This window comes from Malus domestica, chromosome 15 (assembly GCF_042453785.1).
Source record: "Malus domestica chromosome 15, GDT2T_hap1".
In the NCBI taxonomy this organism is placed as follows: Eukaryota; Viridiplantae; Streptophyta; class Magnoliopsida; order Rosales; family Rosaceae; genus Malus; species Malus domestica.
The window spans coordinates 51123641-51194540 of NC_091675.1; the positions used below are offsets into that span (position 1 = coordinate 51123641).

The 70900-nt window shown below is 36.9% G+C and overlaps 6 protein-coding genes, 1 long non-coding RNA gene and 1 pseudogene across 12 annotated transcripts; 3 read left to right on the forward strand and 5 right to left on the reverse strand.

The window, feature by feature from the left end:
* Positions 1-2253: 2253 nt before the first annotated feature.
* Positions 2254-7526, forward strand: LOC103416306 (adenylate kinase, chloroplastic). The gene is made up of 7 exons (XM_008354562.4): positions 2254-2807; positions 2891-2986; positions 3363-3491; positions 3576-3710; positions 3995-4141; positions 4317-4391; positions 7109-7526. Exons 1-7 carry the CDS (start codon positions 2580-2582, stop codon positions 7211-7213), a joined length of 915 nt encoding a protein of 304 aa, XP_008352784.1. The 5' UTR covers positions 2254-2579; the 3' UTR covers positions 7214-7526.
* A 901-nt stretch (positions 7527-8427) lies between these two features.
* On the reverse strand, positions 8428-11237 carry LOC103416305 (serine/threonine-protein kinase-like protein CCR4). The gene has a single exon (XM_029094517.2). The coding sequence runs from the start codon at positions 11043-11045 to the stop codon at positions 8643-8645; it is 2403 nt and encodes an 800-aa protein (XP_028950350.1). The 5' UTR covers positions 11046-11237; the 3' UTR covers positions 8428-8642.
* A 7658-nt stretch (positions 11238-18895) lies between these two features.
* LOC103402202 (receptor protein-tyrosine kinase CEPR2-like) lies at positions 18896-24807 on the reverse strand. Its single transcript, XM_008340942.4, has 3 exons — positions 24027-24807; positions 19698-22421; positions 18896-19439 (listed from the first exon to the last, which is right to left on the reverse strand). The coding sequence occupies exons 2-3, from the start codon at positions 22258-22260 to the stop codon at positions 19042-19044; spliced, it is 2961 nt and encodes a 986-aa protein (XP_008339164.2). The 5' UTR covers positions 22261-22421; positions 24027-24807; the 3' UTR covers positions 18896-19041.
* A 2264-nt stretch (positions 24808-27071) lies between these two features.
* Positions 27072-31457, reverse strand: LOC103402201 (uncharacterized). 4 transcript variants are annotated; one of them, XM_029094520.2, is made up of 6 exons: positions 31382-31457; positions 30968-31103; positions 28745-28944; positions 27933-28034; positions 27692-27743; positions 27072-27596 (listed from the first exon to the last, which is right to left on the reverse strand). In XM_029094520.2, the coding sequence occupies exons 2-6, from the start codon at positions 31056-31058 to the stop codon at positions 27484-27486; spliced, it is 558 nt and encodes a 185-aa protein (XP_028950353.1). In that variant the 5' UTR covers positions 31059-31103; positions 31382-31457; the 3' UTR covers positions 27072-27483. The 4 variants fall into 4 exon arrangements, with proteins under 4 accessions (XP_028950353.1, XP_070670882.1, XP_008339162.1 ...); XM_070814781.1 differs by having other exon boundaries at positions 30968-31173; positions 31382-31415; XM_008340940.4 differs by lacking the exon at positions 31382-31457 and adding an exon at positions 31244-31318.
* Positions 31458-36163: 4706 nt separating this feature from the next.
* LOC139191997 (uncharacterized) lies at positions 36164-39016 on the forward strand. Its single transcript, XM_070813040.1, has 5 exons — positions 36164-36409; positions 36670-36738; positions 38027-38143; positions 38221-38295; positions 39011-39016. Exons 1-5 carry the CDS (start codon positions 36281-36283, stop codon positions 39014-39016), a joined length of 396 nt encoding a protein of 131 aa, XP_070669141.1. The 5' UTR covers positions 36164-36280.
* A 2156-nt stretch (positions 39017-41172) lies between these two features.
* LOC114821518 (uncharacterized) lies at positions 41173-44141 on the reverse strand. Of its 3 annotated transcripts, XR_011576377.1 has the most exons (5): positions 43856-44141; positions 43668-43747; positions 43416-43548; positions 42440-42544; positions 41173-41487 (listed from the first exon to the last, which is right to left on the reverse strand). It is a non-coding gene; the product is annotated as an uncharacterized lncRNA (long non-coding RNA). The 3 variants fall into 3 exon arrangements; XR_011576376.1 differs by having other exon boundaries at positions 41173-42544; positions 43902-44141; XR_003768930.2 differs by having other exon boundaries at positions 41173-42544.
* A 3839-nt stretch (positions 44142-47980) lies between these two features.
* Positions 47981-51597, forward strand: LOC108172996 (phosphoenolpyruvate carboxykinase (ATP) 1-like; annotated as a pseudogene).
* A 2327-nt stretch (positions 51598-53924) lies between these two features.
* LOC103402199 (uncharacterized) lies at positions 53925-60502 on the reverse strand. Its single transcript, XM_008340936.4, has 13 exons — positions 60268-60502; positions 59372-59457; positions 58092-58203; positions 57762-57819; positions 57443-57651; positions 56817-56931; positions 55974-56074; positions 55824-55891; positions 55612-55752; positions 55029-55070; positions 54606-54745; positions 54291-54392; positions 53925-54205 (listed from the first exon to the last, which is right to left on the reverse strand). The coding sequence occupies exons 4-13, from the start codon at positions 57780-57782 to the stop codon at positions 54077-54079; spliced, it is 1068 nt and encodes a 355-aa protein (XP_008339158.2). The 5' UTR covers positions 57783-57819; positions 58092-58203; positions 59372-59457; positions 60268-60502; the 3' UTR covers positions 53925-54076.
* Positions 60503-70900: the final 10398 nt, after the last annotated feature.

Here is a 70900-nt window from a genome sequence, read left to right on the forward strand (position 1 = left end):
TCAAGTTCGGTTTAAGGCAGTTCACAAAGCTTAAAATTGTAGCCAACCCAATTGTTACACTTCTTAATTTTTAAACAAACGATATAATCTACACTAAGAGGAGTTGGCTGATTTTGAGTTGTTTAACTTGTTATTTGAAGTCAAAATCAAACCAATTTACTCCCCTTACCACTAAAAGGGTGAGTTTATAAATGTATCGTTGCATAAAAAATTAAACTAAAATGATCATTTTTTATATAATAATATATTTATACTAAAGTCTTCCATAGTGGACAAGAAATTGAGTGTGATACTAATAATATAAAAATCAAACTCCTATAGCAGCTAAAAATCCGAGTGTTATGAGTTCTTATTTTTAGTTTAATATATTGAACTCATATATGAGATACCTATACAATATATACCAAAAGAGAGAAATGAAGTAACCAATCATAAAAAGGAAAACTAACGAAAAGTCCAAAAAAACTTCCCTTTTAATGAAAAGCCCTTTTTAAAGGTATAGTAAATAGTACAAGGGAAATGTATAAATGTGGTTTTTCATTAAAAGTGAACAGTACCATGAGTGTTTTATTAAAACTCCCATCATAAAATAGAGAGAAAACAAAAGTAAACGGGTCCCACATTTAATATATCAAACTCATCCTACAATGGCAATAATGTAATTCGACTCAAACTCACGGTGTATGAATTTCAAACTCCATTAATACCTATGAGATTAAAACTTAAGACATTTCGGGTAGGCCTTTCATAGTAAGCTGGAAGCAATGAGTGTGATATAAATATATTAAACTCATATAGGAATTACGCTCTTAGAGCAAGTCCAGCGGGGACAAAATGTCCCAGCCCTCAGTCCAAAAAACAAGCCAGGCCTCTGTCAATTTGCTCCAGCCCACCCTTTTGCCTGGGACGCAGCCCAAGCTGGTCTCCAGGCCAGCCCAAATTTGACTGAGCAAGGAACCAGGCAATTGGCCTGGCGCGTGCCCTTCACGCGGCCTTCATGGCGAGTAGCTGACAGAGTTTCAGAGATTGGGCCCGCCTCGCAGGCGCACTAACACCTAACCCCGGGTAGGCGACGTGGCGAAATGTATTCCGTTGGATTTCCAACGGCTAGTTTTTGTAGACCGTTGGATTTCCAACGGTAAAAAAAAATTAAATTTGACTTTTAAAATGGACCGTCCGATCACAGATCAACGGTCCACGTTAATTAACTAAATTAAAATTTATTAAAAAATACAGAAAAATTATTAAAAAAATACAGAATTTTTTTAAAAAAGTTATTATTTTTTCTATAAATATCTAACCCTCATCTTCCACCTTACACCACATTTCAATATTTTCTACACTTCCTACCAAAGCTTTCATATACTTTTTGTGTGAAAAAAAATACCAAAAAGCTTGTGGTTGAAGAATAAAGTGTATTTGATGAGTTTATGTAATTTCATTTTAGTGTGTTTTTTTTTATAGTTTATTTGATGAGTTTATGTAATTTTATTTTAGTGTGCTTTTTTTAAGTTTATTTGATGAGTATGAAATTTTATTTTAGTGTGTTTTTTTTTAAGTTTATTTGAAATTTTATCCGAAATTGGTTAAAAATCTTATCCGAAATAAACTTAAAAAAAAAAACACACCAAATAAATGCGCTCGGTGCCAGCGCATTTTTTTAGGGGTGGAGATGCCTTGGTCTATTACTGTTCACTCCAGTCTATTACTGTTCACTTGAGTGGATAAATGCGCTGGGTGCTGGCGCAAAGTCCTTAGGGGTGGACTTGCTCTTACAGCGGGTTGAAAAATTTGAGTGTGATACCAATATATTAGACTCACACTAATGTAGCAGTAGCAAACTCAAGTTGTCTGATTCTTATATATAAGTATCACACTCACTCAAAATTTTATGGAAGGCCTCACAAGTTAAGAGGAATATTCATAAAATAGAACTGTAGTAATAAGTGGTAGACGGCTATCGCAGTAGGCCTCGTTTGGTTTTTATTTTTTATTTTTTTTACCAAAAACTAATTCACTTTAAAGTTAAGCAATAAAAAGTGTTTGGAAAAAAAACAAAAACTTTCGCTTATTTTGAAAGTAATGTCCTCTAGATAGTAGCTTGTAAAAAGAGCTTGTAAGTTGCTTTTAATAGCTAATTTCATAAAAAAACAGAGTTGAGCTTTTAATGGATATTTTATACCCTTCTTTAATCATTCTACATTTATTTCTTTGTTGAAGAACAAAGTGACGTTACCTACCACTACAACCACTAATCACTAATCTTGCACAATCACCACCATTACCACCACCCATCATTGCACTAAATGATAGAAATTAATAAAGTTGTAGAGAAGATAAAAAAATGTACGCAGATAGCTTCACCCCTATTCCATGTCTTTGGAAAGATTACAATCCCATGTTTGGTGGTATGGATGCCCACCCCTAGATAATAGCCGAAGCCAAATCTTTACATATTAACGCTACAGTTGAACTTAACGGTGGATGTGAAGCTCTGCGCGGTGAAGTCCACCCGCCGAGAGAGAGAGAGAGAGAGAGAGAGAGAGAGAGAGAGAGCGCGCGCGCAAGGGAGAGGGAGAATGGCTTGCAATGTAAGTGTAGTCCACCAAGCAATGGCATCCGCCGTAGCGCAGCCTAACAAAGCTCCTCCTCAGCTCCCCTGCGCACATCTGTCTTCGTCTTCCAATTCAAAGCCCAAGCCTTTCAAGCTCCTTCGATCCTCCCAATCTTCTTTCGCTTCCACCTTCTCCCCCTCTCGCCCTCAAACCCTAATTCCCTCTCGTTCCAGCAAAGCTCCCAATTTCCTGGTACGCATTTACCCTCCCACCACAATTTCTTGTTTTTGTTTATTTTTTTTGTTAATTTTATTGATTATATTGTTGTTTAATAGGTTGTAGGTTGTGGCAAGGTGGAGCCGCTAAGAATAATGATATCGGGGGCGCCTGCTTCCGGTAAAGGAACGCAGTGCCAGCTGATTACTCAGAAAGTGAGTTCTTGCTATTACGAAATTTTATGCTTAATTGTTTTGATTTGCTGGTTCTATCTGCAACTTGGGACTTTTGCTACTCGAAAGCACAACGATACCAATGTTTTATTTGCCTCAGAGGAGTCCCATTTTGTAAAATTTTCATGCAGTTTTTGTTTGCCTAAGATATAATGGGTGTGCACGTAAAGCAATTGATTGATTTCGGATGATTGTATGTGTAATGTGTGTATCTTCATGACGCTGAAATTTGAGGCCGGAGAAGTTTTCAAATCGTTATGAATTTATAGCATTGTTTATATAAGTTACTACTTACCACTTTATGTCATGATTTTCTCATGACAAAAGCAGATTGAATCAAGTCATCCTCTATATGCAGTATGGTTTAGTGCACGTCGCTGCTGGAGATTTACTTAGAGCAGAAATTGCTTCTGGGAGTGAAAATGGAAGGTGTGCAAGGGAGTACATGGAACAAGGAAAATTGGTTCCGGATGAAATAGTTGTCATGGTAGGGAGTACATGGAACAAGGAGAATTTATTTATGTTGACATTTTGTCATGCTAGTGATGATTCCTTGGTTTTAATCCTGTAGATGGTGAAAGACCGTCTATTGCAGCCAGATTCTCAAGAAAAAGGTTGGCTTTTGGATGGATACCCTAGGAGCTCATCGCAAGCAATTGCTCTTAAGGAATTAGGCTTCAAGCCGGATCTTTTCATTCTACTAGAAGTAAGGATTAGTTTTTGTTGCTGTTGGCGTTTACTGTTTTATAATTGTTCAAACATTGTACATAAAATAGGAGATAGTCTTGAAGAAGCATCGTTGCCTATTTTAGTTCTTTTATTTGATTTTTTTTTAGTTTATAAGCCAGGAAAATTGTTTTACATCACGAATTTTAGCTTTTCTGATGCATAGAGAGGAAAAAAAGAACAATGGAAATTTTCGTTTGTTGGATGCAAAAAGTCAGTGTGAGCTTCACAACTGTTGTTAACCATCTGACTTTTGATTTGCAGGTCACAGAAGATATTCTTGTTGAGAGAGTTGTTGGAAGAAGGTTAGATCCTATTACTGGAAAGATATATCATTTGAAGTATTCTCCGCCAGAGACCCAAGAGATAGCGTCAAGGCTCACCCAACGTTTTGACGATACAGAAGAAAAGGTAAATTTTGAATCATTCTTCCAATTCATAATACTTTGACTTCAAGGTGATCAATTATCATTGTTCTCTTGTTTAATAGATTTTCTTAATTCTTTGATAGTCCGTGTAGGTTTTTATTCAAGTATAGCCACTTAGCGACTAAATTATATTTATTTTTATTTTACTTCGATGAAAGGTGAAATTGCGATTACACACTCATCATCAGAATGTGAAGGCGGTACTTTCAATGTATGAAGACATAACAGTTAAGGCATGTATATAATCTCTCTCTCTCTCTCTAATGTGTGTATGTGATGCCTCTTGTCTAAAAAAAAAATTGCATATATTTATTTACACAATGTACATATCCGTGTAGTACTCAATATGTGTATATACTTGTACACCCTATGTGCATGTTCTATTTATTCTTATATGTGCATGCTATTTACTTGTATACCTGTTGTCTATTGATTTCTAGTCTTCTGGTAATATGATGTGAAATCAACTTAGGATATCAATGTTTGTTGATAGCTAGTCTTCGGTGGTTTAAACATTCTTGTCTCATCAACCATTTTATCATTTGTTTAATTTCATAGCTGGATATTAGAACAAATGATCCACATATTTGGGGTGTCCAACTATATCCTTGCCTGAACATGTGCTATTGACGCTAGTACTTTAGGTTAAGGATGACAAATATTGGCCGATATTCTGATAGTTCAGCCAATATATTGATATTTTCCTATAGAGATACAAATAAGGGGTGAAGCAATTCCTTCCTCGGTATCTCTGCTATTGTTTGTTTCTGCAGGATTAGCTTCACACCCTTTCTTGGCCTGTCACCACAGGCGTCAAGTCCCTGGATAGATTCCAGTTATCCTTTATTATCGTTTAATTTCAACTTTTATGTATTTTTGCTTCCTCTAGTCTACCAAATTCCGCTGCCCAATCCCATCCTACCTCATCTTACATGTCCACCATGAACCCAAAGACCCACCTACCAGCATGAGCTAGCTGAACCTAAATACTGTGGAGGCTGGAGACCAGCCAACCCAATGGAGACCTCATATTTCCTGAAATTTTTGCAGTCCTATCAATATCATCTTTCTAAAGCATTATTCTAATCAATTGGGAGTGCTTTATATATCATCCATTTGCTAATCATGGTTGTCATTGAGACTGCCTCCACTATAAGAATAAAGTCACACGATGGGAAAGTGTCTTCAAATTCAACACCTTGATTATAATCTGCAGGAAAGGAATTCCAGGAAAGTATATCCTTGTGCTTATCATATAGATGATATCTAAGTAGCTTAAAACAACACGTGTGTCTGAAGCCAAGAGGAGGTGCTGTTCCCTTCTCATATTCCCATTTCAGATTGTCAATCTTCATATATCCAAGAGGCAGTGCTGATTACCCAAGGGTAGAGTTGTAAAATAAAAGTTATTAAAAGGTCAGTAGGGAAAGGGGTTATTTATTTGTTAGTGTTGTTTATTTTATATTTTGGAGAGGGTGGGGAGGAATAGAAAAAGGAAAAGGAAGAATCACTTCACCTCACTCATTTCTTATTCTTTTTTAACAATTTATTAAGTGTTTGTTTTCTTGATCTACCTCATAATGGTACAATTATGCAATTGCAAGTTTGCACCAGCATAGTCCACCATGACAAAAGAGTTTTCAGTGTGCCGGGAACATTGCCCGATACATCAAGTGTCATAATATAAATGGTTGAAATTATTTTTTAAAAGTATCCAATCACTTGTAATATGACACTTGGTGTACCGGGCCGTGTTCCCGGCCCACTGAAAAGTCTCTTCACCTTGACAGCTAAGTCTAGTTTTCTGATAACATAAACGGTGTAAAGTCAAGCCTAGTAGCAGGCTCCATGGGCATATTCTTTTCCTGGGAGAAAAAAAAATCCTACTAAACTGTCTTTCTCCAAGGTAACTAACTATATAAAAAATTGTGTCATATTGTATCATGATATCATCAAGTGAAGGATTCTAAATAAACAGACCTGTTCTCGTAGACCCCAGGGTCCAAGGAAATTGTGGTCACCCCCATTTCAATCTCAATCCAGATGGTCACTTAACTTTTTTATTGTACTTTCTCCTCCACTGTTAAATTAAGATCGAACGGTGGATCACCATGATTTCCTTGGGCCTTGGGGTCTAGGAGAATGGGAGTCCCTAAATAAACATATGCATAGGTTGATCATGGTATCATAAAATTTGTAGATGTATAACTTGCTGGGGTTAATTGAATAGTTTTTATTTTTTATTTATTTTTATCCTGTGAAAAGTACTGCAGAATTTATTTCTTGACTGTTGACACCCCTCCCTCTTCACATTGCTGATGCCTTTAACCAAGTCATTTTGTTGTGCTTATAAGCTTAAAGCAAATTATGATCGTTATGAGATGGCAGGAGTTTGACATGGGATCATTGTCAAATAGTTAGAATGGATTATGTTTTTTATTTTTGGGAAAATTACACCAATACCATCTGATCTATAGCCGTTGTTTCCGTTTTCCACTTGGAAAAGAATTGAGTGAGTTGGCCACCTCATTACAATTTTGCTGCACTGTGGCACCTATAGCCTACCTCCCGCCAAACTTTTTCGTCCAAAAAGTTGCACATGATTCGCAGGTCAGCCTGTTTGAAGGGTATTTTGAGTTCTAAGATGTCAATACACACTCTGTTGAAAGGGTCATGTGATACCCACTCTGTTGAAAGGGTCATGTGCAAAGTACATGCAACTTTTTGGACAGAAAAAAGAACAGAGTTAGTCATAGGTTGCCTATTGCAATTAGATCCGGGTAGCAAATTGCAACAAGGCCTAAAATACAGGTGCTATTTGCATAATTTTCCTTTTATATTTTAACTTATGCTGGCAACCTTTGGGATGAGTTGCACACTGTATGATGAAAATACTGTATCCATTTGATTGTGGATTATGTAACTTGGATTGTACTTCTGTTTGCTTCAGATTAATGGAAGTCATGCCAAGGAGGATGTGTTTGCCGAAATTGACAGCGCGCTGACTAGACTTGTTGAGAAAAGAAAGTCGACTTCAGAATCTCTGGCGGCATAGAAGGTGAAGTGCTGCTATTCTTACAAGTTTAGTTCAAGTCAATAATTTTGCACAATTTGGTTGTTAGGCTATGCTTGCAATCTCCTGCGAACGGAGACCCAACTTCTTCATGTCTTATGGAAAGGTCAGCCCAAAAAAAGAAAAGAAGGAAGTAAATAAGTTACACTCATATTGTGTTAGACCACAGTTATTTATTTTCAAGGCATATGAGTCAGCTTAAATTCCGAGTACATTTGTTTTATAATCACAACTCGGAAAATATTTTGAATCAAAATTGGAGCGATATGGAGAAATATTGTGCATTTTCTTTTTCTATCCCGGTATTTGGCTAAGCGACACAGTGGGTCAATTATATTTATGTGTTGAATTTGAACCTTTGAATTAGAGATTTGAAGTTTGGTACTACGGTGCATCAGCCCAAAACTAGCTCAAAGGGTTATTACAAACAAGGAGAGTCCTAACTACGCTCGTCGTATCATCAAATAAACGACAGTGATACCTGAGATCCATATTATAGCAATATAGCCACAATTAGCAAGGTCATCGGCAATTATGCACATGAATTAATTGCTGTCCCAAACCCATCTCATGTACAATCTAGTATTATCACTCAATGAATGAAGAATAAGGATTTCGGGTCCGTTTGGCGAGCTGGATGAGATTGGGCTTTAGGGATAGGATTTGATTGACGTAGATTGGTTAAGTTTTGTAAGACAGAACTTGTAACCCATTTATAAGGATATGTTATTTAAATCACTCTATTGTGGCTCATATTTTGCCACAACAAACAATAGACAGAACTCAAGTTTATTTTAATTGGTCACAACTTATCCTAACCAACCCACCAAATAAGGCGAGGGTTTACGGTTTAGGGTTTTGTTTTGTTTAAGTAATAAAGATGAAAGAGAATGATCGCTTTGCTTGTTTTTGTGGGCCAAATATTAGATATTATACTTTTTCTTCCTTTTCAGTTTTATTCTATTAGGTGTTTTTTAATCAATTTATATTAGATATACATTGAGTACTTAGAGGAACAAGTGGTACAAAATCGAGTGATGTTGCGTTTTGGAATTCATACAGCTGACTTCACTTAATGAGATAAAGTTTTATTGTTATTGTTGGTGCTTTATTTTTTGACTTTTCCTCCAATTTGACTTGTTCTCGAAGGAGAAAAGAATTCAAAGCTAAACCATTTGAATGAAACAAAGACCAAGTTGAAGAAAAGAAAAGGTCCTGGCTTGAAATCCAGTGGTTGCAATTTACACATATAATTATTATATACACTTTTTGCCTTGACCAATCAGCAAATGCCAAGAAGATTAAGAAAACAAAAAAAAGTCCAATATATGGATAAAAAATTGGAAAATGAGAAGGAAATGAATGGTTTTTGCTCTACAAAAATTGACACCTTCGTGGCACCATTACATCGTCACGTGGATTCAATCGAGGAACTGGAACGAGAGTGAGAAGGGTGTGCCAAAAAATAAGCCGACGCGTGTTCCAAGCAACTGACAATGTAAGTCATGTTTGGCCTGTCACTACCTTGTAATCTTACACAGTCCGCTGCCAAGTACCCAACATATGCCACTGCCTCTATTTCAAACGGCGTTGGGGGTGCCACTCTTGGATCCAAAATCCGGTGTATGTCGTCATTCGCAATGTACGGCACGACAAAATCAACAACATTTCTTGGCATCCCGTTCTCATTTTTGTGAATTGCGTTGTAACCGGACAACAATTCAAGCAACACCACTCCGAAGCTATAAACATCACTCTTGGAAGTCAGACGATGAAGCCTATAGTACTCCGGGTCCATGTACCCAAATGTGCCAGCCGCACCAAGCGAAAGGGGTGTTTCTTCATCCTCCGGCCCCATCAAAGATAGGCCAAAATCGGCTACCTTGCCCCGCAATGTGTCATCCAACAGTATGTTGGATGACTTAATGTCGCGGTGTATGACTGGTGGGACTGCATACACATGTAGGTACTCGATCCCTCGGGCTGCATCAAGAGCCACTTCGATGCGCTTGGCCCATGAGAGCAAAGGGGAGTGTGGGAGCTTGTGGAGATGGTCATGGAGGGAGCCATTTTCCAGGTATTCATACACGAGTATCCGCTCTTTTGCATCTTCGAAGAATCCAAGTAATTGAACCAAGTTCTTGTGGTTGAGGCGTGAAAGGGACTCGAGTTCGTTTACAAAAGCACTGTCCTTGTCCTGCTGGCGCCTTGTGTAGCCTCCGTGTGATGAAGAGATTGACGTCTCAGCACGCTTGATGGCCACTTTTCGACCATCATCTAATGTGGCGTGGTAGACAGAGCCATAGCTGCCAGTTCCGACCTTGTGTTCTTCGGAGAAATTGGAGGTGGCTTCGAGTAGTAGTTGCAGTGGAAATTCCTCCAAGGAAGCCCCATTGCTCACCAAATGGCTTAGCCGCTTCTCTAACACCGGTGTCCCTGCCATTGCCGCTGCACCTTGCTCGGCTTGTAACTGGAGCTGGTCATCCAAGGGGCCTGAGTCATGAACACGGGATCCTCCAACTCCAGTTTTACAATAGTTGAACACAATGAAACATACCGACACCACCAAAGCTAAGGACCCAACACAACCGACTACAAGAAAAGCAACCATTTTTCGGCTCCACTTACTACTCCCTGATTCTGATGGCAGCGATGGTGAGGGCACCGGCCCTGGCCCTGGCCCTGGCACCAGCAACGTTCCATCATTCTGCTGACAAGGTTGGCAGACTTCATATCCTTGTTCACAGAATCTACCATAGCCTGGCAACGGATTGCTACAGTGCGGACATTCGCTTGTACATGACCCCGGCTGCACATCACTTCCGAATACCATGAAATTGTTTGAGACGTTAAAAACTGGGTTGCCCCAACAATACAAGGAAAAATTGTATGATGAAACTCCGCAGAAGACGCTGCGTTTTGCTTCAATTGCGGTGAAGTAAGTATCTTTCAGAGTATCAGGCAAGCTGAAGTTATTTCCCCCCCAACAAACAACCGTTCCGTTGGGCCTGAGAGCACAGCTGCGGTTTTCTCCCAAGGCCAGAGACGTGAATCTGCCTTGAGGTTTCTCACCCTTCATATCTCCCCAGCAATCCAAACTGCTATCGGCCAATGAGATGGCGCACGCATGACCGAAACCTGCACTCACAGCTCGGTAAACATTCCCGCCATTGATAGCGCTGGGCTCCTTCCCAACCACCAAATAATTGCTTCCTAAGCAAGTAACATTTCCGACTTGTGATACTCCGCATACAAAATTTTCTCCCACCGCGATGCTTGAAAATCCGTAGTTGTGTCTACTGATCGTGCTATTGTTAAACCAATCCCATTGCCAGCACTGGAGGCGACTACTAGTACTAGTCTCATTCTCAATAAGGCCGCAAACGTGAGAATTTCCGGCAACAAGTTGCTTGAGAGGGGGGCCGTGGTAGATGCGCTTTTGGGGCATGTAAGTACGATTGCCAGATAACCTCCAGCAGCTCAAAGACGAATTTGTATTGGAGGAAGAAGACGGCAGGGGCCTCAAGGCGCATAAGAAGCCATGTCCGGCAACTATAGCAGTGAAGGAAGAAGAAGCGCTCTTGTTGAGAGGAATTTGACTGCCACCGCCATTGCTTCCGGTTGCAGCTGTAGGAAACTTGAAACGAGTACAATTGAGAAAGGATTTCTGGTTTTGGGGATGTATGAGTGCGCAGATTAAGGTCTGGTTATGATATTCCGAAATCGAAACGGTGGAGGAGAGTGAAAGAGGAAGGAAAGTAAGCAAGGAGAAGGCGATGATGAAAAGTATTAAAGAAGAAGAAGTAGCAGCCATAGTGCAGAAACTTTCATGGTAGAGGGAGAGGCAGAGAGATGAAGAAGAAGAAGAAGAATGAGAGAGAAGGGATGAATTAAGTTTGTGGTGGCAGTTTCAATTTAAACATGTAGAAGGTGGAAGAGTCGGAGAGAGTGGACCAAAGACTCGTTTACACGCTTTTGAGAGAGTGTTTTTGAGGACCAAAGACCGAGTCCCTTTGAACACCTTAACTTTTGTATGCATGTATAGAGACAGTAGGGGAGAGAGAGGGGAGCGTGTGGGTCAAGGACTCGATTACATCCAACATAACAAAGGATGGACAATTATTTCTTAATTTTCTTTCTTAAAAAGTCTTGCTAATCTTGTTCTAAACAGGGAAGTAAACTTAACCTTAGTTTAGTGGAAGAAGAAGGAAAGACTTTTTTTCTTATATTTATTTATAAATATCAAGTACAAAATACGGAAAACAATTAAGAGAATACTAGGTATTTTTCTCATATTTTCTTTTTCTATTTGCGTGTTGAGAGTGAATTTCACATCAAAAAAAAAAGAAAAAACTTTGCATGTACTTATAAAAATTTGAGTTATCTCCTATGTTACCAACAATGGTTTTAAAAATGAGCCTTGTGATGCGCCTAGGCGGTCTTCGAGGCGGGGTGGTGAGGAAAAGGCCTTTGCCTTGTAGGAGTAGGTTTAAACTCACTTAGGGTGGTCGAGGTGCACCTAAGGCATCAACTGGGGCGTTTTCTTTTCAAGGTTAGGGTTTATCATAGTGGAGAAATTTTTTTATTTGATTGCTGATTATTCTTCTATAATTAATTTTGACTCTGTATGTTTGATTTCGACTCTATATATTTGATGTCGGTTTTATTGTTATATGTATTAATAATTTTAGCTCCTATGAGGTTTCGCCTCATGCCTCAAGGTTTTCGCCTAGACAGGGCTATCCATGAAACGCCTTACTCGCCTTCTCCTTTAAAAACATTGGTTACCAATTCATTTTATATTGAAAACTCAACTTCCATAATTGCCCAGCTAGATAAAATGACAAACACACATGATGCAAGGAACAACACTATTAAACTTTATGGTACATTTAGTAATCATATAAATGATATTAAATTCTTTACTTACTCACATTACAAGCATTATGGAAGAAAAAATTCACTCTTGCATCAAACTTTTGAACCTTGAAATTAGGTAGCTACTGCTAAAACAGCAACTCATCGGTACTGGGTGAGAAATCCTTGACTTTTTGTCGTTACCGGTATTGTTCCCGGACCGGAAACTTCAAGGATCAACATCCGCAAGCATCTTTATAACCTCCCGCATTGTCGGGCGCAACGATGGTAGCTTCGTAGTACAAAGAACAGCAACCTTCAAGACCTTGATCATGTCATCCTGGACACTTTCATCTGCCACTTTTTCATCGAGAATCTTAACAACCGCTTCACGGTCACTCAGATGCGTTGAAACCCAGTAAACAATATTTTTCCTTCCCCCCAACAAACAACTGTTCCGTTGGGCCAAAGACTCGATTAAGTCCCTTTGAACACCTTAACTTTTGTATGCATGTATAGAGACAGAAGGGGAGAGAGAGAGAGAGGGGAGCGTGTGGGTCAAAGACTCGATTAAGTCCAACATAATAACAAAGGATGTACAATTATTTCTTAATTTTCTTTCATAAAAAGTCTTGCTAATCTTGTTCTAAACAGGAAAGTAAACTTAACCTTAGTTTAGTAGAAGGAAAGACTTTTTTTCTTATATTTATTTATAAATATCAAGTACAAAATACGGAAAACTATTAAGAGAATACTAGTTATTTTTCTCATATTTTCTTTTTTTTTATTTGCGTGTTGAGAGTATGAATTTCACATAAAAAAAAAAACTTTGCACGTACTTAAAAAAAAAGGGAGTTTTAACGAAAAGCACACAATACTGTTCACTTTAACGAAAAACCACATTTTTACACTAAAAAGTCAAACTAGGTACTATTCACTTTACCCTTTATTTTGTCCTTATCATTAAAGCTCAAAGTTTTCAAACCCTGTTCATTAATTTTCCTTAAAAAAATTGAGTTACCTCCTATGTTACCAACAATGGTTTTAAAAACGAGCCTTGCGATGCGCCTAGGCGGTCTTTGAGGCGAGGCGGTGAGGAAAATGCCTTTGCCCAGCAGGAGTATGTTTAAACTCGCTTAGGGTAGTCGAGGTGCACCAAAGGCATCAACTGGGGCGTTTTCTTTTCAAGGTTAGGGTTTATCATAGTGGAGAATTTTTTTTATTTGATTGTTGATTATTCTTCTATAATTAATTTTGACTCCGTATGTTTGATTTCGACTCTATATATTTGATGTCGGTTTTATTGTTATATATATTTGTTGATGCACAAAACCGGAGGGGTCTTGGAACAACGTAAATCCGACCGTAAATCTGCAAGAAAGTAAATAACACAGATGTATCGTGGTGCACTCCAATGTTTGGGCTACGTCCACACTGATATTGTATTTCTCTGTTTGTGAGAGGATTGTGAGGGAGAGAGAGCTTGAATATGAGAGTGAGGCTTTGGGGATCTCAGGCCTAAGAATTGGCCTCCCCCAATGAGGAGAGTGATGAGTCATTTTATAGAATAAGGGCTCCTTACTTATTACATATTTGCCCATTCATTTATTACATAATTACATTTGAGTCATCCGAGTATTTATACGAGGTCTAAATACAGAGGCCCTAAGTATGGTATAAACAGTAGTCCTCCAAGTCTTCAGTCAAGAGACTTTTTTGGTTGGAGACTTGAAATTTAGTTCATGTGTGGGCCGAAGTAACTAGATGTCGTCTAGAACTGATACTCGATATGAGGCAGTGCCCAATCTGAAATGATGCTCAACCAGAAGTAGCACATGTTGCGAGGCTGCTCTGCTTGTGGCTTATGTTGCCTTGGTTGGTTTGGCTTGTGGCGTTGAAGGTGAGAGAGTCCCTTTTATAGAATAAGGGCTCGATCCTCAATACATAAGTGATGGGCTAAGAGTTGATGCTCGCGGCGAGGCAGTTGCTCAGTAGGCGGCGATGCTATCTAATGATGATGATGGAGTGCCTTTTATAAAATAAGGGCTCGCTCCTCAGTACATGAATAATGGGTTATGAGTGATGCTCGCGGCGAGACGGTTGCTCAGTTGGCAGCGATGCTCTCTAATGAAGGTGAGGGAGTCCCTTTTATAAAATAAGGGCTCACTCATCAGTACATGAATAATGGGTTATGAGTGATGCTCGCGGCGAGACGGTTGCTTAACTGGCGGTGATGCTTTCTAATGAAGGTGAGGGAGTCCCTTTTATAAAATAAGGACTCGCTCTTCAGTACATGAATAATGGGTTAGGAGTGATGCTTGCGGCGACGCGGCTGCTCAGCTGGCGGCGATGCTCTCTAATGAAGGTGAGAGAGTCCATTTTATAAAATAAGGGCTCGCTCCTCAGTATATAAATAATGGGCTAAGTCCCCCAAGTATTTTTCATGAGGCCCAGTTGAGGCCCAATATATGGTACATAATGTAGTCCCCCAAGTCTTCAGTCAATAGAGTCTGTTGGCTGGAGACTTCAAATAGAATCCATGTATGGGCCAAAGTGGCGGTTGTTCGGATGCGGTATTTGTATACCCTGCACTGAAGCTTTGCAGGTGAAACTTTGCAAGTGAAGCTTTTGAAGCTGGAGCTTTGTAAATGAAGCTTTTGAAGCAGGAGCTCTCGAAGCTGGAGCTCTGTAAATGAAGCTTTCGAAGCTGATTGACATAAGTGATGCTCATGGATGTTGACATGAGTGATGCTCATGAATGTTGACATGAGTGATGCTCATGAATGTTGACATGAATGATGGTCATGAATGTTTATGTATGATTGACATAAGTGATGCTCATGAATGTTTATGTATGATTGACATGAGTGATGGTCATGTATAATTTTGGAGTACTGGACGTACTTTTGATCATCTGGTTGGTGATAATAGCGGCAGGCTGCCGAATAATTTTTTAGAGTATTGGGCGTACTTTTGATCACCTGGTTGGTGGTAATAGCGGCAGGCTGCCGAATAATTTTGGAGTACTGGGCGTACTTTTGATCACCTGGTTGGTGGTAATAGTGGCAGGCTGCCGAATAATTTTTTGTAGTACTGGACATACTTTTGATCACTTGGTTGGTGATAATAGCGGCAGGCTGTCGAATAATTTTTTGTAGTTGTTGACCCTAAAAACTACCAAGCCTACGTGATGCGCAAGCCGAGTAATCTATGAGCTAACTACGTCCTTCGGTTGAATGCGGGGCATGCTAACTCGTCGGCCAAGGAGTAAAATATGCTGATGTTGTGATGAGTGCGCGGCCGACTTCTGCGTCTTGCAGTTACGACCGAGGAAGGAACACGTCTCGACCTCTTGGGTTCTCGAACCTGAAGACAAGACTACTATTCTTACGAAGCTCACAAATCGTCGTCGTCGGATTCGGTCACATTGATGGTATTCGTCAGAGTAAACTCACGCTGAATCGACACCAAAGTGTAAGGACACAAATACTCAAGCGGATATATGTCTTAACAATAAACGTGGTTTGGCCGTCGGAATGCCGAACTCTAAATCCCACTTGAGAGTATCCAATCATAAACTAACTCGACGTGCAATGTGCCGAGCCTAATAAACTGTAACACCTCACTTTGCCAAGAAGGCTAATGAGATGACCTCAACCAATAAGGATTCGGGAATCCTTTTCAACCGAGACTTGGATAGATAACCAGTCACCCTTGACGCAGTGCTATCTATGCCGACTGAAGATGCTGCGAGACCGGCTGGTTCTACGGTGACAGTGCTATCTATGCCAACTAAAGATATCACCGGTTGCCTTCACAGTGCTGTTTATCCAAACTAAAGGTGTGTCGGCGAAAAAAGAAAAGGAAAAAGTCTTAAGGCTGTTGAGAGAATTTGCACAGGGCAGTTGTGTGTTGAATTGAAGGGGGTTTGAATGATGCACAGCCTCCTCTATTTATAGCATTAGGTCTTCTCTAGATCGAGTTATATCCCTACTCGGATTATGACTCCTTATTCTAACCAAACACTATCTTGACCAATCCTATTTTCACTATGACTATGAACCCGATCCTTTACCAAGCCGCATTCACTTCCGGGTTATAAATATCTATATCTTGCTGAGACTCCTTATTGTGCCAAGATTCAATTACTCGTCTTGCAGCACGACTCGGCCGACCTAGGTTAGGAAGCCCATGAACTAAACGATCCATGATAACTTTTCGTAAGACCTTCCGGGCCGAGAATAGAACTCGGCCCAAACCATTATTTTGGTCCCAAACAGTAGTACTGGATGTACTATTGATCACCTGGTTGGTGATAATAGAGGGTCTGGTTCTTTTGGGCATATGGGCCTTCGCCCTCCACATAACATTCCAGCCCATTATTTTGGGCTTGCCTTTTTTTTTTATTATTATTTTTTTATTACCCTTTGATGGGGTTTATATGTTTCCGAAAAAAATAAATCACATCATTCAAAAACAAGAAAAGTAAATCACATCATTCTGGTGGGGTATTTATTCCTTGCTTTTTCTTTTTGCTTTTACTTTTCTCTTTTTGCTTTTGGTTTCTGCTTTCTACTTTTGTTTTTGTTTCTTCTTTTCTGCTGCATGGTCCACGAATCCACCCCAAAGGCTCCATAATATTCTCCCACACTGGAAAGTGGAGACGTTTGGTGCCGACAAAATGATGGGGCATCGTCTGGTGCGCTTGCCTTGATTGAGGTGAAAAGTGAAGGGGCACGTCGCTCGGACACGTGCCATAAGGAACTCCCAGAATACGCAGGGGAATGAGCATTTCTTGATCCCGCTGGGTTATCCCGTGACTAACCTTGAGTTTCAGGTCAAAGATCAAGTTGTCTTCGGCGCTGAGATCATTGAAAACGCCAAAATCCCAGCAGAGAAAAATCACCACCGGAGAGCCCATCTTTGGGTGGTTCCCTGTTATCGGACCTTCCGTGAAGCCCCCACGAAACCTGACTCGACGATCTAAGTCGGATTGCAATTCATGCTGTTAGAGATCTGCTGCTCCTTGCGCCTGCACCAACATTGCCATGTCCAGGAACACCTGGTGTAGCTCTTGCAGGTTCCTCTCCATGTCCTTTACGGCGTCGTGTCGCTCTTTTCTCTCTCTTTCTCTCAATATCTTTGTCCACCAAGACTCTGTAGGAAACTAAAACTTCGCAGATCTCTCAACGCACCGTGAGTGAGTGAGTGGGTGAGTCGAGAGGAGCGAGTGAGGGCTGAATTGAGCAGTGGGTCGGGGACGAGTTGGCATCTAGAACTGGGGTTGTGAAACGGGCCGACCTTGTTGGCATACAGAGGGACTAAATCTCCTTCTTTGTAGCGATGATTTGACCCGTCGGACCTGACTAGATCTGTACCGGACAAAATTAGCAAAGCAATGATGCAGTGTACTGAGGAATCATTACGAGATCTTCGCCGGAGCTAGTAGAGTCTTCCTCTGTCATTCTCTCATTCCAAGAGCTTTCTCAACTCCAAAACTCCCCTTCCTATCCTCTAAACTCTCCAAAACATGTCCGATCCTGGAATCTGGTGTAACCAAACCCCTATGAATTTCAATGTCTCCGACCGATCCCGCCTCAACTCTGCTCTCCGTTCCTCCTCCCATTCCCAAATCCATCCAAAACACCAACCCAACAAAAAATAAGTAAAACCCAACAAAACCGATCGCTTGCCACATATAAACCTCGGCGCTCAGATACACATAGAACAAGAACAGCGTCGCCGTCAGATAAAACATCACGTCCCTTACAAACGGTGCCGGCTTAAGCGGAAAGGGCGCGGCGTAAATCGCTATAAACCCTACCATGAATGCCGACACGAAAATACCGGTGGACAAAATCGTGCCGAACCCGGTTCAGTACTGCCCCGTCCGAACCGCTGCGACCGAGGTAAAGACGCCAGGGGTGCCGTTTTCGAGCGCGTGAAGGGTGACGGCGGCCATGCTGGTGGTCAAATCGAGGGCAAAAACGAGTTTGGTGGTGACAAGAGAGAAGTGATCCTGGGCTGTTTTGATGAGGATGTAGATGAGGAGGAGGAGAAGGATGAGAGAGAGAGAGAATTCAGGTTTTGAAAGAGGAGGAGAGAGAGATGGCCATGCCATTTAGCAAGCAAAAAGCTCCAATCTTCCCGACTTTGGTTCTTGGGTTTCTGTGATTTTGTAGATTCACGGCGGAGGTAAAAAAAATGAAAGAGAACCCACATAACTTTTCATATCGATTCCCACAGATGGCGCCAAATGTTGATGCACAAAATCGGAGGGGTCTTGGAACAACGTAAATCTGACCGTGAATCTGCAAGAAAGTAAATAACACAAATGTATCGTGGTTCACCCCAATGTTTGGGCTACGTCCACACTGATATTGTATTTCTCTGTTCGTGAGAGGATTGTGAGGGAGAGAGAGCTTGAATATGAGAGTGAGGCTTTGGGGATCTCAGGCCTAAGAATTGGCCACCCCCAATGAGGAGAGTGAGGAGTCCTTTTATAGAATAAGGGCTCCTCACTTATTACATATTTGCCCCCTTCATTTATTACATAATTACATTTGAGTCCTCCGAGTATTTATACGAGGTCTAAATACAGAGGCTCTAAGTATGGTATAAACAATATTAATAATTTTAGCTCTTATGAGGCTTTGCCTCATCCCTCAAGGTTTTTGCCTAGACGGGGCTATCCATGAAACGCCTTAGTTTCGCCTTCGCCTTTAAAAACATTGGTTACCAATTTATTTTATATTGAAACCTCAACTTCCATAATTGCCCAGCTAGATAAAATGACAAACACACATGTTGCAAGGAACAACACTTTTAAACTTTATGGTACATTTAGTAATCATATAAATGATATTAAATTCTTTACTTACATTACAAGCATTATGGAAGAAAAAATTCACTCTTGCATCAAACTTTTGAACCTTGAAATTAGGTATCTACTGCTAAAACAGCAACTCATCGGTACCGGGTGAGACATCCTTGACTTTTTTGTCGTTACCGGTATTGTTCCCGGACCGGAAACTGCAAGGATCAGCATCCGCAAGCATCTTTATAACCTCCCGCATTGTCGGGCGCAACGATGGTAGCTTCGTAGTACAAAGAACAGCAACCTTCAAGACCTTGATCATGTCATCCTGGACACTTACATCTGCCACTTTTTCATCGAGAATCTTAACAACCGCTTCACGGTCACTCAGATGCGTTGAAACCCAGTAAACAATATCTTTTCCTTCCCCGTAATCCTCTTCAATTGGTCTCCTACCAGTTACTAGCTCTAGCAGCACAACACCGAAGCTATACACATCGCACTTTTCGTTCACTTTAGCAGTATATGCCAGCTCTGCAGGAAATCAGTTCAAAATGTTTGAATACATGCATGTTGTGAAGATTTTGGATACAATCTGAATTGAATGAGACGGTCCAATATAAAAAATGAAAGCAACATCAAATCTCGTGAGCAGATTAAAATTCTAGAGTTGTAGAAAACGTCGCAGAGAAATTGATACAAGCATAGTTGAAGTAAGAAACCAAGGCTAACGTATGTGACCAACAACGATGGAAGGATAAAAGTATGTGCTTTTGTAGATTTGAAACTCACCGGGAGCAATATAGCCATGTGTGCCGGCGAATGAGCTGTAATCAGAACCCTTCTGAGAATTTTCTGCAATCTTTGCAACCCCAAAATCAGCAACTTTTGCCTCATAATCGTCGTCGAGCAGAATGTTGGTGGATTTAATATCCCTGTGAATTATAGCTGGTGAACAATCATGGTGCAGATAAGCAATCCCCCGAGCTGCTCCCAAAGCAATCTTATACCTCTGGCACCAATCCAATTCGGGCTTCCCGCATTTAATCTCTCTGTGAAGCGCTTCAAACAAATTACCATTTGCCATGTACTCAAACACGAGAACTCTAGATCCGCCCTTCACTAAACAAGCGTATAGCTTCAGTATATTTTTATGCCTTATCTTCCCCAAAATGTCCATCTCTGCCATCAAAAGCTTCATGCCATCTCCTTTCCAAAGTTGTTTGACAGCTACCGTGCCACGACCTTTCTTCAAATCTATGCGGTAAACTTTCCCTGTACTACCACTTCCAATCAAATTTTCTTCTTCCAAATCGCATATCTCATCTGCATCTATTTCCAACTGGTGGAAAGATGCAAGTTTCCATTTCGGATCTTTCTCCTTCCCTGCTTCCAAATTATTTTCTCTGTCAACCGCCTTCCCAAGCTTGAAATTCTTATAACTGACAAGCAGTAATCCAGCAAAAACAGCAACCAACGCTGATGCTATAATAATGAACAAAACCAGTTTACTTTCAAGCACCCTTTTTCTATTCGGCTTTTCAGTACACGTGTTCATCCCAGAATTTGTGCGAGTTCTGGAATATTGATCGATGCAGAGTCCCTTGTTTCCGGCGAAGGCTTTGTCTCCTCCCATGGTCAGAAGATCAGATGGTACTCTTCCAGATAACTGATTCCCAGACAAATCTATAGAACTTAGCTTCAGTTTCGCCAAAGCTTCAGGAATCAAACCCATGAGGTGGTTTTTCGAGAGATTTAGAGAGTTCAAAGAGCTCATTAGTGATAATGTACGAGGGATATTACCAGTTAAAGAATTCGAAGCAAGATTCACGTCCACCAACTTAACACAGTTTCCCAATTCTGATGGTATTGATCCTGTCAAAGAATTGAATTCGAGATGCAAAGATGACAGCAGCTTTAGAGCACCCATTTCAGAAGGAATTTCACCAGAAAAGTTATTACTGCTCAGATAGAGCTTCTCCAAGTTCAATAGGTCCCCAAGTTGCGGTGAAAGATAACCTGAGAAACCATTGTTCTGCAATATCAACTGATTCAAGCTGGTAGAAAACCCAATGCTGGGGGATATCTCTCCGCTGAAGTTGTTATCACTAAAATCAATCATTGTCGCGTAGGGAAGTGACCAAAACTCGGCTGGAATCTTCCCAGACAAACGGTTCTGATTGACTCTCAGCCGCTGTAGAGATTTACAACGAACATAAGAATCTGGAAACTCCCCAGAAAAATTGTTGTCCAAAGCAAGCAAGAAATTTAACCTGCCGTTTTCACAAAGAAACCTTGGGAAACCACCTGAAAACTGATTCTCGGATATGTCGATGCTTTCCAAAGGTGAGAATCTACCAAAATTGGTCGGAAATTCCCCAGAAAATCTGTTTCCGTAGATTGAGACTGATCCAAGGTGTTTCATATCGCCGAACCCAGCAGGGAATTCCCCGGAGAAATTGTTCCCAAATAACTGAAAAACCTTCAAGTTCTTGAGATTTCCCATCTCCGAAGGCAACTTCCCATAAAACTTGTTTGATGAGATATCAAATTCCCTTAAGAGGGTGAGACTAGCAAGCCCTCGTGGGATTTCTCCAGTCAAATTGTTTTGAAAAAGTTCAATCTTATTGAGGTTTTGTAGATGGGAAATGGACTCAGAGATCTTCCCAGAGAGCTTGTTTCTCGACATATCCAACGTCTCCAATGCCGTCATTTCGTAAACAGATTCCGGAATCTCTCCTCTCAACTGGGTAAACCCCAGATGGAGCCAAGTTACGTGGGTCAAGTTTTCAAGCCCCTCAGGAATTTCACCTTCATCAAACTCATTTTCCCCAAGCACGAGAGAAACCAACCCAGTCAGATTCCCCACCCAGGATGGGAATGCGGCGGAGAAGAAGTTTGTCGAAAGATCAAGAATCTCCAATTTTCCGAGGGCAGAAAGATCGGGGATTGCTCCCACCATTTTGTTGCCGGTGAGATTTAAAGTTTTAAGATTTGCGCAACGAGTGACTTGGGCAGGAAGCTTTCCGGTAATGTTGTTGGAAGGCAGTGAAAGCGTCACTAGGCTGTCAAGACCACCAATGGCGGGCGAAATCTCCCCCGAAAGGGACTTGTTATCAAGAGAAATTCCAATCACTTTTCCGCTAATCCCATCACAAGCAACTCCGAAGAAGTTGCAGGGCGACCGGTCAGCGGTCTCTTTCCAGGAATCGAGAACATTCAGAGGGTCCTTGAGCTGCCTCTTCAACTCAAGGACGGCTTCAGTTTCCGTTTGACTTCCGACCGTTAGAGGCAAACATGGCGGGAAAAGCAAACCGAAGAGAAATACAGTTGATAGCAGCAAGTACAGTGCCATTGGCAATACAGTAATAGGTACTACTAGTAGGGGTAAAATGGTCAATTAAGGACAACGGAGCTTTAAATTTTGCGACCACCACCACCACCACCACTACCCCTACCCCACGCCGATGCTCTTATTTGAACTTGAACAAGTTCTGAGTAAGCGGAAGGAAACAGCTGTGCAGAAAAAGACCACAAGTCAATGTCTCTGACTGCATTATCTTGATAATTTATAATTTAATAATTATTATTATTATTATTAAAAAATACACGGTTAAATTAAAATTATTAATTTATAATTTATAATAATCTTTACTAATTGATAAAACATTCATTGTTAATCAAAACGCTATAAAATTATCAATTTAACACTTTAATTAAAAGAGAACATGAATCAGAAATATGGGGCAGAAATGTAATTTTACACAACTAAATTTTGCTGTTTTTTTTTTCAAAGCCTCACCTACATATAATTCTAACATATTTTTGATTAAAAAAAAAAAAATTCCTGCTCCTACATTCTCTATCACTCTCTTCCTCTCTCCTATTTAAAAAACAAAAATAAAAAATTTTCTTATGCACTTTGCGTGTGCCCATATGCTAGTATTTATTAAGCAGTGTTAGTAATCAATACCAACTAAGGGGACGTTAAAACGTCAATTTTGTCTGTAGCTGTGGATTCTCTTGCTTGCATATGAGAGTTATGGTTACTGTAAATTAAGACAACTTCATAATTGATTACCCTTGCAAGTCACTCATTAGTCCATCATTTCTTTTGCATATTTTCTTTTTTATTTTTAAAAAGGGATAAGCTGGTGGTTTACATTAATCCATCATTTCGAGACCTAGAAAGGTTTACATAAATATTTCAGCTTCTTTCTGATTATCATTGCGTGTTTCACAAGTGCTAAAGATCGAATTCAAGACATGCCATATGAAATACAGGCATGAAATTCTCCCTAGTCACTGGTCACCCGTGATGGTTTTTTCTTGTGCATATTTGAGGTTTATGTTATAATTATACTACCTACTAGTTAATCAATTAAATTTTTTAAAGATGGTATCTCCTTTTTTCTTTTGCATATCTGAGGTTTATGTTATAATTATACTGCCTACTAATTAATGAATTAAAAAATTGTAAAGATGGGATCTCCTTCATCGCATTAAATACTATCGAATTTGAGCTATGGTTCATGAACTTAAAATCGGTGAGTATTTGTTCTTGAATTTATCATAATGTGGAGCGATTGTCATTTTGAGTAATTTAGTTGGAACTTCCGCCAAATACCACTAATTTTGAATGGAAGTTCTAACCGTGTTATGCAAAAGAGTCATTGCTTCTTGTTGTGACAAGTTTAGAAATCAGTACGCGCATATTGTTGTGACAAGCCTAATTTCCTCAAATTTCTTAATTAGGACTTTAACTAATTAATAAAAATTAAAGAAAGCAAAAACTAAAATTTTGCAATTAGCAACAAATTAATTTAAAAAAAATTAAATCCACACTCGTGAGAAGAATGGCCACACACATATATATTGATATTTTGAGCCAGAAAAATAGCTTAATTTTGGATTAATTTTGGGTTTCTTTTTCAATAATCAAATCAGTGTTTTATTGTTGACCAAGACAAAACTTAGTTTTTAGATAGTAATCCAATCATTAATCAAGCAGAAGCAGTCATAAATTGAAAGAAAAATTTGAGAAAAAAAGAATTAATACAAGAGAATCGAAAATAACATTTAGAGCAAATAGATGTGACAGATGAGATGAGATTAGAGTACCTGATGGTGATCAGTTCCAAGTGAGAGGTAGATCATGTGGAGAGGAGGAAGCAGCATCGTCAAGTGTGGGCAACCAATGCCTCATCTCATCTGATGAAGAACCGATTAACAGCAGCTGGGAATTGGATCAACCAACTGGATGAATTTGGTGGCCAAATTATACAGAAGAGAGCATGCTGTATAACTTTACTTTGTGTATGTTTGGCTGACGAGATACATATTTATACATATATGTGTGTATATATATATATATATATGTATATGTAGTTTATGTATAGATATTGAACAAGTGTTGAGCATGCATATGGTGATGGTCCATGGATATGGATGGAGAGTGGAGAAATGATATCTGACACTTCCTTCCTACCCACATGTTTCTTGCTTACTAACTTCACCACTCACCACTCAGTAATCTTTCAGCTACCTAGACAGACAGCGGTCGGTGGAGGAAGCAGAAGGGAAAAGGAAGAGAGAGAGAGAGAGAGTAAATAGTTCCGGCCGTACGTCGTCGAATTATTAAACTTTAGAGATGATGAGGTGACGAGTGGGGGAGGGAGGCAGGGATGGAGAGAGAGCAGAGACAAAAATGCTTTACGAGCACTTCTTGGAAATTAGTGACCTCCTCGAAAGCCACGAAAAGTAATTATTGTAATATGATATTATTGAATTTTGAGTGGATGATGATGATCCCAAATTCAGTTGTGTGAGGTACCGGTGGGGAAAAGATAAACTTTCATTTAACGCTGCTGTGGGATCAGGAAATATTATTAGAGAGTCGATGACAATAGTGTGCACAGCGCCTAAATTTTTGGACACTTATATCACGTAAATTGACATTTTATCGAGTTTTTGATTTGGTAGGCTTAAAGATATTTATCAAGTCATACTGCACGTTTGTTAATAATTTTTGAGCGAGTATGTCGTCTGATGTTAATAGCTTATGAACGAGCATGTAGACATATGTCAACATATGTCAAGTGAGTGTATCGAAAGATGTCCATATCAACTTATACAAAGGTATAAGGCTAGCAGATACCCTGCCCGTGCTTATAAAGGATATTCGTCGAACAACTGGAGGACAAATTTTCAAGGACATCTCAGATTTTCTAAGTGTAGCACCCAGCTCTTGAAGAATATCTACACTTGGAGGGTTCAGATGACCCCGCCTTGCTCCAAAGTGGATCTATCCCTAATGTAAAGTATACAATGATTGAGTATGTAATATCTTAAGTCACTAATATAAAACCTTATAAAAAGATATTATAAATATCATGATAACAATGTACTTAATGTATATATATCTTTACCCTCAACAACTATCTTATGAGATTGAAATATTACCCGAAACAACTGTCTTATGAGATTGATGATTACTATTTCCATGTGATGTGTAGTACAAAAGAATATTAGTGGAACCAACAAATGCCGTATGGTTGGTATTTAAGGACGAGTTTATCCCTTTCAAGCTAAGCTAAAATAAGACAAACTTATTAATTCTACGCAAAAACAAAGTGGAAGTTAACGAGCCTACCTACCATGATCAAATTAAGGTTTTTCTTTTTTTAAAAAAACCAAGGAAAATACAGTTTAAACCACTCTCTTGAGTATCCTTTAATTTTTCAACAACAAAAAACATCTTCTTTAATTTACTCAATTGAAATACAAAAAATAAACAAAAGTGTGAAGTAGGCGTACGCAAATCATTATAAAAAATAAAACAAGATAATACAATTATGAATTTGAAACAACTAAGACATGTGTCAAATCAATTACACCAACTCAACTTTTTTAAGAGAAAAGTATTAAGGAAGAAAATATAGAAACCTAAGCACGTACTAGCATGCGAACAACTAGGGCTTGTTTCGTAACTATTTTATGTTTTGTTTTTAGACTGTTTTTTTTTTTTTTATATATGTGGAAAATGTAAAGGATTAAGACCTAGTTTGGGAGTGAGGTGCTTAAAAAAAAAGCACCTATGAAAAAAAGCTGTGAGGGTTTTAGGTGTTTGGTAAACTGAAAAAAAAAGGGCTTATTTTGGAAGCTGCTGTGAGAATAAGCTGAAATCAAAGGAAAAAGCTGAAGCTGCTATTTGCAGCTTTGGAAAACTGGCTTTTTTTCAAAGCACATGGAGCTACAGTGCTCCTTTAATGAAAAGACCCACTATCAGACTGCTTTTTTTTCCAAAAGCACTTTTACAAAAAAGTTTACCAAACGCTCTGCTGCTTTATTTCACAGCCGCTTATTCTCACAGCACAACCGCTTATTCTCACAGCAGCTTTTTTTCAAAGCACAGCAATACCAAACCAGCCCTAAGGAAGATGAAGAAACGCTGGTGGATGAGTGGGAAAGAAATAAAAAAGAATGGACGAAGAAAAAAAAATTGAAAGTGAAAGCAAACTCGAATATATATTTTGTTTTACTTTTTACTCTTTAGTGTTCTTTGTGTATCCTTGTTCGAGCATTTCTTCTGTTTTTTCAGTTAAAATGGTCTTTAAGATTGTCATAAAATATCACTTGGATCATTGACAATTAAAATCGATAGAATTGATTATTGAATTTGTCAAACATAAATCATTTTTGTCTTTTTGTGAAAATCTGTCAACATACTCGTTAAGTTGAGGAATTGGTTTGACAAAAAAGTCCTTAAAAGATGGTCACGTGGTCGTTTAGTGACAATTTAACAAAAATATTTATAAATTTTTCACGAAAAGACCAAAATAATGTATGGTGAACAAATTAAAAAACCAATATCAATTTTCATTATCAATGTCCAAAGTGAAAAGTCATGCTAATCTCAGAAAGAAGCCCGTTTCCTCTTCATCTCTACTTTCTACCTTATACTTCTTCACATCTCAAGTACAAAAACATGAAAATTAAAAACTATAAACCTGTATATATATACAAGTGTTACTTGGTGATTGTTTTAAGGAAATGAGCTCTGCTTAGTACTTCAACTCACATAAAATTTGAACTTACTTCGATCAAGCCAGGGTGCCGACATTAATTTGGAATTTAGATGTCACATTGTTAGTTGGTTCCACATGGTCCCACGAAAGAATCATTTATAAGGACTCGACATACACTCTCATCATACAACCATCTCTATCAGATGATCTGTGTCAAAAACTCGTCATTACATAGGTAATGTGATCAAATAGTAATACAACAGAAAGCTACGGAATACGGCGAGCTACGCTTACCCTAAACCCCACATACCGTAAAAAGCGTGCGAATGTCGATGTACTATTGACACTCGATGAACCGGTATAGACATAAGTAGGTTCTACATGTTCAAAAATCGACGGAAACTACCTGAAATGTATAGATGGCCTTCTTGTACAATCCTATCTTTCGTGAATCATCTACGATTTTTCGACCCCATGTAACGGAAAAAATATAAAATCCAGCTCCTTCCCTGTTTTTTCTGTGTGATTAAAAATTTCCATGGTCGCACAGTTCAGGAACCTCCATGACGGCGATAGAGTACCGACCGATAAATGGCAGCAACATGGAAGAACACAATGAGCACTATGAAGAAATCATCCAAGAGACCGGCTATACCAAATATTGCTGCAGGAACGCTCAAAACAAGGACGATGTATTAATAATAGCACAACAACGACTCCACAAGAAAAATACAACTAAGTTGAAAGCATAAGAAACACCTTCCGGGATGAAGTCAAAAGGACTGAATAGGTACGCAGCACCCATTATCATCTGTATATTTAAGAAAACAAAATTTTTAAAACGGTCAGAACTTCGTAACGAACATGCAGTATACAAGATACTTCAGATTAAAGATGAGTTCTCACATAACGTTACTGCCAACCACATAAACTGCATTAACAGCTGCATGAGAGTGCAAGATATAAGAGAAGTGATCGCATATTGTGTCAATTACTTAACTGCAATCCAAACACGAGCCCTTATAACAAGGGGAAGAGATCTATCAGGATTAATTAGTTCTCGCAGCAGCCTCCGCAGGAGAAAAGGAAGGTCCTGCGCTCTCTGTTCAAAAGAGGATTGCCATTTATAGAAACAGATTAGAAATGGAGGAGTGGTGATCTACTATCTATATCAACTACGAAACGATCTTCAATGTATGGAATAAAGATACTTTTTCAGGAGTTAAGAAACCAAAATGGCATCTGAGGAAAAATTCTGTTCCTTACAGGAAAAGAAGATATAAACACTTTACTTCTCCAGGAGTCTTAAAATAAAGAATTAATTTGTTTTGAAAGTGTATTCTTTTCATGCAGTTGGACGAGTACAGAAACTGCATATATTTTTCAACAAAAAACATATCTAATCATATTATTCAACAATGGTGGGTGTGTGTGCGTGTGTACATGTCTGTGTATTATAGAGGCTGCTCCAATTAAGAGGGACACCCTTGCAACTCCCACTTCCCATTGAACCTCAATAATTCAAACAGTCTAATTATTAGGTCTCCCCTCAAAGATCATCCTTGCAAAATATCACTGAAATCCGAAACGGTTGACTACTAAATTAAATGTTTGTCACTTTTAGTGTTTTCTTGATGTACCATGTTTGTCTATTTTCTTGACTCAAACTAGATGGCTAAATGGTCAGATTTGTCTCATATTTTAAGAAGATGATCTTTGAGTGAAGAACTAATAAATAGATTGTTCGGATTATTGACATAAATAAGAAATGGGCCCCACAAGGTTATTTGATGTATAGATATATTCATTTACCTGAAGAAGACTTCTGGAATGACCTCCAAAAACACGATTGTACCTTTCAACCTTCCTTAGAATCTCTGCAACCTCCGGCCTATCAAGCTGCCTTGAAGACGCCCTACTTGGAACCAACAAAGTGATGGGACGACGACACAGTGGGCATTTACAAGGGCGAACTGCCGATCCATGATGCCAAACAAGCATAATACAATTTCCTGAAGAAAGGGAGCCAACGATGCATTATCAGCCTTTATTTTAATGATTACTCAATTGGAGTTCAAGCCTTGTAGATTATATGTAATGGAATCTGATACTTGCATGTTTGTATGTTGTAAGAGTCCTGCTAATTCTACTTACACTCAGAGTGTTATACTTGATCCGTTATCTGTGGCTGGTTTTGAGCATGTGCGATAGGTGCCCTTAGCATAGGGCCCCCAATCTGTAAAGGACCCCTAAAAGATGATATCATCTACATATGTACCAACTTGGTTTGTGGCAAAAAAAGCTTCATCTTTGGGAAATTTATAGGTTCTGCATGAATAAGAGAAATATGACACCCATACGCATAAGAGAAATCACTTTTATGTTTTTAGTTTGGTTCTACTGGCTTTGCTCTAAATTTTGATTTTTTCCATGATTTTTTGTTGACTTGAACTATAATTCAATTAATAATACTTCATTTAAATTCCTTACTAATACAACCATAGACATATAAATTAGCTTTGTAGCAGGAGTTTTATACAAGGGTTCATTTGCTATCTTCCGCACAGAGCCCCTAAATCTCAGAGGTGACACAGTATGCAGTGAATGCTAAATAGAACATCACGCCCATTCAGTTCAGAATATTCTCAATATGCATGTTGGGGATTTTGTAACCACTTCGTATATCCACAATCTCTATAATCTATTGAAACAAAGCAATTCCAAGCATAGATCACTTTTACGTACAATAGAAGCAGTAAACTTGTCAAACATCAAAAGTCCTTATGGTGCGCTTGGAGAAGGGGATTTTTAAGTTCCATGTAACGTATGATAAATTTGTTAAGAATGCACTACAAAAAATAGATAAAGGGACTTGAAAATCACTAGATGCAATACATTTGATAGAACTTTCAAATAACTCCTTGAAGGTGTCATTTAGTGGTGTTTCAGTAGTAGCTTAACAGTGCTTGAGTAGTTCATTGGTAGTGTTCTTGTGATGCATTTTAACAATAGAGCTTAAATTGCCTTGGCACTCGAAAGTCTCTCATCCAAACATAAGGTTAAAGCCTAAGCGGGAGATGTTCTATAACCAAAGTCAAGCGAAAAACAGCATTGCGCCTCTATATGAATGATGAATGAGTTAAGGATCTGTATAATCAAGTTCAAATGATCATTATATATATAAATATATAGGCACCATGGGCATCCGCGGGATTTATAACCAGACTTGGAATTGTGCTTGGAAAAACTGGCTATATCAGATGTTAAATGATAGGCGGACCAAGAATATCAAGTCCATTCTACTTGGAATGAAACATACATTGAGCGAAGAGGGGAATTTTTTTTACATATAAGTGTTTCCTTTTCAACATTTTTAAGATGCAAGTCTTGGAAACCTACACGAACGTGTTCTTCCTATTTACAGAACTCTGCAGAGTATAATTACATGTACAAAATCACATCCTGTTTTGACTTCTCTTGATATCAATAAGAACAAGAGACTAACAGTCCATAATGAATATGACCGGTTTCTATGATATCAAATGATAATGACTGGATATCTACAGCGATTTCTCCAAGAGCTCCATCTTCGGCCCCCTTCTTAGTTTTCACCAAACTTTTAAGTTAGCATAGCTAAAGCTAAATTGGACTTGTTTCAAGGGGAAAACATCATATAATTGGTCGAAATAAACACCCAATTTGGATGTGGATTATAAGTCCCTTCGCTCTAAAGAGCAAATGATATCGAAAGCCGCCGCTACTAAAATCTTCTGAGTAATCAATCAAGTCTTTCAACACAAGCATGCTTAAATGATCAATCAATCGAATCAAAACATGAAAAAGCATGCTTGAGCAAAATACAAACAGAAGCAGTTGAAACAAAATAAAATGCATAAAATACAGGTGAATGCAGAAATTGAAGACGAATTGGGTTTAGGGTTCTTTTATATTGCACAAAACCAAGAGCAACATTGGTTGTCTGACAGAAATGTAAGCGAGGAAATAGGAATGAGAGTGAGGGAGGAAGAAAGGTACCGCAAAACCAGTGAGAGCAATTGGCCTGACAAGGAGTGTCGAAGTTGCCATGGCAAACCGAACACAGATCGCCGCCTGGAGGGCCGTCCATTCCGATCTCTCCTTCGCTTACCCCGCCGTTCGTCTCTTAGATACTCTGTCCCCCATTAATCATGACGTGCCACGCAAATGGATAAACACGTATCGCTTTTTGTTTTGGATATTAACTTTTGGAAGAAGAAAATAATTCAAATTTAGAAAGGCAAAAAAAAAAAATTATAAATTGACATCCATTACCTGCGAGGACTTACAAACCTTGTAATCTAAAAATTTTGCGTGGAAAAGAAAAATTTAGAATTTGAAATCTCCAATCCATAAGCTTAAATTATATATAAATAAATGTCATTTTCACCATTATATGTCACCAACACTTACCACCTGCCACCACCACTCACGATTATCTTCACCATCATAGTTGTCGGCACCACTATATACAATTGTGACCCCTGCCACTACCACTGCCAATATCACAACCTGCCGCTACTTCACACTATCATCATCATCATCATCATCACTACTACCACTTCTGTCACATTTTCTAACTATCTCTCATATATATATATATATATATATATATATTAATGACTATATATACACATTAAATATTTAAATTTCATTATTCTTTTAGGTTAACCAAACAAGAAAAAAAATTAAAATTGGAATTCTTTACTAATCTTAAATTTCTCATCTAACATATTAATTTTTGGGTTTTTTATCACAAATGGTCCCTGAAAATTGACCCTCACCATCAAGATGGTTCCTGAAATTGAAAATCAATCAATTTAGTCCCTGAAAATAGGTGTCGCAAATCAATGCAATCCTTCCATCACAATTATGTTAAAAATTCCGTTAAGTGCTGATGTGGCACATAAATGGTCCTTAAAATTGACATGTGACATCAAAATGGTCTCTGAATTAAAAATCAATCAATGTAGTCCCGCAAGTAAGTGTCCCAAATTAATGTAGTCATTTTGTCACAATTCTGTCAAAAATTATGTTATATGATGATGTGACACATAAATGGATAACACATTAAATTAAAAAAAATTACAAATAGGTTTAATAATTTAATAGTTAATAAAAAGTTGTGAACACAAAAACCTAGTCATGCAATCACCTCCGATCCCAGTACACATTCTTCTATTTATTCTCTAAAAAAAATCTCAATACACCCATTTTTACACACTTCGACACCCTTCACTGAATTGAACCTCAATCGAGGTCATCTTTGGTGACGACTTGACTAATTGGAAACGACTTCTGGGACATCATCGCTAACATTTAAGCGATCAACATCCTCACAACCTTAATCTTGGAGAGCTTGTTTGACGCTTCCTTTGTGGTATGGTGACTCAAAGAACAGCGATGTATGTCTTGAGATAATGAGGTTATAACTGAGGTGCGTCTATTGTTGGTTGAAAACTATTTCCAAACCCTTTATTAGGCCTTAGTTAAACCTTGTGCATTTGAGAATTTATGGAAAGGATCTCTCTTCGGAGTAGGTCCTGCTATAAGAAAAAAATTATATTGTGCAAAAATGTATTTAGACAACTTTTTTAACTAATTATTAAACCCACATCAGCATATAACATAAAATTTTACAAAATTGTGGTGGAATGATCATATTGATTTACAATACCTATTTTCAAGGACTACATTAATCGATTTTCAATTTTAAGGATCATCTTGATGATGTGGGTCAATTTCAGGGACCATCTTGATAACGTGAGTCAATTTCATGGATCATTTGTGATAAAAACGTGTAAATCTTGTAGGGCCCATTTATGTGCCACATCAGCACTTAACGGAATTTTTAACAAAATTATGACAAAAGGACCATATTGATTTGCGACACCAATTTTCATGGATTACATTGATTGATTTTCAATTTCAATGACCATCTTGATGGTCATGGACAATTTTATGGACCATTTGTGATAAAAACCCTTAATTTTTTTTTTGGAGTAGTCCAAATATGACACACCCCGACCGAGATCAAGGCATGCTGGCCGTCACGTGAGAGTGACGTAGCCATGTGCACAGTGCGGAATCAATAATGATAAGAATGATATGAATAATTAAAAACCAAATTACTAGAGTGCACTACTAAACAGAAAGTGTTAGGAGTTAGTTACAACAGTAAACACTCCTAATCAGAGCATAAGTCTAGGTGCAGTCCAGTAGGTCAAGTACTAGTTATACAGTACCAGGAATGTCCTACTATTATTTAGACAAGTCAGAACAGCCGACGTCCTCGAGCCACCAACAACAAGCTTACTTAAAACCTGGAGGGGCGCAAAACATAAAACGTGAGTGGGCAAAAACAAATGTTTTACAAAACCATTTCATTTAACAATACTAACCCCTCGCTGTAAAACATATATAATTTTTCCCAGAATCAAGATATAAGCATATACATAATATATATATATATATATATATATATATATATGTATATGTATATGTATATATGTATATATGAAATCATATCAATTCAATTCATGCTTCACATAATCATATTCATATGCATGCCATGCCAAGATATAACAGAGTAAGCAATTCAAGTAAGAATAATTTCATAGAAATATGATATGTTAGCCGGAACCCCTGTGGTAGTCTGTACGGCTGAATTCATAGCTCAAAAGTCAATCTAGCCGAAGTTGCTACAATGACTTACACGGCAATATACTGCACATAAGTCGGAACCACTAATAAAAGGTTTGTACGACAAGATTTGGTGTAATATAATTATTCTCAATTTTACTCTCTCATAATAGCTGGGCGATAAATCGCTAGTCACCTACGAATCAGAACCATAAATAAGGTCTATACGATAAGACTGTGCACTTAAGTTGGATCCAATATGAGCATATAGTGCGGGAGGTGACATAAATAAACAGGCCTGTACATCATATCTCTGGCTAAATCACAATCACCCTAAGTGCAGTTTTATGAGCTCAACAGTATTCAATCACATATCACATCATCGATGATTCACATAACCAACCATGACTTACTTGAACTTACATGTGCCTCCACAACACCACATTTATATATATATATATATATATATCACACACCAATTCATACACGAAACATAATTGTATATGCATGGCATTTATGGCATATTATCATTTAAACATATTTTTCTGGGAAAATACCAAGTATATAAATATATACTGAAAACCAAAAGCCCACTTACTGGCATGTCGACGGGTCGTAACCCCCGAGTCGCCCGTGGATACGCTCGTCCTCGGGATAAGTCTCACCTATATGTGAATTAACTATAAAAACGTTATTTTAAAGCATATAGGAAAAACTAGCTAATAACTTTTCATACAAAGCTCAAAACGGGTATATGAATATACCACAGTGACCTACACAACCCCAGGATCATCCCCATATTTTTAAAATAATTTTTCGACCGTCCATGCACCGCAGAGGCACGGCTCTACGCGCCCCCACGCGGCGCCAAACCTGACGGATTCCCTAACCACCGTTAAGGAATATTCTGTTAAAGCCTAACATATTCCGTTACATTTAACTGACGGCGTCAGAATATTCCGTCATAATTGATGGAATATTCCGTTGTCTTCAACCTCAGACTCCGGTGACCATCGCCGTCACCGGAAACTGGGAAAATCTTTAAACTCACTATTCTCACTTGTTTTTCAACCATTTCCTACGAAATTACCACCAAAATGAAGCTTAGGGTTCATAGAATCACGTTATACCTATTTGAAGCTTCAAATTCCACAAGATCACGTCGGAGCAAGCACGAAAATCCGGTGACCTCTGCAACTCCTTGAACCTGGGCTTTCCAATGTCTAATTTTCACCAACGATGCACCCCGACCATCGAGGGAAGGTCCTTGAGCTTGCTACAATCCTAGAAATCGAAGAAATTCACGGGTTTAAAAGTTGGTGAACCGTGCCACCCTCGGAGGTTCGATTTCCATGGTTTCCTTACGTTCAAACTTAGCCAAAACTCATCCAGAACACTTAGGAGGAAGATAAGATACCTTTAGGAGCCTTGAAATGGTTTGAAACCTTGATGATCACCACGGTGGTACTGTACCTCGACGGACCTCTTGGTTTCAAGGGTTTTTCTAAAGCTCTACGTTCTAAAATTGTATGGATGAACTCGTATCGCCTCGAGGAATACAATGGTGAGCTTAATACCTTCGATCTGTGAAGTTTAAAGTGATTTTGGTGCTTGTCCGTACATATGAAGAGGAGAGAGAGTGAGTCCGAGAGAGAGAAGAGAGAGCACGAGAGAGAGAGAGAAAGGATGTGTGGTCCAGATTTTTGGGTCACCAATCAAAACAAACAATTTCCTTACTTCCAATTGGGTCCAAAAACTTAGGAAAATAATGAATGGGTCCAATATCCAACTTAAATCACACCACATACTTTAACGTCCAAGGGTAAAATTGCCATTTTCCGTCATCGAGAATAATCTTCCGGGATGGGCTGTGACAAAATAGGTGATAGAAAGGGCCTGCAATGCCACGTAAGGTGATAACAAGGATACTAACAAAAGATTGTAACTTTGACGGACTACAACAATATAATGAAATTGAAATCCTAAATTTTTTACATGACATTGCAATAAGATATTGTATGAAGTTGCAATTTGACACAAATTTGATACCGCAAAAACTATAATTTACCCTTGGAATTTCATTGACCCTTGAATTGTACTAGATTGTAGCCATGCCGCGTGTGTTCATAATTTGAACTTGGAAGTGTGACAAGAACAGAGTTTAAAATTTATTCGATACGGTTGATTTTCCATGGAAATATCCAAAAAAAAAAACTAGAGAAAGTATGGAAAATGGGTAACTTCACCTCATATCGAAAAAACTCTTAAGTTTAGGTGTGCCAATCTTTTTATTTAAACTCTTAAGTTCGGACATATTTGGTGTGCCAATCTTTTTTTATTCATACCTGGCGGCAATCTTAAGTTTAGGTGTGCCAATCTTTTTATTTAAACTCTTAAGTTCGGACAAATGGCACACCCACTCACACATTCGGTTAAAAATAAAAACTCTTAAGTTTGGACTGGAAAACGGCTTCTTTAAACTCAATCTTTTTATTTTTCAGTCCGAACTTCGCGGCGGAAGGGAGCACTATGCTCTAACCGATTTGGCTACGATTATGTCTGCTGTTGTTTTTGAACATCATTATATTTGTGTGATTTAATTTAGTTAATATTTGGATTGCTTGGAATGATTAATTCTTTTGTTTGTGTTTATTTCTTACAGTAAGCACTATGCTCTATAGTTCCATTGGTTTCAGTTTTACCAGGAAGAAACTGAAACGATGCCGCCACTTGGCTCCTTCAAACGCCACCCCCTTGGTGGAATTGGAGCTCCCGCTCCTTCCCTTTCCCTTGAACGAGGTTTTCACTTCAATTTCTCTTTCTTTAAACTCAATCTTTTTATTTTTCAGTCCGAACTTCGCGGTGGAAGGGAGCACTATGCTCTAACCAACTTGGCTACGATTATGTCTGCTGTTGTTTTTGAACATCATTATATTTGTGTGATTTAATTTAGTTAATATTTGGATTGCTTGGAATGATTAATTCTTTTGTTTGTGTTTATTTCTTACAGTAAGAACAATTATTTCTAATTTTCGAAAAACTGGTTTTCGAAATTACAGGTTCTAGTTCCCTCTGAGAGTAAGGCATTGCACTTATATGAAGCAAGGTATCTAGCTCTACTGGAGGACGTAATATATACTTTCATTGCTACATTTTCTCCGATTTGATGACAGCATGAGTTTTGAGTGTTGAGCAAGTAAGGTGGAAGAAATTTTGTTAGAATAAACGAAAGAGTAACATACAACCGCGAAAGTATATTGAAACAAGAACCAACCGTGCGATAAGTTTTTAAGAAGATGCTTTTGCTGCTGTTGTTCTTCTATTTTAGGTGCTTTGCTTTTACGAGCAGCTTTTTGTAAGCCACAGCATACCGAATCAGGCCTTCTTGGCTCTGAATTATATGAGGTCGGAAAAATTCATGGAGATTTAAGTCAAATTGGTCTTGCTAGGGAATTTGTGAAGTTACAGTCGGCAAGCTACTGAAAGTCTGTTTGGTTACTTTCGCAAAGCTGCTATTGATAGGTAGAAGCACTTAGTGAGATAGTCGTAAGTGTTGTGAAGATATGATGTAAAATGAAGATGGTCTGCCGACTTTCCTCAGACAAATACCTGTCAATTGGCACATTAACATCGTAGCTATTGTGCTTATCTATAATCAAGTAGTTTTCTGTAAAGTTATATACCATTGATAGTAATAATGTGCAGCACCTGGAAAGAACGACATGATTGCTCTTCGGATGAGATTATAGAACACAGAAATATAAGTCCATTTGAATTTTATAAATTGTTCGTTTGAATGCTTTTGAAAAGCATAGACAGAGACACCCAAATTCAAAAAAATTAAAAACCGGGGGATTTCTTGTATGCATTAAGAAATGTCCGAGTCCTTTGGTGCTAATGGTGAAATTCGATGGTTCAGTTAGTGTAGGTTTTCCATGGCAGCTGCAGGTGCTCATCACATGTCACATATATGGAAGCCCTTTGGTTCACCTTGAATGTTTTTCGATGTTTAAATCAAGCAATGTGGTTAAAACCCAAATATCTTTATGCCAAAGGACTGTGACTTGGTTTAACAACCGACACCTATTCAAGCCAAACAGAAGGGACTCCGGTCTTGTCCACCATTATTTGGCGCCTGCTTTAGAATTATTAACATATATAAATTCTGTTATTTTGTGTAGTTGTAATTCCCGTATGTTTGTCAGTATATGTAGCCCTGCGTGTGCACAACTGCGGGTCATTTTATGGTGAGAATCACAAATTGTCGTACACCCAATCACTCATTCATGCTACTTTTGTATTTAGTATAACATGAATCCGAAAGGTGACCTGTTAGGGAGATCCTATGGTGTGGTTTGGGATGTCAGAAAAACTATTTGTATTCATCCTACTTACAGTTTATTCTATTTGTTGCAGTCGTTGACAAGGAAGAAGCTTTTTGTGCATTTTGTGTTGGATCCTATCATCATTGACAATTTATCAGGAGAAGCATCCTTTGCAACCAGAAATGGTTGCTTGGTTTTCATAGAAAATGTAAGCTTCTGAACTTCAATGTAATTTCCAAATATTTAAAGGACCTTAAGAACTAAAATCATTCCAGTACTCTGCAGGTTGAGCGTTTAGAAGTTGGAGCACTAGTCTCTATTAGAGGAATTGGTCGTGTAATTATTGTGAAATTTGTGCAGGTGAGAACTCAGAATACAATGAATTAAAGAAGAATTTCCTAATCACAGAGAAATCGATCACTTGCCAAATCAGGTTATTAATTTCTTTTTGGAAAGGAAGATACTTTATTAATTGCACTTACATTGCATGGTTTAGTAACGGTGAATACATGCACCCTGCATTTTATCCACAAAAAGTTAAAAGCTCGCACATGCCAGTAATAAAAGCAAGAATATTTAGTAATATACTATAAATTGGTACCCCGCGCGTTGCTGCGGGATTAGAAATTGTAAACAAAATTATCATAGACGATTAATATTATTTATATTAAAAATGTTAGAAGATTTTAACAAACAAAGGATTTAATCTATACAGTCCACACACAAACAATCGTAGAACTTGTGTCTCTACATAAAAAAAATAAAAAAAATAAAAATCAAAGTCATTCACTGAAGCACCTAAAGTTTCCCTCCAGTACTCTTGTTTGTGAAGAAAGCAACCTAGGCAAAGGAAAAATATGAAATATTAAAATACATGCAATTAATTTATACATCAACATGTTTATACTACCAAAAAAAAAAGGATAAAGTATGGTTACCCAGTTTTTTTTTGGTGGAAAAGAATCTGGTTTTATACCAATTAGAGAGGACATTTTTTCAATGACTTTATAGTCTCTTATTTAGATCAGTGCATTTTTATATTGTAAATTGTAAATATTGAGATTTGATGTTATAGCTGTGAACACGGAAAATTCCTGAAACGAAAGAGACAAGAACAAACGTGCACAAACAAATATTTGTATTTGATGATTTTGGGTTACAATCTCTCTCTATTTTGATCCTCTGATTCGATCTCCGTAAGGTGTTGATTGGTGGATGTTTTGTTGATCCAAGGGCCGTTGATGCTTGATCTTGGATGAATTGTTGGAAGTTTCTTCAAAGGGCCGTGGGCTTGATCTTTGAAGGTGGATTTGAGCGGATCTTCAAGAAGCCGTTGGGACTTGATCTTGAAGAACAGTGATGAACGGATCTTCAAGGGCTTTTGGGCTTGATCTTGAAGAACAGTGATGAACGGATCTTCAAGGGCTTTTGGGCTTAATCTTGAAGAACGGTTGGATGTGTGTGGATTTGTCGACGTTGTTGATCCAAAGGGCCGTTGGGGCTTGATCTTGGATGAACGGATGATGAACGATGGTGCTTTCTTCAAGGGCCGTCGGGGGCTTGATCTTGAATTGGTGGATGATTGTTGATCCAAAGGGCCGTTGGGGCTTGATCTTGGATGAACGATGAACGAAGAACGAAGAGAGCTTTCTTGATTCTTCGGGAACCTGGATGCTTGAGAGCTTCGGAGTTTCAGAGCTTCAGAGCTTCAAGGTGTAATATGAATTCCTCCTTCAAATGAATGAAATGGGCTTGTATTTATAGAATTTTCCAAGGCCTAATTTTGAATATAATATTCCAGATGAAATAAGTCGTTTCTGCCAGGTGTTGACACGTGTCCTATTTGATGACTTTTCCAACTTATTTCAATTTTCGTTGAGTCACACGCTACGTGTAAAATTTATGTAATACATGAGCGTTGACACTTTGATTTGTCGGTCAACATTTATTTACCGAAATTTCGATGTCTACAATAGCTAAACAATCAATCTACAAACCAAGTTAACACCCATAGAATTATCCCCTGCATTATAAAGAGGACCTAATTCACTTCTTAATTCTACCTAACATGTATAACACTTAACATGTATAACATTTCATTTGTAACTTAAAACAACAGAACAATAATGAAAATGGTAGAAATAAGACATTAATTTTGAAACCAATGAATAAAAAATAATCACCATTAAGAAATTCAATAACCAAGCACACCTCTTGTGCTTTCCCAAATATCAATATTTCACACTGCAATTGGTAGTGAGAACACATAAAGGGAAAAAAAAGTTGAAGTAAAACCCTTAATATCATACTGTCATGGATAAAAATAGTAGGGCAGAGCATTGATAAAAAAGAAAACAGTGATCTTTTCTCTTTTGGATTTTCCACACCATCCAGTTCATCAAAGAAAATAAAAAGGGTGAGGTAAATCTTGGAAGCTCGCCTTAAACCAAATAGAAAAGAGGATGCCTATTGAAAGTAAAAATCCAAGTAATAATCAAACCAACATAGTAAGTCATGAATCAACCATCTGCGCTTTCCATTCGAAAATGGGAAAGGACTGATTCCACCGCAGAGAGGGTCGAGAAAAATTTGGCTTCAAATTAAAGTCAAAACAAATCGACCAATATGTATAATTGTAGAACTGTCTAGCATAAATTTAAACATTCATAACTCTATATGTCAATTTACAATACCCAATATATGGATTCATCTAGAATCCCGCCACCAATCTATAACTAAAAGAAAAAAGACCAGAATTGTAAGACAAGAGGTGCCTGCTTTGCTTTCTCCCCCTCTTTTCGGCGCCTCTCCTCTACCGTCTGCTTGTTCTTCAACTCATTTTCTTGCACTGTAAGCACCCCCACACAAAATTCTACGCAATCAAAACCAAAAAAAAAAAAAGAATTAATAGCCCTCGTAACTAAAATAAGAAACCCATATGGATTAAAAACAAAAACCCAGAAGTGGGAAATAGCCCAACAAAACATGACATATATATTTTTTTTAAATTGATATTAATAGGGAAAACACAAAACTTGATAAATCTAATGAACAATTTCCTTCAACCCAATAAATATTTTTCCTTAAATAATCCATAAACTCCACTTTCCTGTCATTAATAGTACACCTATGCCTCAGTCCAATACTAATTTTTTTTATTTGTTGAAAATGGAAAAAACCCAAAAGGCAAATAAAAAATTAAAGTGTTATACTGAGAGAGATTATTTTAAGATGATATTATTTTACATATAATATGTTTATATTGAAAGAGATGATTTTAAAGTGTTATTTACAAAAGAGATGATACTATTTACAACCAGCTCAAATCACACTGACAGTTTGCTCTTTGAGCAAGTTTTTGACAAACTTGAATAGTAAAATGGACAAATCAATAGGTTGCAGTAGATGAATGAAATTTCAAATTGATTTACAATGAATGGATTAATGAAAAATTGACAGTAACACTAAAAATGGTAGTCATATAGATTAGGAAGTCATCCATCTATAAGCCAGTCCTCATAAGTTCATTCACTTGCACTATTCTTCTACTGTCTGATAAAGAAAACGAAGTTCTTGTAAGTACTCCCTAACCATATGAGCAATAAAATCTTTTAAAAGGAATCCCAATTTTCTCCACATTAAAGAAAACCATAAAAGCATTACTAATGACTATATCTACAAACCAAATCTCTTTTTTATGTACCAGCTAAAGTACACATATGAATATCAAAACAAAAACCTCAAATTATCATAGCATTCCCTTTCTATCTTAATTTTTGAAAAAGGAAACACAATGGAAGAAAAAAAATTCTACAATTTTATCTTGTAAATCATTACTACATAGAGTCAAAAGCACTTCAATTATGGAAGGAGGGAAAAGAGGTGCAAATAACTGGTGCTCAATAGAAATCACTACCTAGTCATCAACTCTTTGTAAGCAAAGATTAGAAAAGTTTAGGATCTAGCATGATAATTTAAGTTACTTGAGATTTTTCAATGTTCGCAATCATTGTGCTACTATATAAACTAATGTATTCTTCGAAAGAATATAATTGGTGTGTACTTATACGTAACACAACATAATTAGCCTTAAAATCAATATGCAGAACTTAATTAACTTGCATAACACTCATTTTATTGTTTACTCACCAACTTAAATATTGGCTCTTAGATAAGAGATGTAATGGTGACTTCTTAAGCCTTATACGATGCACGGTACCATAAATCGTAGAACCTCCAAAACTCTCTAAATGCCCAAAATTCACAGTTACATAATCAACAAAATCCCCTGGAAAATGTTTTATACAATAGTTTTCAATACTATTAACAAAATGCACATGTTTATTTAGGGAGTTAAACAAAATGTAAATCTTGGTATTCTTCCCTAAACTGTAAAAGTCCGCCAGACCTAAACTCTTTTTAATCTACCCCGAGTTAGTAATGATCTACTGTAGGTTCTTTTGGTCTAGATAGCCATTGAATGCAATCTGAGCGTGAAGGTTACCTGATGCATGGTGGTTTAATTGTCATCTGCTGCTTTTTGAGATGGAAATGGACTAATTCTTGTCTTTAGCTTAATGATATCAAATTCAGCTTGGTTCCAAACGTACTACAAAAGTCAATTGAAAGTTAATGACATCTTTGCAAGTAAACAATAGTTTAATTAGTCATAAAATTTGATCAGCTCTAGATCATAGAGATGAGAGCACCATTTAAACTTAGGTTCCTGAATATTTCAGCAAGTCAAATGACAATATTCTAAAAACGAAAACTACATTCTGGTCCTCAAGAAATATTCTAAGCTAGGAAATGCCTGAAGTTGAAATAAAGAAGCTTTGTCAGAAATAACAATTCCGATTTGTTTTGGTCTTATGATCACTCACTCCCAAATTATCATATTCTCAATACCATTTTTTCAAAACCTTGCATCTCCCAAATTATCAGATTCTCAACACCATTTTCTCAAAAACTTGCATACAACAACTAACCTTCTATTGTTTTCAATGTTTATAGATTACCGAGCAATGTAAATTTTGGATCCTTTCTTTAAAGCTAGAGCAGATAGACAAACTAATTGTAAAATAACACATAAAACTGAGAGAAAAAAAAAAGATATCTGGGATAGATGGAAACTTGTTTGCAATTTCCCATGTATATCCATAGCATGATTTTGAATTAATCTGCACAAAAAATAAGTTTTGCAGGACACACAATATCAGTGAAAAAAGGGTCTGGAGAGATTATGATAGACTGTGGGATGTTGTGATAGACTTCTAGTTAATACTATATGTTACATCAGATTCTTTATAAACACCTCTAGGTAACAAAAGTAAGCATTCTTCACTAATCAACTCTCTTAAATAGGCTCAATTTTCAGTTTAAATTTGGTCAACCGTTTGGAGTGCTTAACGTTTTCAGATTCTTCATTTGTTAAATTGACTAAAAAGAGCAAAAATTAAAATGAAATTAAAAAGGTGAACCTGGTGGTCACCACCGCCGCCGCCGATGAGGAGATCGAGGGGATTGATTATAGCTTATCGGTTGAAAAGCTGGCTTTCTTCTTTCTTCTTCCCATTCAGGTTCTATTATGTGTCTTCTTGTTCCTTCAAAACACTACCAGTAGTTCCAACCACGTGCCATTGGATCATAATCCAAATAATAACATAAAAGTCTTAGGAAGCTGGAAAAAAATAATAATAATTCTATCACATCAAGTTCAAGCCTCCACTTACCACAACCTAATGTGTGCAGACTGGGCATTCATGTGGCTTCTCTTTCTCCAGCCAAAACCAAACAACATCATGCTCATCCTCTGCAATTAAAATACAACAAAAAAAAAGACATCAAAATGATAGGAATAAAAATTTAAAAGATTCATTTTTTCTCAAATTCTCAATCTTCTCTAATCAAATCAGCTAACCCTTTTCAAAACCCTACAAATAAAAGATCGAAGGGTTTATGTAGACCCAAATTCAACCATTAGAGAAAAGGCAGTGGCGATGGACTTCTGGAGAGATAAAGTGGTTTGAAGGAGGAGAGAGAAATGGAATTTTGGAGAGAGATGGAATTTTAAAGAGAGAAAAAGTAGAAAGGCGAGTGAGAGGAAGAGAGAAGGAAGACATTTAGTGGATTTGTGTTTGTAGTTCGTGGGTTCTGATTGGAGAGATCAGCACTGGAAGGAAATGGAAAGGTTTACTAAACCTTCGAGAGAGAGCTCGAGAAATCTGAGAGAGAACACGCGTTCACGATCAGCAACACGCGTCCAATATGTGTAAACCTAGTAAAAATGAAATTAAACAAATCAAGTAGGAGTAAAATAGAGAATATATTGTGCTTATAAACAGTGTTTCAGTTGATTTTCTCTTTTAGTATATATATAATTTGAATGGAGTAATTTTAATCCTTATCTCATCTTGTGTCAAAATCAACTGTGTCCATGATTCTTCGTTATTGATGCACCATGACTGGCAAATGGCATTGGACTGTGTGGGAGAATTATTATGAGGAGAAAATTTTCATAATCATTTTTAATACGGGTAGTATATTATGTACTTTTATATAAGTGGTAAAAAAACTTATTTTTATGTTATTAACTTTGTAACATACATATTTCATCATTTATATAATAACACGTGATATACTATCCCGTATACTAGTCACAATACAAAATCTCTCTATTTTGAGAACAGTATATATACACGAATTCAGCGTTTTGTAACGTTACAATTCAATATATTTCGTTGTCTTTAGAACGGAGCACTATATCAGCGATCATGTTCGGTCTCAATTAGTACCAGTGTGACGTATACTGCCATCCTCCATATCCCTTTCTGTTTTTCCACTCTCTTGTTTTTGTCAATTAAAGAGCAATTTTCTGTCTGCAAATTATGGTGGAAACATAATAAGTTTTATTTAATCCTATCCACAGATCATCGAAATTTAAGGAGTTACAATTAGAGCAATTCCACCCCTAAGGACTTTGCGCCAGCACCCAGCGCATTTATCCACTCAAGTGAACAGTAATAGACTGGAGTGAACAGTAATAGGCCAAGGCATGTCCACCCCTAAAAAAATGCGCTGGCACCCAGCGCATTTATTTGGTGTGTTTTTTTTTTTAAGTTTATTTTGGATAAGATTTTTAACCAATTTAAGATAAAATTTCAAATAAACTTTAAAAAAAAATACACACTAAAATAAAATTACATACTCATCAAATAAACTATAAAAAAACACACTAAAATGAAATTACATAAACTCATCAAATACACTTTATTCTTCAACCACAAGCTTTTTGGTATTTTTTTTTCACACAAAAAGTATATGAAAGCTTTGGTAGAAAGTGTAGAAAATATTGAAATGTGGTGTAAGGTGGAAGATGAGAGTTAGGTATTTATAGAATAAATAAATAAATTTTTTAAAATTTTCTGTATTTTTTAATATTTTTTCTGTATTTTTTAATAAATTTTAATTTAGATAATTAACGTAGACCGTTGATCTGTGATCGGACGGTCTATTTTAAAAGTAAAATTTAAATTTCTTTTACCGTTGGAAATCCAACGGTCTAGAAAAACTAGCCGTTGGAAATCCAACGGCTATGAGCATGCCACGTCACTGATGGGATCCGGAACACAAGTGGGCTGACAGCCCCTCTGCAGCCTGTCGGCTACTCGCGCCCAGGCGCGCTTGTCGTGCACGCGCCAGCCAAATAGGCCAGCTTCTTGGTCTGTCAAAATTGGGCTGGGCTGTTGCCTGGCATGGGCTGGGTGCCAGGCAACTTTGTGGGCTGGAGCAAATTCACTGAGGGCCAGGCTGTTTTTTGTGCTGGGGGCTGGGCAAAGCAAGTCCCGGTGGAATTGCTCTTACAGAGACAAAACCATATCTGAATTTAAGGAGTCAAAACCATATCCATTTTTCTCTCTCAGTTACCGGCCATATTTTTTCTTTTTCTTTTTTTTTTTATCAAATTACTAGTTGGATTATGGATATGATTAAAGACCAAGTATACTTCAGTTGCCTAATTTTACTCATGTTAGAGTGCTGCTCAGTCCACTCGTGAGGATAAAGCTGCTGCCCATCAACTAATAGGAGCGACTTAAAAGCAATCGACGGCTGAAATTGAACCAACCAGCGACGGTTCTTGCGGCAAGGACGCCGATCATTTTTTCCGCGTTTCAATGCACAAATATAGAATACGCTACGTATTAGCGCCTAAAATGAGTAAAAACTCCACAAAAACATACGTTTCCAACCAATTAATCAAAAAAGGACAAATGAGGAAACTGACTCTAACAATTGGTTGGAAATAGAATGGTGATGGCAGCATGGAATTGGTGCTGGTCTTTATCCTTACCTAGGTGAGCTAAGGACTCGGAGAGATAGGATTTAACCATGGTTAGATTGTAACCAGAGTTCTCCCCCAACCCCCCTCACCCCTCTTTTGCCTCACCAATTACTCAATACTCTCAACTTTGATGCTCTCTCTCACTCCCTCATTATTTTTCATTTTCCATTAGTCTCCTCTTCATTTTTTTCCCCTCCACCTCTCAATTTCTGGTAACTTCCCTCTATAATTTTGTTATTGTCGTGTTTGTATTTTTCTCTAATCATGAGATTAACGCAGAAAAAGTTTTTGTATCATGGCGTGGCGTTATTAGTTTTATGTGTCTATTGCTGATCACATAAATATAGTTGAAATAAACGGACGAACAAACGAAATATAACTATGAACATTTTATTAAACGAGATTTGCCGAAATGACTATCACCAACGGACTACATCTTTACTGACATATTGTTCAACGAGCTACAAAACATCATATATATAGAGAACTAACCTAACCCTAATAAGCAAGAAAACGAAACCCTAACACTAACGGGTTATGCCCAGAAAACCAAACATTCAAATAAATCAAAATACTAATATTTTTCAACACCCCCCGTCAAACTTATGGCGGTATACGATATGGGTTTGCAAACAAGCAGATGCGGACTGGCTCTGTTAGGCGACAGATAGGCAGGTTCCGCAACGCGAACAGATAGACAGACAGGCTCCGCAATGCGGACAGGTAGACAGACAGGCTCCGCAATGCGGACAGGTAGACAGGCAGATAGGCAGGCTCTGCAATACGGGCAGACAGAGCGAGCAATCAAGCAAGGAAACGAACAATCTAGGCTTCAATCAACAAGGCCCAACTAAAAGCCTTCAAACAAATCATAATAGCCCAACGGATTGTGGGCTCCATACTTTTTTCTTTTTTCCTTTTTCCTGTTTTCTTTTTCTATTTTTTCCTTTCTTTTCCTTCTTCTTTCTTCGGTTCCAGTAGCAAAATAGGCGAAAAACATGTGCAAACCAACATTCTGAACCAAGACTCCGAGGTGTGGTTGCAGCTTTCAGGCGAGGAAGCAAGTGACAGTTGCCAGATTTCAGGCAATGGGTGGAGGCGTGACTGGGTGGCTTGGCAGCGGGGTGGATTCGAACGGCAGATGTGCTGGGTGACGATGCAGCGGAAGATGTGCAGCAGGTCAGGGAACAAAGTATCTGGAGTTGGGGTGGCAGCGGCAATCGAAAACTGGTGTGGGTATGGTTGTGGATCTAGGATCTAGTAGCGATTCAGAACAAACCGGAGAGGAACCGACAAGGAACCGAGACATACAAACAGAGACCAACAAACTGACATGAACAGAGCAGAAGCAGATTAAACCCGACGGTTCAATCCTACTCTGATAGCAAGTTGAAATAAACGGACGAACAAACGAAATATAATTATGAACATTTTATTAAACGAGATTCGCCGAAACGACTATCACAAACTGACTACATCTTTACTGACATATTGTTCAACGAGCAACAAAACATCATATATATAGAGAATTAATCTAACCCTAATAAGTAAGAAAACGAAACCCTAATACTAACGGACTAAGCCCAGAAAACCAAATATTCAAACAAACCAAAATACTAATATTTTCCGACGAACATATGATATGAAAAGAGAAGTAGACACGTAAAAGAGAATAAAAAACCGTTCTAATTGTCATTTGTTACTTTTCTTATCGCGTGATAAAAGAGATGACTATTTTGTGGCAGAGAAGAAGATGGCGTCAAACGGGAACGGAGAGTTCAGCTTTGCGAGCGGAAACGGAAAGGTGTCAACGGCGGCAAACGGTAACGGAACGGTGAGGAACGGGCTGGCGAAGATCCAGACGCAGAAGAAGGACAATGGGGTGTGTCACGACGACAGCACGCCACCTGTGAAGGCGCAGACGATCGACGAGCTCCACTCGCTGCAGAAGAAGAAGTCGGCACCCACCACCCTAATGAAGGGCACTCAGGGTGGTGCCTTTGCCGTCACCCTCTCTGAGGAGGAGCGACACAAGCAGCAGCTTCAGAGATAAACGCGTCGTTCGTTATGTCAACCGGCGGCGCGCTAGCAACTCTTTCTGGAGCCAAACTGGTCGCTCTCCAAGAGATAAACGCGTCTTAAGGATGACACCACCCAGGACGACCTTTGGTGGGGAAGGTAATAACTGACTATAATTACTACTGCCCGCATTTTTCACTTTTACCTTTTGTTACTGTGTGTAATTATATTTAAACGTGGTGGTTATCTTCATCTGTAGGGGCTCACCTAACATTGAAATGGACGAGCAAACGTTCATGGTCCACACAGAAAGAGCTGTGGATTACTTGAATTCTTTGGACAAGGTCTTTACTTTTTCTTTTCTTTTTTTCCTGCTAAGAAACGACGAATTTATAGTTAATAAGTTTGAAATTTTGACTCGCGTTTATTCGATACCACGTCATTATATTAGAAACTAGATTTACTTGTATTTTATAAAACAGGTAAAAAGATTGTATGCCTGGTTTAGAATATTTACACGTTGAGGAAAAAGAAAAATGCATGCATGTTCGTATCCTTGCAATATATTGCTTTTAGGAGATAGTGATGCGTGGGTGATGGTATCTCCATTGTCCTTTTCCACACCTTGGCCAAGATTTCATTTGGAGTAGCAATGTTTGAGCGGTGCTCTGTATTTATCATATGCGTATTGCTGTGTTGTACTCGACCTCATCACTACTTCACTGGGAAAGAAGGAATTATTTATAAAGAACATGCATTAATACCAGTCAACTGTTCACTTTGTTGAGAAATTATTGTTTAGCACTGAAACACCGCATAGATATATTAGAACACATTATGATGCATTGATAATTTAATACCAGTCAGGCTGTTCCTTACAGTCCATATTGTTATGATGTTTACAAATATGTAAAATAGCTTAATGAACTACGAAAGTAGCTGAAAAAATGTCTTGTTTATAAGATGGGATAAATGTTTGGGGGAAGAAATTAGTTGTTGAGTACGGATATATAATTTGTGTATAGCTATATTCTTTTTCGTACCTTGTTGATTAAGAAACGAGTGGTGGGGAGTAAGGGTGATTGACATTTTGATATTTACAGGTCTTTGTAAATGATCAATTTTTGAACTGGGGTCTGGAAAACAGATCAAAGTTCGGGTCGTGTCTGCCAGGGCTTATCACTCATTGCTCATGCACAACATGTAAGTAAAGCTTAGGAGTCTTTATGAACAATTTGCTTTCTCTGCAGTGTATGTTTATGTATACATTCCTTCCTCCTTTGGGTAAGACTGCCAGATAAGTCCTCTTAACGTTGCGTATGAGTTTTGACATTTAATCTTTTCTGAGTATTACCTATGTATCATCCCTAAGCACGTAGGTTTCCGTCTAGGTAGGTGAAAACATGTGTGATATTAGCTTAGTGTACGTACAATTCTATAACTCGGTGGGTCGCAGGTGTATCCGACCCACTCTTGAAGAGCTGGAGAATTCTGGTACTCCGGACTTCACTATATACAATGCTGGCCAGTTCTCGTGTAATCGTTGCACCCACTACATGACATCCTCTACTAGCATAGACCTTAATCTTGCTAGGAGGGAAATGGTCATCCTCGGCACCATGTACACTGGGGAAATGAAGAAAGGCCTTTTCAGTGTCATGCATTATCTCATGCCTAAGCGACAAATCCTATCCCTACATTCTGGCTGCAATATGGGGAAAGATGGAGATGTTGCCCTTTTCTTTGGATTGTCAGGTATAGTATCGTCAATAGATCGCGGTTGTCGTCTTGCTCTCGCAGCTATATGATATGTGCCCTCTTACTCTCTTACTCTCTCTCGCTCTCTGTTAGCTATGACAGTTTAATTGTTTCTTATGGATGCTATTTGCCTTTTCTTTTCATTTTACTATTTAGGTACTGGAAAGACGACTCTGTCTACAGAGCACAATAGGTACTTGATTGGAGATGATGAACACTGCTGAACTGAGAACGGTGTGTCAAATATCGAAGGTGGTTGATACGCCAAATGCATTGACCTGTCAAGGGAGAAAGAGCCTGATATTTGGAACGCCATCAAGTTTGGCGCTGGTAATATATCACCTTGATTTCTTGGATATGTGGATGTGATAGAATCAAGATGATGAAGTAATAGTGTTTAATTTGTTTGGTCTTTTGAATTCGACTTGAATTTATCGGATTTTTCTTCATTGGCAGTGTTGGAAAACATCGTGTTTGATGAGCACACACGAGAGGTGGACTATTCTGACAAATCTGTTACAGGTAAATATCAATTGTTTTCATCCCAAAGTTCACACAATTTGAGTTTGAATCTCTGATTATGCTTATACATAATTCTGAGGGACCGTATAATATATTGAGCTGTTTTTCTTCTGGTTGCAGAGAACACTCGTGCAGCTTACCCCATCGAATACATTCCCAACGCAAAGATACCATGCGTTGGTCCACATCCAAAGAATGTCATAATTTTGGCATGCGATGCATTTGGTGTGCTCCCTCCAGTGAGCAAGTTAAACCTTGCTCAGACCATGTACCACTTCATCAGTGGCTACACTGCTCTGGTAAATTCAACTTCTCTATTTGTACTCGTGAACACGTAACATTTCAGTTACTATATTAACTAATTGTTGATAAATTTATAGGTTACCGGAACTGAAGATGGTATCAAGGAGCCAACAGCAACATTATCAGCGTGCTTCGGTGCTAATGTTGCATCCTACTAAGTATGCAGCAATGCTGGCTGGTCCGGTGGAAGGTATATGTGAATTCGATTATCATCATAATTTTAGAGAATCATTTCCGTGAGAAGATCTGAACCAAACAAACATCTTTCTTTCCTACAGATATGGATCAGGAAAGTGCATTAAGTTGCCCTACACCAGGAAAATCATTGACGCCATCCACTCTGGCAGCCTCTTAAACGCGAAGTACAAGAAGATTGAAGTGTTTGGACTTGAAATCCCTGTTCGGTCTTGACCTTCATCATTAATGTGATATCCGAATCTTATATGTGGTTGCAGTGGTCGGACATGAATGCATACAATGAAACTCTGATGAAGCTGGCTGGCCTCTTCAAGAGGAACTTTGAGACTTTCACAAACTACAAGATTGGGAAGGACAACAAGCTGACCGATGAGATACTTGCGGCCGGACCAAATTTCTAAAACCTTGGCAAAAAAGAAGAATAACTAGAAACTCTAGGGAAGCTTGGGGGTCAAGGCAATCGATGGAAATAAGAATTGGACAGATTCAGAAGTAGGCGTATTGTTATTCTATTCATTAGATATGCTTAATGGTTCTTTTGTACTTTTTATGTCCTATTAATATATAGGGTGAAGTGCCGATTTAGTCCCTGAATTATCACCTTAGTGAAAATTAGGTCCCTGAATTATTTTTTCGGTAAAATAAGTCCCTAAATTCATTAGAAATTGCTAATTTCATCCATACTATTATATTGAAAGCTATTTTATCCAATTTTTTTGTCAAATTAAGTCACTTGACACACTTTAGAGTGTAATATCATCATTTTCTCGTCTGTAAGTGCCTAACATTTCATATAGGTTGCAAATTTAATGTCTAATTTACCCTCAAAAGTTAACTTACATTATTTCTTTATGAAAAACTACCAACTTCTCCTCCAAAGTTAACTCCATACACTATTTCTTTATGAAAAACTACCAATCTACCTTCCAATGTGTATCATATGCAAGTAATGTGACTTAAATTGATGAAAAATTGAATATAGTAGCTTCGAATATAACATTAGGGATGTAATTGGCAGATTTTTATAATTCAGGGACTAATTTTTCTGAAAAAATAGTTTAGGGACCTAATTTTCACTAAGGTGATAATTCAGGGACTAAATTGGCAGTTTACCCTAATATATATAATCAAAGGAGGTTGTTTCTCTCCATTTCCTTCCCCTCTCATTTTCTTCAAAATTCATCTGTTTCGAAGTTAATTTGAAATTCTGGACACAAATTTAAAGGGAAACAAAGAAAAGAAGGCAGTTTCCAGTCACCAATTTACAAAATTGAGTAGTTTTGGACAGTATTTAGGAGTTATAATAGAATGCCTACTATATTCTAGCTAAAGGGCACCTAACTCTCAACTTATATTTTTCTTAAACTGGTGCGAGCGTCGTTTTAGATACAAATCTTATATTGAAACTCAAATATTTTAATTTCACTCAAAAAGTATTTCAAAATTCCGAGGCATTGGAGACAGAAAATGTAATATTTGGACTCAAATACATTTCACTTTTGCAGGAGCCAAGCAATCAAATCCTTCAGCAATTAACCCAAACTTGGGAAAGTGGAGCTAAAATGTGCATGCAACATGCATATCTCACTACAACAATCAAATAACTAGTGGACTCTGGAGAAAATCAAAGGAGGTGATGTGAGACTTGGAGCTCAAGGTTTCAATGGCTATAAAAAGCCATTGTTTGTGTCTTACTTCTCAAGGGGTATAAAAGCGAAGACGGTGTCGTACTTCTCAACAGGTACAAGATCATTGTTTGTGTCTTGAATTTTCGATTTGCAGGTCTTTCTAAATTAACAATTCTTGAACTAGGATGATGCGATCCACAAAACAAAATCAAAGTGCGGATCGTGTCTGCCGCGGCAGGATGGTGGATTATTCAAACAAATCTCCTACAGGTAATGAGAGAGCGTGAAAATCATTTTTCATATCCGATCGTGCAGCCTACCCCATCGAATACATTATTATCATCTGTATTATTGAGTAATCACAAGGTTGCTGGAACCGAAGAGGGTATTAAGGAGCCACAGGCGACATTCTCAGCTTGCTTTGGGGCATCATTTTTATGTTGCATCCTACCAAGTATGCAGCAATGTTGACTGAGAAGACGCAGAAGCATGGGGCAAGTACTGGACTGGTTTGGTGGTAGGTATGAATAGACTCTCAAATATCTTCATAACAAGGCCTGAATTTCGGACAGTTGGTCGAACTAAGGGTTTCAATTCGGATCCAAAAAAATTTAATGATAATTGCCTTCCAATTCTAAGCCGAAACTAGTTGAATTCAACATCGACTCCGATTTCAGAAGAGTGCTGATGTTCGTACTCACTAATCTTATATTTTCCCACCCATCCAATAGTGCAAATGCTAATAACAAATGAATATAAGGTGGGTGCGCAAATTTGCCCAGTTGGTGGGTACAGTAGCACCCTTACATGAATTCTCCCAATACTACTATAGTCCAACTCCGAACCCAATTTCAAATGTCTAATTTGATTTGGGTGTTCCAAACTCAATGACTTTCAAATTGGAATTGGTAAGAAAAGTTCCAATCCGACTTGCCTCTCTCACACTCTCCCTCTCATTTTTTTTTTCGGGTTTCTCAGTGGTCGGACAAGAATGCATACAATGAGACACCGATGAAGTTGGCTGGTCTATTCAAGAACAACTTTGAGACCTTCACTAACTATCAGATTGGTGAGGAAACCAAGCTAACACAAGTGGATACTAGCAGCAGCCAGTCACAATTTCTAACCGCCGGCAAAACTGTAAAATATCACCTAATTTTGTCACAAGGGTTTTGGGATGGTCAATGGATTGTAAATTACACTAACCTTGTAAACTAATATTCAATATAATGAAAGTTTTATTTCCTTGTTAAAGAAAAAGCTAATTTTTTTTTCAAGTTCTATTTATAATTTTGTGAAATAAACTAAATTATGACAATTAATTTAACAATCTGACAGTAAGCAAACCTTGGCATTCAGATTCCCGCAACATTCAGGGAATAAGTTTCCAAGCATAATCCATAAATTCGTTATTTATGAACGGACGCAAAGACCACATCAGGCAGTAGCTCTCTAATTCTCCTGAAGATGATTTGAGATTAAGAGCAGAGACGATCCTCTCCTGCATCAAGTTGTTACATTGGATGTTTCAAAAGTTCATACCAAAGGGCACAGATAATGGGAATTCAGGGTGGGAGCTTAATTACCTGCATCATATAGTCTTGCTTGACCATACTGTAAATGACCCCCATCATGACAACATAATTGGTAACTTCATTTCTTTTGGGATGGGATGATGTAAATTCCTCCTATAGAAGTTAGGCATCAGTAAGAGGTGTTTCGAATTTATCATCAACCATAAGAAATCAGAATTGGTGTAAGAATTTTACTGAGCAGTATGCAAATCTGAACTATGAACGGAATGTACAAACAACATCAAAACTGAGAAACATATCAAAACTGAATGTACAAACAACATCAAGATATTCCTTGGGATAAGAGAAAAGAAGGATAAAGACTACCTTGTCACCATTGCATGCTTCTTCATTCAACTTGTCCGCAAAACTGTCATCCTGAAAGTTGGGTAAATTTCCCATTGCAGTTTGCAATGCACCATTTACATCCTCCAGGAGGCATTCAAGTTCATTAAGAACGTTTTTGCCTACAACAGCACTTGCATTCTTAAACAAAAATTTCAAGAGTACATCAAGTGCGAGATTGCATCAAGTAGGGAAATGTACCATTAACAAACTATAAACTGCAACATATATCTAGCATTCAAACTACAAACTGCAGCACACGAGATATGAAAGAACTACTACTACAAACAGATAAAACAGCTCATTGATGTAAAGGCATCACCACTTCGCTTTTCCTTTAACAAGATTCTTTTGTGATATATAATAAAAGAAACAAATATTGACAATTTCGGAAAGACATGTTACCTTTACTTAGATGGTCACAAAGTCCAAGTTGGCATGTATGCACTTCTCTACAAGAATTTCACCATGTATAAGAAATACATCACGTTCATACATAGTCCAAACCAATAACGTATCAGAAAGTGGCAAAACTCAAAGTAAGGGAACAGCACCATACAAAAACAAAGGATAGTAATTCAAGGGCAGATATCAGAAAAACATGCTCGTTAGTTAGATACCCAGTAAATCATCGCTACAAATTATCAGCCAATTACAAACAAACTGTCACTACTGCGGGATAAAAGAGCATAAGTACGATCAGTGGCCTTTAACCCATATCCAAATTTTTTTAATGGAGAACTGAATTCAAATAAAGAGAAAGAAGAGACTATCAAGCTAGAAGAGATTATCAAGCTATCAACTCATTCCAATTATTTCCAGTAAATTGTGAAAGATAAACAGTTTTATCAAATAATTAAGCATATTTCTATGACATTATAAATCTTTGCAGATATAAAACTGATAAGAGCTTGGGAGGGTTTTAACACTCAATTATCTAACCAACAATCCAAAGAAAGCATAAGAAAATATACAGAATTGCACTCACACTTGCTTATATTTCGCCTGCCATCGTCAGCGTTGAGACATCCAGCTTCAACATATGACTTAACCCTCTTTGTTTCATTACCTCGGATTATGTTTTTAACCAAATCCGATGTCTCTTCTATCCAAGGTCGTCGAAGAAACTCTACAAAAACAAAAATATTACTTACTAAGAAACTAAATCAAATTTGAAACAAAACCCAGAATGCTACTTACCCAGCCCCTGCTGAAAGTCGACGAGTAATGTGCTTCCAGTGGCCACCAACTCGTCAAAATTGTCGAGTCTGCAGAATTGATGAATTTTAAAGATTGCCCAGATGAAAAAAACAAATTTCTTCTAGTGGTAAAAGATCAAAGCAGAGTTACCTGGCCATGAAATCTTTGAACAAGTTGATAACTTTGTCTTTGAATTCAAAATTCGATACAGATTTCGATCCAGCAGAGGTTGATCCAGAGCTCTTCTTGTTCTGCAGAGGTAAGTGCCATCATCAAATTCATGCACTATAACTTATAGACATGTTTTTCTGTTAAACAAAAAAGAAGAGTTGCAACAAAATATTTTTCTGCAACAAGATTTTAGGCATGTAAAAAATCTTATTAAGCATATCATTGTAAACATTAGCATGTTCATAAAATGAAGAGAGTTCCAAGAAAATATTTTTTTTGTTACATAAAAACGAATAGCTAATGCCGGGGTTAAAAACTAAACAAAATAAGCAGCAAGACACAAATCAGGCATGCCAAGTAAGTCATAAAGTTTCAAGATATAAACCTATACGGGTAAATCTAGAAATTCCAAGACCCTCACCAAGAATCGAGTGATCGGTAACCCTTTCATCAAATTTAAGATTAGGACCAATAAAAGAGATGGAAAGCAAAAGCAACTCCAAAATGGTTCTAGCAACAATAAGATTGTAAATTACACCACATGGAAAGAAGAATCTCAAATAATATGCATGTCAAATCAATTTCTTTGAACAAACTAAAGTTCCCAAAAATTTCCACAAATAACAAGACAAGACATAACACGGAAATTACAGGGCCAAAACTATCCCATAATCATTTTGGGATCAGGACGGCATAAGTGGACTCATTATATGTGTAAAATGTAGACCAATTGTATATGACAGGTACAGAAAAAAGTCAATGTGAGCAAGTAATGTTATGAATTTATGAGCTATGTCAAAAAGAGGAAGTAATAATACATACATGATGGACAGAGTTGGTAGCATTGGATGTTAGGTGCTTGGTTTCTAACAACAATTTGCTTTCTTGAACTCTCTCAGCAATAACTGGTTGAGATGGGCCAACGAAAGATCCAAAACTGCAGAATAAGTAGGGAAACAATTTAAAATCAATTTCAAAACTTCTATTTTACCAATTACCACTATATTGTCCACAGAAAAATTATGAAACAAATCATCTAGCTGATAACCTCATCACAAAAAAAGAAAACAAGGAACTAAAGTTGCAAGGATGACAACTCTTCATAATGTATTCTCATTTCTCTATATTACTTTCAGACGGTGATATCCCTGGAAAAAAAACATTAGCCTGTCCTAGAAATTGCAACTATAAAACCTATATCGTTACAGGCTCTGGTAGAATGCAAGCAAATCAATACATTACAGAACTATTTTAGTTGCATCACTTACTGCTTCCCTACAACTTCAGATAACAAGACCAGATATTGTTCATAAAATAATCATTGGTTACTTACAATAAGGAAGCATTGAACCTAGTAGTAGAAACAAACAGAACCGCCTGCCTTGTCTTACTAAGAAAGCATGGATTTTCCACGAAGGAAAAACAGCGGTTATATAGTAGTTACTCACTTGTCATAGGGGAGCTTCTTTTTATTACTGGAGTTGGCCAAAGAAGAACCACTTTTCTTCTTTCGTAATTGTTCTTTCAAGTGTTGTCTCAACTCAAGGTATGCCAATGCTTCCTTGGTAGGCTTTTGATCTTCCTCTTCCCCTTCATACTCTTCACCATCCTCATCGTCCTCATAATCCTCATATTCGTCGCCTAACTGACCATAATCCTATCCCAAAAAATTGTCAAACTAATTTTCTCCAAAAAATAATGGAGTATCAATATAAAAAATTTACATATAATAAAAAACAGATAGACGAAGATCCAAAATTTGCTTACATCTCTATCATATCCCAGCATTTCCCTCTCGAATTGAACAATTACAAATGCAAAGTACCTGAAAAATCACAAAAGAAAACCCTAATTTTTATTATGCTGAACTGAAACCACTATTCAAAACCGGCAATTTTCGACAAATCAAACAATTATAACCAAAACCCATATAGGCTCTGTTCAATTCCATGGATTTGGCATTGCATTTGTGCCCTAATTTTGAAATTGGCCAACTCAATGCTGAATACGCAATCCAGATGCATAAATTTCATTCCGAAACTATGAAATTCCAATCCCAAATCTCCTTGAACTGAAAATCAAAACGAAACTACTCACCTGAAATTCCTTTCAACCACAACGCCGATCGAAAATCTTGAGGCCTCTGAAATCGAGGATAATCTGTGCAGAGCCGCTAAAAGTGCGATTCCGATTCCTCTGCCTTCAAGCCCTAGGTATCGAAAACCAAGTTCAATTGAAGACAAATGGATACGATGCGATCAGAATTCTCGAAGAGAGAATCTGCAAGCCCTAATTTGTACAGCTTTGGGGTTCGACCGGTTACTCTGAAACGGAGAGTCCAATTTTCGGAATAAAACAAGCTCTTAAAAAAAGGTATAATTTATTAACCCTTTTGGCAAGTTAGGAATATGTACCCCTTTCCTTGCGTTGGTATGACTATAAAAATTTTTTGGTAGGTTAGGTAGACCTGGCATTCGTGTCGTGTTTCCCGTGTTCGTGTCGTTTTCGTGTCATACCCGATATCTTAACGGGTCGTGTCGTGTAACACCCGTTAAAATAAACGGGTAAAATGACCCGACTCAAAATCGACCCGATAATATTAACGGGTAATATGACCCGACCCGATACCCGTTAAGAAAAATATATTTTAAACCAATAAATAATCAACTGAAAAACATAATACTTTTTTTGAGTGAAAAAATGTTGCACGCCCAGTGGGACTCTTGAACCCACAATTGCTTGATTAGTATTACTAAACAATAAAGCATTCAGCATTAGACAAGATATCAGTATGTTGAAATTGCAGACTTAAAGTTTTTTCAAGGCACCAACTACTACTAACTTAAATGAATTTCAAGAACCATTTATTTTCAGAAAATTGATAGAAGTGAAGATAAAAAAACAAACAAGAAAAAAAAAAGTGGGCAAGATTCATTCAGATATAGCAGTGGCAAGACATCACACTGATCTGGTGCCCAATATCTTATCAAAGCACTTATAAAATGTAAAAGGAATATATAGCAAACGAGCATATGAGTTTTCAACTATGAACAAATTTTTTCTCTTTCAGAAACATGGAATAACTGAGCTTATAAGAACAGCAATTTGCTAGTTCCTTTCCATAATAATTATTAATTACAGAGGGAAATTGTCATATAGAGACAATGACATGATTCAGAAGCACACTTGGGTTATGGAATGACACTATTACATGACTATTACACAACTTTAGATCTCAGAGCTCACAATGTAATTATGCAATGCAGATTATCTCAGGGAGCTATAAATAGGTTCCACATCAAATTCACCAATGCATATTTCAAATGATAAGAAATTCTATCTGATAAAATTGAGACTGAACATTCAGGAAATTCTACCTCAAGCAGTCTACAATAAACTGGCGCACAACAGGATGGTTGCAATTGAATGTGTTACCGCATCCCGAATAATTACAGAACTCTCCCTGTTAAAAAAAAAAGGGACAATAGATTGAGTTCACAGCGTATGAATGAAGAGACGTCAAATCAAAAAAGATGGCACGAGAAAAATGTCACAAAATTCTTCAGTTTACGACACAAATGGGACTTTAGGTCTGGGGCATGCAACGCAAACCTGACCTTGTTATGGTCTTCCAATTCAACGCAAACCTAACCTTGTTATGGTCTTCCAAAAACAATATAACAGCACTATAATGTTCTGCTGCTTCATTTCAGATTGACCACATAACAGCTATGTAATTCATGAAAAATGTACTCATAGAAAGAAGAAATCTCTGGAATGAAAAACCAAATAAGGGGATAAGTATGATACTGATAAAACTAAACGAGCTACTATCCACAGAGAGGTGCCAAATTGGTCCAACACAAGACTGTGAGACTGGTAAAACATTTGTGTTTTAAACAAATTTACATCAAGCAGTAGGGTGCCCATCATGTACTTAACAAGCAGTAAACACAGACTCAGCAAACGAAATGCAGAAACTCAAATAACCCCTGAGTAGATTTCAACAGAAAAGGTAAATCAGATATCAGTAGCTAAAATCCAGAATCCCCATATCAGTTAACAAGTCATATAATCCACAGTTAAATCATTGCATGTTGGAACTAATCAAAGATTGTCAGATTTTAAAAACAAAACATGGGTTTTTTTTTCAAGAAATGAAAATTCATAATTTCGAATGAAAAATAAGAAACAAAAACATAAGATTTATGAAGATACAACATTAAACAAATGAAAAGAACAGAGATGTAGAGATGTAGAAACAAAATCGAACCTGGAGTGGAATCTGGATAATGCAGAGATGTAGAGACGACCAGAGCAGAGATGACAAGATCAAGAATGATTCCGTCCAGGCGTCCACTGCACGAGGGAGGAGAAAAGAGATACTGAGAGAGGCTACCGGAAGAACATACGGCGGGAGAGAGGGGCTAGGAAGAACAGGCGGCAAGTCGGGAGAGAGGGTTACTGGAGTGGGGAGATAGAAAGGGATTAGGGCTGGCTTTTGTTTTGAATCTTTTGATCAGATCAGATGGTAAAATTGGAAAATACAAGGGGTTTTTTTGTCCCAAAAAGTTCTAATAATATAAGTGAAATAGAATCCAACGGTACAGATTTATTCTCATTTATCTTACGGCTGTTATTTAAGTAAGGTCTTTAATAGTTTTTTAATTAATGTAGAAGTGTAAAAAATATAGAAAAAATATATAAATGCTCGTAATGACAAACTTTACAATTTTCGTGAAGAGCTTAACTTCGAAATAAGCCACTATAATCATATAAATCATAGATCAAAATTTAACCGTTGATTTTTGTTTACATTTATGCTTCATTTTTCTCATCAAATTTTGTTTTTTCAGATTTTCTTTTTCGAAAACATGATCTATTAGAGGATGCAAGAAGATGAACGGTTTGGATTATTGATATTATGTTCAGAGTTTTATGGTTAATGAAAATATTGCTTAATGTTTATAAAGTTTCTACAAACTATATGACATCGACTCATATTTCAGTTAATCGTAAATATCGAAACGTGATATCAAAGATCTGAACCGTTCATCTTCTTACATCCGCCAGATGATCATGTTTTCAAAAAAAAAAAATTAAATGAAATTCAGTAACAAGAATAAAGCGTAAATGACAATCGACGGTTAAATATAAATTTAAGGTTTATGGATTATAATGTTGGATTTCGAAGTTGACCCCTTTATGAAAGTTGTAAAGCTTGTCATTATGAGTCATTATATATATTTTTTTTACATTTTTTTCACTTCTACAATAATTATTATTAATTTTATTAATTTTGCCCTCAAATAAAAAACATTATTCATGAGGGTTTGGAGGATTTTAAAAATCTAAACGATAATGTAAGTGTAACTATTATCTACTCGTGGAGGAATAATGATGAATCACGAGTGTATATATATTTTTTCACATTTTTCATACTTGTATTGCATGTATGTCTTCTTAGTTCTTGCCTATACAAATACTATACTAGTTTATTTTAATTTTGGACAACAACATGTTAAGTAAAATTTATCATAGTAATGATAATAAGGAACTCTCATAATAAAAATAAATAATGACCAAAACTTTTTTTTTTAAACTTATATAGAATAATAATACAAAACTATATAATATATATTTAATATAGAATATATTGTATATATTAATATGGCTATTGTATTTTATAATAAATCTTTTAGTAATTAAACTTTAAAATTATCAAAATAATTTTTTTTCTTATCGTGTCGAAACAGGTTACCCACGTGTATACCCGTTAAGAACCCGTTATTAATGGGTTCTTATCGTGTCACCCGATAATGACCCGATCAGATATCGTGTTGACCTGAAACCCGTTATTTTCGTGTCGTTTTCGTGTCGTGTCGTGTTAGAAACTACCAGGTCTAAGGTTAGGAATATGTACCCCTTTCCTTGGGGTTTTCAGTGGCGTTTTTAATAGAATTACAGATTTGAGTGATGAATTTTTTCAATGGTGTTAAATTTTTAACAATTTGTGATGCTATTTGTAAAATTTAGTCAGAATTTTTTTATTAACAACTATTATATCATTTTTTATTCCAATTCGCAATTAGTTCTATTGTTAAATTTAAGGTTGATTATTTTTAGTAAATTTTTATACCTTATGTCCAAATACATGTACAATACTGTGTATGGTTTTCATAATGTTGCTGAGCATTTTGAGTATGCATTTTTTGTGTAGAGAGTGAAGGATGAACTGTTCACAAAGGCAAAATAGGGAACAACTACTACTTCATATGGGAAGAAGAGGTTAGTTTAATTGTAATTTTTTTATTTGGTTAAAATCAAAGTTGGTTGGCTTGCATCTAATTCGGTCATTTGCTGGCATATGAAGTCACTGGTTTTATTAATGCTGGTGATCAAAATCAATCCAAGTTAATGTTAAAACGATATCATTATTTTTGTTATGGTGAGGACTAAGAACTTATAAGCTTTTCTTTATATCTCTCATTTTTTTTAATTAAGAAAGTTACTTTTTTATACCTCTTTTGTGATCGTTTACTGAGAATTTGTTAATTATTTTAATATGTATGAGGTAGGATTTCTACGTTGATTTCTCATCTTTAGAGATTACTGGATTTCTACATTCATTTCTCATCTTTAGAGATTGCTGGATTTCATGTTGTCGAATAGTTTATGGATTTTTCATATTAAGTGCGTCAATATGTTGTTGTAGGAAAGATAGAAAATTTGGACCATTGGGTTGCATGTAAATTCCTTTCCAGAGTTTTAAAAATATGGCAGTTTGTGGCATCAACTGAATGACATGGTTGAAAAATTTAAAACTAACATGTACATTCAATTTTTATGTCAAACTATAACATTAACTTTAAATAGAACAACAAATCAACTTGGTTGCCTCTAGTGTGTCCACTAAAGAGTAAATGTGTGAAAAAATATGCTGGAAAAGAACAGTAAATCAATAATAAGTCGAAATACAGAGTTACATTTAGATAGTGAACAATTTGGGAAACACATGAGCAGGAATAAAGTTTTATGCATCTAACTGTTCTCAGAACCAGAAAAGTTAAAAACACTGCTAAACACTTGCTAGAAGAATTTTTTTGGTGTTTTTGTTTAAAAGTGACTCCAATGATGCAAAAATATAATTTAAGTGTGTTTTCATATGTAGTATGGTCCTGTAAAATTAGAAATAAAAAATGATCTAATTTCTAACTGATTAATCATCTATGGAAGCAAGCATGTGTCTGACCACATTCTATAATTGAAAAGCAAAATTGACAGATACGTAAATAATTAAACAACCCATTCAATCCTCAACAAAAGCTCACAGGAAGTAAAACTGCATCAACATGCGGCCAAAGCAACAAAAAGCTAAAAATCAGTACTGATTGAAAAACAAAATCACACAAAAAAATGCACCAACACGCAGCAAAAACGAAAAAAAAATCTAATTTCAAATAAATGTAAGAATACACTAATTTATCAATCTACAAACATGCATCTCTTGGTTCCTTACAACGTCAAGAACTTATGTGGTACAAAGGTGAAATTGTGCAAGCGTTCCATCAATTTTTGCCAACTTCTTATTAAACCGAGCTTATGACTACACTGAAATGACAAAGAAAATGCATATTATATCAACCTTTCACGCAGTTATGAAATATATGTGTTTGAATGTCACTGATCCTAATGGTAGATTTCATAAATCTGCACAGAAAAATTGTTCAGCCATTCTAGAATAAAATACCTGCTCTTCATGGATAAGTTTGATCTTCCATATATGGGCAATATATTGGTGTATCAAACTTGACCAAATGAGAGGAGAACAAAAAGAAAAAAGAAACCACTATCTTCAATGCACTATATTCTAAACCACTCATAAATTAAAAAGAGCAGCCAAATGAAAAACAATCACACCCACACTTATCAATTTACACATAAACTCCAATTCCGAATCATTTGAGCTCCCAAAAAATTCCGCATAAATGCAAAAGAAGATGCACAAATTGGAACAAATTTACATGCACCGGGCAATCAAGATTCACCCAAAATTGCTATGAAGTTCTGCTTCACAATACCTTGGAATTGACAACAGCTTTACAAAGCTTTTCAAAAGCTCAGATTCAGCTTTCAAATATGCAAGCTACATAACAGGGAAAACAAGATTAATTTAACTATAATTAACTAACCTGATTTAAGATTAATCAAAAACATTGGACATCAAATTAAAAAGTGATGAGGGACCATCTGAATGGTCACATAACATTGCAATAGACAGACCAAAAAGGGACATTAAAAGATCCATCAGGTTCCAAGATTAATTATTCAATAATTTAATTGCACTCCTGCAATGGTTGCAAAGAGAAACAAAAGAGCTCTCTATGAGGCTCTTGACAAACTGATCATATTTCTAAGATCCTTGTCAAGAATCACTTACTTGAGAACTCCATTGCTCAAATAAGAATATAAATTACATACTTATCGGTTTCAAACAATTATAGTCATACAAATTCTTTTTCTTGGTCAATGTAGTTTTTTTTTTTTTTTAACTTCAAAAAACTTGAAAATGAAGGGCAATCATATTGCCTGTAAAGAAACTATCTGAATGTTCATATAATTTTCTATCTTTATGCAATAGGATTCCCACGTATTACCATGAGTGTCTTGGGCGAACCACCATTTTAGACTAACCAAAGCATCAATTTATTATATTAACGTTTCATAACCATCAATTATCATGATATTATCAAATCGACTTAACCTTTATTTGGATAAATATTATCATGATTCAGCAACATCCCTAAACTTTCAAAAACCCAAATAGAAACAAAAACCCATCTAACATATTTCTACACCCAACTTACTTTTTGCCCCCATTTGATTTTTAACTAAACTATTAATATCTTTTTAAACCCAAATTTAATACCTAATATACCCCCATAAACCTAATTCAATATGTGGATTTATTTTTACACCCATTTGATTTTTAGAAGCTAAATTTGATGGGAGGAAGCTCCTCCTGTAATTTGTTCCATGGCAAGGAAGTGGTCTAGAATTCGTTGCACGCAGTCAACATTGTATAGAGTCTCCATAGAATAAGAGAAGTTTGGCATCAAAAGATCTTCCAACGTAGCTTGATCAAGCTGCATGCCAATTCTTTTCTCAAAATTTGATATGCAATAAGGGTTCGCTCGAAGAATCATGGCTGTTAGAAGTAGACCAAAAAAAATTTAGTTGGAACTACACACTTCTGAACTGGAAGTAACCGATCGACCTCTTCAAGTAAGAGCTTCAGGTCTTCTTCTGATGGAAGTAACCGATCGACCTCTTTAGAGGTGAGCGTAGCTTTCAAAAAGCCGAGCGAGTCATGATTTTTGAAATCAATCATGAAGCATAGACCTCATCAATAAAAAAAAACATATTTTTCTCTATAAGAGCTATTAGGGTTTTAGCCAGAATGAACGTAGGATAAACAAAGAATAATCTTTGACAAAAAAAAAAACAAAGAATAATCGTAGAGTTTAATTATAGTGTTTGGGTTTATTGATAAATTTGAGTTTTATTATTAATTTCATTTTGTACTTAATAGTAATTATGCAATAGGATAAAATAGACATTTAACATTTAAAATTTAAGTTGGGTGTAAAGAGAGGTTAAATGGGTTTAAATAAAATTTCCCTTGGTGTAAATTAACTATCTAACTGAAGAAATCAAAACAAAAGCAAAGCAAATTATATACCTCAAAATGTCAAGCAATCAAATTCTTCCTCCAACCACCCAAAATTCTGAAAATTCCATAAAAAAGGTAAACCCATTAGCAAATTCAGAGCTTTTATAATAGCAAAAAAATTGGACAATAGTAAAGACATGGTGAGAACCATCCATCTTTTTGCTTATGTATTTGAAAAGGTATTTTATAAGCAGTTTATGGAGTCATTTTGATCATGTTGCATGTAAATTCCTTTCCACAGAGTTTAAATAATATGGCAGTTTATGGCATTAGTTGGATAACACGGTTGAAAGATTTAAAACTGATACATTCAATTTTTATGTCAAACTATAACATATAGCTAAAGATGTTGGGTCTATATACCCATATCAATCATGTGCTAATTAAAAGTTTATCGATGTAGATAGATGATTTCAATAATGTGATAACATAGTTTGCTTCAACGTAAAAATTGCACAGAAATGCTAAATAAAATGAACAAACTGAAACAAAGTAACATGTCATGACTCATGGATAATGAAGACTCACCCCAAATTGCTATGAAGGTTGCTGCACACGTGAGGACTCGTTCACAAAGCCTTTCAAAGGCTGAGAATCAACTTTCAAATATGAAGACTTTAAGCCACAATTGTTTGTTCCTAACTTTAGCTACTTCAACTACATAACCGGAAAAAAAAATAATTTAATTATAGTTAACTAATCTGGGTATATCTACCTTGCAACCCACCGCTGTTAAATTAAAAACAACTATTCTTTACACAGTTTATTTAATCAGTTTTTGAGTATAAACAGTGTTGTCCTTGATTAAATAATTATGTCAAACAAAATTAAGAGAAAAATATAACCGCCCAATAAGTAACAACAAAACCTCTTCATCCAGCTAGTTTACGCATTCAAAGTCGGGACGAAGATCACACATATACATACAGAACCATACAAACACTTGACGATGAGAACTTAGGAAGTACGTGATGCCCTTAATGTACTAAGCATTAAAAGTAGATACAGAAATCAGTCATAAACACCATCAGGAAGCAATTTGTAAATATTATATTCCCCACTCAAACAATGAAAGATAATAAAAAAAAAAACAACAATACCTTTTATTCTATTACAATTTGAGCATCCAACCCAAAAACAATTGGCAACGGCTGGAGACGCCCGAGATCATTCAAACTATTTACGAAACGCTTCAATTCCTGAAATGGGATTCACACTTTCGAAACAATACCTACTCCAAGAAGCAATATACTCTCAAAAAATTTCAACTTACTAATTTTGTAATAAACACAAAGAAAACTTGTCATTTTCTCACTACCCCTTTTCTGTTCATTTCATTTTCACTATATTCCTAATTAAACAAAACTACACAACCCAAAACCCAAACAAAACCCCAAATCAATTTGAAAAAAAATTAGTCCAAATGAGTTCAGCTCATCCCTCTCTCACATTCTTCTTTCCTACCTCTGTTTTCGTACCCCCTAATCCTAAATTTTTCTTCCATCCCTTCTCTACTATTTTTCTCTGACCATCCGCGAAACCTGAACACCCCTCCTTTCCCCTCCTAGTTTATTTCAAACGGCCTCCAACCTGATTATATTACTTTGCAATATCCACCCTCCAACTTGATGTACTTCTAGATCTGTCAGAAAACTTACAAGCTTGGATAAGCATGCTACAAAACTCTCCAAACCAGAATATAATGGAAATAAAAATTTGGCCAATTAAAAATTTCACTAAAAAAAACTCCCCATGTCTCTCGTTTACAAAAAGCATAAAAAAAACTGCAAAATCAAAACCTTTGCCGCTAGAAACATGCAACCCTTTCTTATAAAGGACAGATCAAAAGAGCAGAAAAAAATTTTGAACCCAACCAAATAGAAGCAGAAATTAACAACTCTTAACAGATAATCGAAGAAAAGCAAAGAAAAAGCCTCAAGATTTTGAACAACAAAACCTACAAAGAAAGAGGGCAACAGATTTAATTACCCAAATCAAAACGCCAGCAGAAGATGCGATCTTTTATGGGCTTCAAATTTTCTTCAAATCGAGACCAAATTCGCTATTTTTCGGCAAGAGAGCATTGCCGCTTAAAACCGATGAAATAGCGGATGAAGCGACCGAGAGGTTTACAACTGAAGATATCTTTAGCAACCCAGTTTTCTCCAGCAAGAAAAACCGATCTGGGTAATTCGCGAGAAAAAGATGAGAAGATTGGAGAGCGACAAAAACCAGGGCTTTATACAGAAAGAAACCTAGGACACAAAATTCTGAGAACGCCGACACAGAGAAAAAAAAGCAGAAGAATGAAAGAAGAAAAAAATCGAATCAGAAGCCGGAGCAACGAGGGCGCATGGGCAATCAGGGCAAAACAGTCATTTTATTGTTAAAAAACCTCAAAAAATGGCACAAAAAGAAGCATTTGGAGGGCATTTTTGTCCGTGCACTGTTCATGAACAATGTACCCGAGTTTCGGTTTTAGTATAGGAATAATTTAAATATATTCCATCAAGTAAATATTGTACGACAGGTGAGCTATTCTCATTGCGCCACGTCATGACGCCAGTCTATAACCCAAGTATTGTTTTATCAATGAGCTGTTTTATCTGTTCGTAGTAGTAGTTTTTTCATATCTTGTGTGCTGCAGTTTGTAGTTTGAATGTTTGATATATGTTGCAGTTTGTAGTTTGTTAATGGTACATTTCCCTACTTGATGCAAGATCGCACTTGATGTACTCCTGAAATTTTTGTTTAAGAATGCAGGTGTTGTTGTAGGCAAAAACGTACTTAATGAACTTGAACGCCTTATGGAGGATGTAAATGGCGCAATGCGAATTGCAATGGGAAATTTACCCGACTTTCAGGATGACAGTTTTGCGGACATGTTGAATGAAGAAGCATGCAACGGTGACAAGGTAGTCTTTATCCTTTTTTTCTTTTATCCCAAGGAATATCTTCATGTTGTTTGTACATTCAGTTCTAATATGTTTCTCATCTTTGTTTGTTTCTTCTCCTAGTAGAACTCTGTTCTAACCTTTGCACTCGTATGCTAATACTTCTCTATATTACTGAATACCAATGTTTACAAAATCACAAATCACCTTGCATTGCACAGATGACAAGTATTAATACTTGACTCGCAAGCTTAAGAACATCTCTTAGAAACAGTTTGGTTTAACACTTGAAACATTCTAGAAAACTTGAATTGTTCTTAAAACTAACTTTTAAGAACATCTCTTAGAAACTGTTTTTTTTTTTTCAAAAACGTGTTTGGCATTGAACTTAAAAATTATTTTTGAATCTAAAAATTTGAAAACTTGTTTGGTTTAACTCTTGAAAAAAAAAATCTTTTTTTTTCCAATTATGTATTTGTTTTAAGATATACAAAACATATGAAATTAAACCTCAAACATACTATTTTTATATTCATGTGCTAATACAACACATATATGCTCGATAATCAAATTAAACTTCAAGTCTTAGATAATAAATATTACATTAAAACATTCTAGAAAACCAATAAACTTTGAGACTAATTGTTATTGATGTAATCAAGCCACATTGATCCGGCTATGTGGTCTCTAACATTATTCATAACATTGTCGTCATTCAAATTCATGTTTTCCCCTTCTTGATTCGCCCCCAAGCTTTCTTCATCTACCACATCAACGTCATTGTCTTCAAATTGTTGAAACAAATTATCATTCCTTGATTGCATTGTAATGAAATTGTGCACGGCACAACATAACAATTAGTCTCAAAGTTTATTGGTTTTCTAGAATGTTTTAATGTAATATTTATTATCTAAGACTTCAAGTTTAATTTGATTATCAAGCATATATGTGTTGTATTAGCACATGGATATAAAAATAGTATGTTTAAGGTTTAATTTCATATGAAGACTTTAAGCCACAATTGTTTGTTCCTAACTTTAGCTACTTCAGCTACATAACCGGAAAAAAAAAATTAATTTAATTATAGTTAACTAGTTTGGGTATATCTACCTTGCAACCCACCGCTCTTAAATTAAAAACAACTATTCTTTACACAGTTTATTTAATCAGTTTTTGAGTATAAACAGTGATGTCCTTGATTAAATAATTATGTCAAACAAAATTAAGAGAAAAATATAACCGCCCAATAAGTAACAACAAAACCTCTTCATCCATCTAGTTTACGCATTCAAAGTCGGGACGAAGATCACACACATACATACAAAACCATACAAACACTTGACAATGAGAACTTAGGAAGTACGTGATGCCCTTAATGTACTAAGCATTAAAAGTAGATACAGAAACCAGTCATAAACACCATCAGGAAGCAATTTGTAAAGATTATATTCCCCACTCAAACAATGAAAGATAATAAAAAAAACAACAATACCTTTTATTCTATTACAATTTGAGCATCCAACCCAAAACCAATTGACAACGGCTGAAGACGCCCAAGATCATTCAAACTATTTACGTAACGCTTCAATTCCCGAAATGGGATTCACACCCTCGAAACAATACCTACTCCAAGAAGCAATATACTCTCAAAAATTTTCAACTTACTAATTTTGTAATAAACACAAAGAAAACTTGTCATTTTCTCACTACCCCTTTTCTGTTCATTTCATTTTCACTATATTCCTAATTAAACAAAACTACACAACCCAAAACCCAAACAAAACCCCAAATCAATTTGAAAAAAAATTAGTCCAAATGAGTTCAGCCCATCCCTCTCTCACATTCTTCTTTCCTACCTCTGTTTTCGTACCCCCTAATCCTAAATTTTTCTTCCATCCCTTCTCTACTATTTTTCTCTGACCATCCGCGAAACCTGAACACCCCTCCTTTCCCCTCCTAGTTTATTTCAAACGGCCTCCAACCTGATTATATTACTTTGCAATATCCACCCTCCAACTTGATGTACTTCTAGATCTGTCAAAAAACTTACAAGCTTGGATAAGCATGCTTCAAAACCCTCCAAACCAGAATATAATGGAAATAAAAATTTGGCCAATTAAAATTTTCACTAAAAAAAACTCCCCATGTCTCTCGTTTACAAAAAGCATAAAAAAAATTGCAAAATCAAAACCATTGCCGCTAGAAACATGCAACCCTTTCTTGTAAAGGACAGATCAAAAGAGCAGAAAAAAATTTCGAACCCAACCAAATAGAAGCAG

What these genes read in the sequence shown, in the direction of transcription:
- LOC103416306 (XM_008354562.4), top strand. Translation starts at nt 2,580, where the DNA reads ATGGCTTGCAATGTAAGTGTAGTCCACCAAGCAATGGCATCCGCCGTA. An exon ending in CGGATGAAATAGTTGTCATG is followed by an intron (nt 3,492 to 3,575) that starts GTAGGGAGTACA and finishes TTAATCCTGTAG; the next exon opens with ATGGTGAAAGACCGTCTATT. An exon ending in ATCTTTTCATTCTACTAGAA is followed by an intron (nt 3,711 to 3,994) that starts GTAAGGATTAGT and finishes TTTGATTTGCAG; the next exon opens with GTCACAGAAGATATTCTTGT.
- LOC103416305 (XM_029094517.2), bottom strand. Translation starts at nt 11,045, where the DNA reads ATGGCTGCTACTTCTTCTTCTTTAATACTTTTCATCATCGCCTTCTCC.
- LOC103402202 (XM_008340942.4), bottom strand. Translation starts at nt 22,260, where the DNA reads ATGGCACTGTACTTGCTGCTATCAACTGTATTTCTCTTCGGTTTGCTT. An exon ending in ACATGGCTATATTGCTCCCG is followed by an intron (nt 19,440 to 19,697) that starts GTGAGTTTCAAA and finishes GATTTCCTGCAG; the next exon opens with AGCTGGCATATACTGCTAAA.
- LOC103402201 (XM_029094520.2), bottom strand. Translation starts at nt 31,058, where the DNA reads ATGGACGGCCCTCCAGGCGGCGATCTGTGTTCGGTTTGCCATGGCAAC. An exon ending in TTGCTCTCACTGGTTTTGCG is followed by an intron (nt 28,945 to 30,967) that starts GTACCTTTCTTC and finishes CCCTTTCTTCAG; the next exon opens with GAAATTGTATTATGCTTGTT. An exon ending in ATTCCAGAAGTCTTCTTCAG is followed by an intron (nt 28,035 to 28,744) that starts GTAAATGAATAT and finishes TCTTTTGAACAG; the next exon opens with AGAGCGCAGGACCTTCCTTT.
- LOC139191997 (XM_070813040.1), top strand. Translation starts at nt 36,281, where the DNA reads ATGCTCTATAGTTCCATTGGTTTCAGTTTTACCAGGAAGAAACTGAAA. An exon ending in TTCCCTTTCCCTTGAACGAG is followed by an intron (nt 36,410 to 36,669) that starts GTTTTCACTTCA and finishes TCGAAATTACAG; the next exon opens with GTTCTAGTTCCCTCTGAGAG. An exon ending in GCTTGGTTTTCATAGAAAAT is followed by an intron (nt 38,144 to 38,220) that starts GTAAGCTTCTGA and finishes AGTACTCTGCAG; the next exon opens with GTTGAGCGTTTAGAAGTTGG.
- LOC103402199 (XM_008340936.4), bottom strand. Translation starts at nt 57,782, where the DNA reads ATGCTGGGATATGATAGAGAT. An exon ending in AAGAAGCTCCCCTATGACAA is followed by an intron (nt 56,932 to 57,442) that starts GTGAGTAACTAC and finishes CTTATTCTGCAG; the next exon opens with TTTTGGATCTTTCGTTGGCC. An exon ending in CAGGCGAAATATAAGCAAGT is followed by an intron (nt 55,071 to 55,611) that starts GTGAGTGCAATT and finishes CTTGTAGAGAAG; the next exon opens with TGCATACATGCCAACTTGGA.